Source organism: Dendrobates tinctorius, unplaced genomic scaffold, assembly GCF_039654945.1.
Source record: "Dendrobates tinctorius isolate UK_male_01 unplaced genomic scaffold, ASM3965494v1 ptg000030l, whole genome shotgun sequence".
NCBI classification, from domain to species: domain Eukaryota; kingdom Metazoa; phylum Chordata; class Amphibia; order Anura; family Dendrobatidae; genus Dendrobates; species Dendrobates tinctorius.
The window spans coordinates 10,673,235-10,745,323 of record NW_027361698.1 but is presented as its reverse complement, the minus strand read 5'-3'; the positions used below and the strand labels follow the sequence as shown (position 1 = coordinate 10,745,323).

At 44.3% G+C, this 72,089-nt stretch overlaps 1 protein-coding gene across 2 annotated transcripts; it reads left to right on the top strand.

Moving 5' to 3' along the window:
• The first annotated feature begins 18,929 nt into the window (after positions 1-18,929).
• Positions 18,930-71,183, top strand: USP53 (ubiquitin specific peptidase 53). Of its 2 annotated transcripts, XM_073571851.1 has the most exons (15): positions 18,930-19,453; positions 37,921-38,013; positions 41,938-42,072; positions 45,273-45,386; positions 45,467-45,549; positions 52,509-52,614; positions 53,396-53,542; positions 53,712-53,861; positions 53,964-54,132; positions 55,156-55,311; positions 56,527-56,673; positions 57,082-57,805; positions 63,675-63,739; positions 66,104-66,203; positions 66,733-71,183. In XM_073571851.1, exons 1-15 carry the CDS (start codon positions 19,307-19,309, stop codon positions 67,601-67,603), a joined length of 3,207 nt encoding a protein of 1,068 aa, XP_073427952.1. In that variant the 5' UTR covers positions 18,930-19,306; the 3' UTR covers positions 67,604-71,183. The 2 variants fall into 2 exon arrangements, with proteins under 2 accessions (XP_073427952.1, XP_073427954.1); XM_073571853.1 differs by lacking the exons at positions 18,930-19,453; positions 37,921-38,013 and adding an exon at positions 43,651-43,846 and having other exon boundaries at positions 41,947-42,072.
• Positions 71,184-72,089: the final 906 nt, after the last annotated feature.

The following is a 72,089-nucleotide window of genomic DNA, read 5'->3' as shown; positions in this document are numbered from 1 at the left end:
CCCGTTACCGCCACCGCCATCCTCAGACCATACTCTGTACCACCACCGCTCTCCCCAGCCCGTACTCCGTTTCCACCACCGCTATCCTCAGTCCGTACTCCATAACCACCTCCGCTCTCCCCCCATTCATTATCTCTCCCACTGCTCAGTTCTACTCCCTCCAGTCACTTCTCTGTTTCTTGTTTGTCCTTGAGCCGACCCCTGGTCCTGGCATCCGTGGTACTAGAGGCCCCTGACTATCCCTGTATAGGGGTTGGTCAACCTGGTGCGCTCGCTCGGGGAGTTTCGGTATCACGGTCCAGTGGGTCAACTCTTGCTACTCACCACCACCGGCATAACACCATCAAAGGCAGCATTCTCCAGGAAGTTTCTAAAAATGTTAAATCTTGTTATTTCTCCAAAATAGTTAAAACGTCACTATTTTACATGTTTGGAGAAATAAAAAGATTTTTAATTTTTAGAAACTTCCTGAGGAACGCGGTCATTGATGGATGTTTATTCATGTAATCTATTTAACCTTGACATGGTACGTTTCTAATGTTCTCAACCAAAACTGGCTCCAACTCCGACTACACATCTCTATGAGCACCATTGAAGTCTTTCATGCAGAAGACTAGGAGACAAGTTTATATTCTGTATCTTCCTTTACTGTATCACGGTCCTAGCTCAGAACCCAATCCTGGGCATTTAAAATAAGATAGAAATTGTTTTTATTCATAAACTGAGATGCTGGACTTACATTCTTCATCAACAAGTCTGATCCGTCTCTTAACAGTCACCCCAAATGCAAAGAACAGGAAGGTTTTTCCATGAAGATCATTTTTGACCTGGTATGTACCAGTATAACGACTCCAATTGGGTAGATTGCCAGGTTTTGTATTTGTATTCATTTCTTTCCTCGCCTTTCAGTTGTGCTCTGATTACATAAAGCGTCTGCACTTTGTTGACTCTGTATTATGTATGGAAATGACATAAGTGGACAGGAATAACATCTTACTTAGCAGTATTAAGTCACTGGCGTGCTGCTTTGTGATTCCGGCTCTTTAAATATGGGCATGTTTTACAAGCCAGGATGAAGTTACTAATGATCCATTCACATTGGTCTGAATCTGTTGTCAGCGTTGTGTGTAAGGACATCTCCTGGACTCTCCCTTACTTTACTGGAGCCAACAATCAACATGCAGGGCAGGGTTTACAGGAAAGAGCCTGAGCACCTGCCGCTATTGGGACCTGCCGCTGATCCCTTGCAGCCTCAATTGCATACAGTCATGGCCAAAAGTATTGACACCCCTGCAATTCTGTCAGATAATACTCAGTTTCTTCCTGAAAATGATTGCAAACACAAATTCTTTGGTATTATTATCTTCATTTAATTTGTCTTAAATGAAAAAACACAAAAAGAATTGTCCTAAAGCCAAATTGGACATAATTCCACACCAAACATAACAAAGAGGGTGGACAAAAGTATTGGCACTGTTCGAAAAATCATGTGATGCTTCTCTAATTTGTGTAATTAACAGCACCTATAACTTACCTGTGGCACCTAACAGGTGTTGGCAATAACTAAATCACACTTGCAGCCAGTTGACATGGATTAAAGTTGACTCAACCTCTGTCCTGTGTCCTTGTGTGTACCACATTGAGCATGGAGAAAAGAAAGAAGACCAAAGAACTGTCTGAGGACTTGAGAAACCAAATTGTGAGGAAGCATGAGCAATATCAAGGCTACAAGTCCATCTCCAAAGACCTGAATATTCCTGTGTCTACCGTGCGCAGTGTCATCAAGAAGTTTAACCCCTTCCTGACATCCGACGTACTATCCCGTCCACGGTACCCAGGCCCGTATGACCGTGGACGGGATAGTACGTCTACCGCGATCAGCGGCGCCCACGTGGTGAGCGCCGCTGATCGCGGCCGGGTGTCAGCTGATTATCACAGCTGACACCCGGCACTATGTGTCAGGGGCGGTCACGGACCGCCCCCGACACGTTAACCCCTTGCACACCGCGATCAAACATGATCGCGGTGTACCGGGAGTTAAAGGGAAGCATCGGGAGGGAGGGGGCTCCCTCCGTGCTTCCCTGAGCCCCCCCGACAGCGCAATAATAATAATAATAATAATACATTTTATTTTTATAGCGCCGACATATTCCGCAGCACTTTACATTTCAGAGGGGATTTGTACAGACAATAGACATTACAGCATAACAATAATCACATACAGTAGATTATAACAAATACCAAGAGGAGTGAGGGCCCTGCTCGCAAGCTTACAGTCTATGAGGAAAGAGGTAGACACGAAAGGTGGGTGGTAACAGTTGCCCTGATTGTATGGACCAGCCATAATGTTAAGTGTGTAACAGTACAGACACAGAGGGCTAATGGATGCATAAAGCATGTGGGAACATGATGCTGGGAACCTGGTTATGGTAAAACTTTTGGCTCTGCCACACAGGGATAGGTTAGGTTAATGTGTTGAGGCGATAGGCCAGTCTGAATAAATGCGTTTTCAGGACACGCTTAAAATTGTGGGGATTGGGGATTAATCGTATTGACCTGGGAAGTGCATTCCAAAGAATTGGCGCGGCACGTGTAAAGTCTTGGAGACGGGAGTGGGAGGTTCTGACTATTGAGGATACTAACCTCAGGTCATCAGCAGAACGGAGGGCGCGGGTAGGGTGGTATACTGAAACAAGGGAGGAGATGTAGGGTGGTGCTGAGCCATGGAGGGCTTTGTGGGTGAGGGTAATAAGTTTATACTGAATTCTGGAGTGGATGGGTAGCCAGTGTAATGACTGGCACAAGGTAGAGGCATCGGTGTAACGATTGGTGAGGAATATGATCCTGGCTGCAGCATTCAAGACAGATTGGAGAGGGGAGAGTTTTGTAAGAGGGAGACCGATTAGAAGAGAGTTACAATAGTCGAGACGAGAATGAATAAGAGAAACAGTAAGAGTTTTTGCAGAGTCAAAAGTAAGAAAAGGTCGAATTCTAGAAATGTTTTTGAGGTGCAGATGACAAGAGCGAGCCAGTGATCGAATGTGGGGGGCAAAGGAAAGCTCGGAATCAAGTATGACCCCAAGACAGCGGGCATGTTGCTGGGGAGTAATAGTGGAACCACAGACGGAAATGGCAATGTCGGGTGTAGGTACATTAGTAGCGGGAGGAAACACAAGGAGTTCAGTCTTTGTGGCAATGTGCAGCGCTGCTGCCGGGGGCTCCTATCCTCCAGGCCCCCGGATCCAAGATGGCGACGGGGGCCTTCGGGGACCTGAGGAAGCTGGCTTCCTCAGTGCCTGCAAAGCGCAGGCAAGAGGAAGTCTTCTTCAATGCCTGTGACAGATTGCTGATCTGTCACAGTGATCTGTGATGTGACAGATCAGCGATCTGTCACAGGACAGTGATGTCCCACCTGGGACTATGTAATAAAGTAAAAAAAAAATTTAAAAAAATGTAAAAATAAATTAAAAAAAAAATCGCCAAATAAATTAGAAAAAAAAAAAAATATTCCCTCAATAAATCCATTTTTTGGAAATAATAAAAAAAAAAAACAATAAAAGTACACATATTAGGTATCGCCGCGTCCGTAATGACCCGCCCTATAAAACTGTCTCATTAGTTAACCCTTTTAGTGAACCCCTTAAAAAATAAAAATAAAAAACAAAGCAAAAAATAATGATTTATTATCATACCGCCAAACAAAAAGTGTAATAACGCGCGATCAAAAAGACGCATATACCGGTAAATATCCATGGTACCGCTGAAAACGTCATCTTGTCCCGCAAAAAACGAGCCACCACACAGCATCATCAGCGAAAAAATAAAAAAGTTATAGCTCGCAGAATAAAGCGATGAAAAAATAATTATTTTTTATATAAAATAGTTTTCATTGCATAAAACCGACAAAAACATAAAAAAACGACCTAAATGAGGTATCGCTGTAACCGTACTGACCCGAAGAATAAAACCGCTTTATCAATTTTACCGCACGCGGAACGGTGTAAACGCACCCCCCCAAAAGAAATTCATGAAACGCTGGTTTTTCTTCATTCTGCGTCCCAAAAATCGGAATAAAAAGCGATCAAAAAATTTCACATGCCCGAAAATGGTACCAATAAAAACGTCAACTCGTCCCGCAAAAAATAAGACCTCACATGACTCAGTGGGTCAAAAGACGGAAAAATTATAGCTCTCAAAATGTGGTGATGCAAAAACTATTTTACAATAAAAAGCGTCTTTTAGCGTGCGACAGCCGCCAAACATAAAAACCGCCATAAATAGTAAGTCAAACCCCCCGTTATCACCCCCTTAGTTAGGGAAAAATAATAAAACTAAAAAAAAAGTATTTATCTCCATTTTCCCGTTAGGGTAAGGCTGTGTGCACACGCTGCGGATTAGGTGCGGATTCATCCGCGCGGATTTTGTAAAATCCGCAGGTGAAACCGCAGGTCAAAAGACCTGCGGTTTTACCTGCGGATTGCTCTGCGGTTTTGTCCTGCGGTTTTTCATCTCCTCAATAGAGGAGATGGCAAACCGCAGGAGAATCCGCAGAAAGAATTGACATGTCAATTCTTTCTGCGGATTGAAAACCGCGGAAAATTCCGCACCGTCTGCACTGCGGTTTTTGATTCCCATAGGGAATCATGGTACTGTACACCTTCTGCTGCGGGTCCGCAGCAGCCAAAACCGCTGCGGAACCGCAGCAAAATCCGCAGCATGTGCACACAGCCTTAGGGTTAGGACTAGGGTTAGGGCTAGGGTTAGGGCTCAGATTAGGGTTAGGGGTGTGTTGGGGTTAGGGTTGGAGTTATAATTGGGGGTTTCCACTGTTTGGGCACATCAGGGGCTCTCCAAATGCAACATGGCGTCTGATCTCAATTCCAGCCAATTCTGAGTTGAAAAAGTCAAATGGTGCTCCTTCCCTTCCAAGCTCTGCCATGCGCCCAAACAGTATTTTACCCCCACATGTAGGGTATCAGCCTACTCAGGACAAATTGCAAAACAATTTTTGGGGTCCAATTTCTCCTGTTACCCTTAGGAAAATAAAAAATTGGGGGCAAAAATATCATTTTTGTGGAAAAAAATGATTTTTTTATTTTCACGTCCGAGTGTTATAAACTTCTGTGAAGCACTTGGGGGTTCAAAGTGCTCACCACACATCTAGATAAGTTCCGTGGGGGGTCTAGTGTCCAAAATGGGGTCACTTGTGGGGAGTTTCAATAGTTTAGGTACATCAGGGGCTCTCCAAACGCACATGACACCCGCAGACCATTCCATCAAAGTCTGCATTCCAAAACGTCACTGCTTCCCTTCCGAGCCCCGACGTGTGTCCATACAGTAGTTTTCTCCCACATATGGGGTGTCAGCGTACTCAGGCCAAATTGGACAACAACTTTTGGGGGTCCAATTTCTCCTGTTACCCTTGGGAAAATGAAAAAACTGGGGACTAATTGATCATGTTTCTGGAAAAAATACGATTTTTTTATTTTCATGCCCTGGCATTATAAACTTCAGTGAAGCCCTTGGGGGTTCAAAGTGCTCACCTCACATCTAGATAAGTTCCTTAGTGGGTCTAGTTTTCAAAATGGGGTCATTTGTGGGGGGTTTCCACTGTTTAGGTACATTAGGGGCTCTCCAAAGGCAACATGACACCCGCAGACCATTCCATCAAAGTCTGCATTCCAAAACGTCACTACTTCCCTTCCGAGCCCCGACGTGTGCCCATACAGTAGTTTTCTCCCACATATGGGGTATCAGCATACTCAGGACAAATTGGACAACAACTTTTGGGGTCCAATTTCTCCTGGTACCCTTGGGAAAATAAAAAAATGGTGACTAAAAGATCATGTTCGTGGAAAAAATACGAATTTTTTATTTTCACGCCCGGGCGTTATAAACTTCTGTGAAGCACTGGGGGGTTCTGAGTGCTCACCACACATCTAGATAAGTTCCTTGGGGGGTCTAGTTTACAAAATGGTGTCATTTGTGGGGGGTTTCCACTGTTTAGGTACATTAGGGGCTCTCCAAAGGCAACATGACACCCGCAGACCATTCCATCAAAGTCTGCATTCCAAAACGTCACTACTTCCCTTCCGAGCCCCGACGTGTGCCCATACAGTAGTTTTCTCCCACATATGGGGTATCAGCATACTCAGGACAAATTGGACAACAACTTTTGGGGTCCAATTTCTCCTGGTACCCTTGGGAAAATAAAAAAATGGTGACTAAAAGATCATGTTTGTGGAAAAAATACGAATTATTTATTTTCACGCCCGGGCATTATAAACTTCTGTGAAGCACTGGGGGGGTCAAAATGCTCACCACACATCTAGATAAGTTCCTTAGGGGGTCTAGTTTCCAAAATGGTGTCATTTGTGGGGGGTTTCCACTGTTTTGGTACATCAGGAGTTTTCCAAACGCGACATGGTGTCCGATCTCAATTCCAGCCAAAAACGTCAAATGGCGCTGCTTCCCTTCCGAGCTCTGCCATGCGCCCAAATAGTGGTTTACCCCCACATGTGGGGTATCAGCGTACTCAGAACAGATTGCACAATAACTTTTACGGTCCTGTTACCCTTGGAAAAATAAGAATTGAGGGTGAAAAGATCATTTTTGTGGAAAAAATATGATTTTTTAATTGTATGGCTTTATGTTATAAACTTCTGTGAAGCCCATGGGGGTTCAAAGTTCTCACCACACATCTAGATAAGTTCCTTAGGGGGTCTAGTTTCCAAAATGGTGTCATTTGTGGGGGATTTCCACTGTTTTGGTACATCAGGGGTTTTCCAAACGCGACATGGTGTCCGATCTCAATTCCAGCCAAAAACGTCAAATGGCGCTGCTTCCCTTCCGAGCTCTGCCATGCGCCCAAATAGTGGTTTACCCCCACATGTGGGGTATCAGCGTACTCAGGACAAATTGCACAATAACTTTTAGGGTCCTGTTACCCTTGGAAAAATAAGAATTGAGGGTGAAAAGATCATTTTTGTGGAAAAAATATGATTTTTTAATTGTATGGCTTTATGTTATAAACTTCTGTGAAGCCCATGGGGGTTCAAAGTTCTCACCACACATCTAGATAAGTTCCTTAGGGGGTCTAGTTTCCAAAATGGTGTCATTTGTGGGGGGTTTCCACTGTTTTGGTACATCAGGGGTTTTCCAAACGCGACATGGTGTCCGATCTCAATTCCAGCCAAAAACGTCAAATGGCACTGCTTCCCTTCCGAGCTCTGCCATGCGCCCAAATAGTGGTTTACCCCCACATGTGGGGTATCAGCGTACTCAGGACAAATTGCACAATAACTTTTAGGGTCCTGTTACCCTTGGGAAAGTAAAAATTGGGGTGAAAAGATCATTTTTGTGGAAAAAATATGATTTTTTAATTGTACCGCTGTACGTTATAAACTTCTGTAAAGCCCTTGTGGGTTCAAAGTTCTCACCACATATCTAGATAAGTTCCTTGGGGGGTCTAGTTTCCAAAATGGGGTCACTTGTAGGGGGTTTCCACTGTTTAGGTACATCAGGGACTCTCCAAACGTGACATGGCGTCCGATCTGAATTCCAGCCAATTTTGCATTGAAAAAGTCAAACGGCGCTCCTTCCATTCTGAGCTCTGCCATGCGCCGAAACAGTCGTTCCCCTCCACAAATCAGGTATCAGCGTACTCAGGACAAATTGCACAATAACTTTTGCAGTCCAATTTCTCCTGTTACCCTTGGTAAAATAAAACAAATTGAACCTGAAGTATTTTTTTTGTGAAAAAAAGTTAGATGTTCATTTCTTTTTAAATATTCAAAAAAATTCCTGTGACGCACCTAATGGGTTAATAAACTTCTTGAATGTGGTTTTGAGCACCTTAAGGGGTTCAGTTTTTAGAATGGTGTCACTTTTGGGTATTTTCTATCATATAGACCCCTCAAAGTGGCTTCAAATGTGATGTGGTCCTAAAAATAAAATGGTGTTGTAAAAATGAGAAATCGCTGGTCAACTTTTAACCCTTATAACTTCCTAACAAAAAAAAATTTTGGTTCCAAAATTGTGCTGATGTAAAGTAAACATGTGGGAAATGTTACTTATCAAGTTTTTTGTGTGCCGTATCTCTGTGATTTAAGGGCATAAAAATTCAAAGTTGGAAAATTGCGAAATTTTCAAAATTTTTGCCAAATTTCCATTTTTTTCACAAATAAACGCAAGTTATTTGAATGAAATTTTACCACTAACATGAAGTACAATATGTCACGAGAAAACAATGTCAGAATCACCGGGATCCATGGAAGCGTTCCAGAGTTATGACCTCATAAAGGTACAGTGGTCAGAATTGTAAAAATTGGCCCGGTCATGAACATGCAAACCACCCTTGGGGGTGAAGGGGTTAAAGCCCATGGCACTGTGGCTAACCTCTCTAGATGTGGCCAGAAAAGAAAAATTGACAAGAGATTTCAATGCAAGATTGTGCGGATATTGGATAAAGAACCTCCACTAACATCCAAACAAGTTCAAGCTGCCCTGCAGTCCGAGGGTACAACGGTGTCAACCTGTACTATCCGTCGGCATCTGAATGAAAAGGGATTGTATGGTAGGAGACCCAGGAAGACTCCACTTCTTACCCCGAGACATAAAAAAGCCAGGCTGGAGTTTGCCAAAACTTACCTGAAAAAGCCTAAAACATTTTGGAAGAATGTTCTCTGGTCAGATGAGACAAAAGTAGAGCTTTTAGGGCAAAAGCATCAACATAGAGTTTACAGGAGAAAAAAAGAGGCATTCAAAGAAAAGTACACGGTCCCTACAGTCAAACATGGCGGAGGTTCCCTGATGTTTTGGGGTTGCTTTGCTGCCTCTGGCACTGGACTGCTTGACCGTGTGCATGGCATTATGAAGTCAGAAGACTACCAACAAATTTTGCAGCATAATTTAGGGCCCAGTGTGAGAAAGCTGGGTCTACCTCAGAGGTCATGGGTCTTCCAGCAGGACAATAACCCAAAACACACTTCAAAAAGCACTAGAAAATGGTTTGAGAGAAAGCACTGGAGACTTCTAAGGTGGCCAGCAATGAGTCCAGACCTGAATCCCATAGAACACCTGTGGAGAGATCTAAAAATGGCAGTTTGGAGAAGGCACCCTTCAAATATCAGGGACCTGGAGTAGTTTGCCAAAGAAGAATGGTCTAAAATTCCAGCAGAGCATTGTAAGAAACTCATTGATGGTTACCGGAAGCAGTTGGTCGCAGTTATTTTGGCTAAAGGTTGTGCAACCAAGTATTAGGCTGAGGGTGCCAATACTTTTGTCCAGCCCATTTTTGGAGTTTTGTGTGAAATGATCAATGTTTTGCTTTTTGCTTCATTCTCTTTTGTGTTTTTTTCATTTAAGACAAATTAAATGAAGATAATAATACCAAAGAATTTGTGTTTGCAATCATTTTCAGGAAGAAACTGAGTATTATCTGACAGAATTGCAGGGGTGTCAATACTTTTGGCCATGACTGTATGTTGAGCTTGTAATTAGACCAAGCTCAACATCCATAATTGCATTTTTGCAAATATGTTTCACACTGATATCCAACTCTATAATTAGTTCCATGGTGTGAAACACACTGAAAGATTCCTTTTAACCAATCTATATTAACCCCTTAACGCAAAATTATGTTCAAGTACGTCCTAATGCCATCTTACTTGCTGCATCAGGATGTACATACAGTATATGTGATCAGGATGGCGAGGGCACAGGAGGTGTGCCAGTACCAATAAAGCTGTAACGTACAGCTGAGATCCTGCTGTATCTGCTGGGACTGAAGCTAGCCCCAAACCCATTCATTTAACGCCTCAGATGCTGCTAGAACCAGAGGCATCTGAGGAGCTTGACAAAGGGAGACTGCACCCTTTGTCACCCCCACAGTCTGATAGCAGGGTGCTGATGGGTTGCTATTGCAACCAGAGGCCTAACAATGGCCCAATGTTTTGCCATGACTCATTAGATCTTTCTAGAGGTAAGATCTAATAAGCTTCCCGTCATTATAGTACAGAAAGGCTGAAATATAAAGAGAAAAACACTGTACTACATGATCAGTGTAGTGTATTATCTATGTGGTCAAAGCACTGCATGTTCAAGTTGCATATTACAAATAAGGCTATGTGTGCACGTTGCGTATTTGCTTTCAGAAATTTCTGTAAGGTTTCTGCATCTCTTGGCAGAAAAACGCAGCGGAAAATATGCGTGTTTTTGGTGCGTTTTTTACATGCTTATTTTTCCTGTCCATTCAATGGGTCAAAAACGCAGAAAGAATTGAAATGCTGTAGAAAACAAAACGCTGCAGATATGGACAGAATTGTACTGATCATGTGCATAACACTTCAGGATTGTCATTGAATTACCTTGTATAAGTATTCCATTGAGTTTTTGGACCATTTACGCGTGTAAAAAAACGCAGCAAATACCCATCAAAAAAGCAACGTGCGCACATAGTCTAAAAGAAAGTAGGAATTAGTCCTACCGGTAATGTTGGTTCCAGGAGTCCATCATGACAGCACCACCACCAGGAGGTTGTCCTTCGTATCCTTGATAGGGACAGGAACACAGAAGAGGTTAAATAGCCCCACCCCGCTACCACCCTTCAGTGATTTTCCCAAGTACCACAACAGGATGGATGCAACGCTATTTTATTGAACTTCTCTACTCGCATGTTTACATTACCTACCAGATAGGAAATTCACAAACAAAAAAAAAAGGGGGGGTTTATAAGGGGTGCTGTCATGATGGACTCCTGTAAACAACATTACCGGTAGGACTAATTCCTACTTTCCAGGACGTCCCTCCTGACAGCACCACCAGGAAAAATAACAAATAACTCCTACTAGGGCGGGATTACTGCTTGGAGGACTTTCCTCCCAAAGGCCATCTGTTGGTTTGACAAAACGTCCAGCTTGTAATGCCTACAAAAGGTGTTAGACTTAGACCAGGTAGCTGCCTTGCATATCTGGTCCATTGTGGCCTGTGCACTCTCTGCACACGAAGCTGAGATTGCTCTCAACGAGTGAGCCTTGAGGCCCTCTGGTGGAGTTCTTCCCACCGAAACGTATGCTGTACTAATGGCTGATTTAATCCATCTGGCTAGAGTAGCCCTGGATGCTTTCTTTCCCTTGTTCTTCCTGGTCATCTGTACAAAGAGATTAGAGTCCACTCTCCAGTTTTCTGTGATCTTCAAGTTATGACGTATCGTCCTTTTTACGTCTAACAGATGAAGTGAGAACTCCTTTTCGTTGCTATAGTTTTGGCAAAACGTCGGCAGTATGATTTCCTGATTTCTATGGAAGTCTGTAACAACTTTGGGAAGGAAGGCTGGATCTAATCTCAAGACAATACAGTCTTCCTGAATTTTTAAATATGGGTCTCTTATAGAAAGAGCCTGAATTTCACCAATAGCTGATGTTATCGCCACTAGGAAGAGGGCTTTGAGAGTCACGGACCTCAGGTGTGTCTGATCTAAAGGTTCATATGGTTTCTTGCAAAGTTCACCCAGTACAAAACAAAGATCCCAGGGGTCACTGAGCTGCGTATTGTGGGCCTAATTCTCTGAGTAGCCTTAATAAATCTCATTACCCATGGATGACTAGCTATTGGAGAATCAAAAATGGAACTTAGGGCTGCTAATTGCACCTTCAGATTACTAGGCCTTAAGCTTTTATCAAAGCCAGATTGAAGGAAGTCCAGAATCCGGGGAATATCTGGACTCTGGGAGATGGTTACCGGAGCTGGGCTTTGTGAGAAGAGCCTTTTCCAGATCTTCCGGTAGATTGCTGAAGTGATCGGCTTCCTGCTCTTCAACATGGTGGAAATGACTGGTTCCAAAAGCCCTCTTGACCTCAGGATCTCCTTCTCAGGATCCAAGCTGATAGATGTAACATCCCTGGTTTTTGATGAAGTAGAGGCCCCTGAATTAAGAGGTCCGGTCTTACTGGTAGAAGGACTGGATCTTTTAGGGCCATCCACTTTAATAGGGAGAACCAGCTCCTCTTGGGCCAGTATGGTACTAATAAGATCACAGACGCTCTGCTCTCCTGAAGCTTTCTCAGGACCCTCAGAATGAGAGGAAGTGGTGGAGAGGCGTAGGCGAGATTCATATTCCAGCTCTGTGCTAAGGCATCTATTTCTGTTGGAGCATCTCTCGGGTTTAATGAAAAAAACCTTTTTGTTTTTGCATTTTTTCTTGAGGCAAATAAATCTATGTCTGGAGTGCCCCAGCGTTGGGTTAGCTGGACAAAGACTTCCTGGTTTAGTGACCATTCTGAGGGTTGAACTCTTTCTCTGCTTAAGAAGTCGGCCAATTGATTTTTTGAGCCTTTTAGGTGAACTGCTATGACTGATCTTACTGTCGGTTCTGCCCAGGAGAATACTGCGTTTGATAAGTCCAGTAATTGACTGTGCCTCGGGCCTCCTTGGTGTAGTAGGAAGGCTACTGCTGTTGAGTTGTCTGAGAAGATTCTTAGGTGCTGATTTTTTAACTGTTCCTGATATCCTCTTAGGACTTCCCAAACTGCCCTGAGCTCTCTGTAGTTTGAGGACCTGTTGCATACTGCTATGGGCAAAGCTCATTGAAAGTAATTTCCTTCCATGTGAGCACCCCAGCCTGTAAGGCTTGCATCCATAGTGACGTTGACGCATGGCGAAGTTCTCCAGGGCCTTCCTCTCCCGAGGTTCACTGTATTGGTCCACCATGATAGAGACTCCTTTACTTTTTCGGACAGTCGTATCCTGATGTCTAAAGATGCTTCTTTGCCATTCCATGCTGCAAGGGTCTCCTGCTGTAAGTTTCTCGAATGATATTGACTCCACTTGGCACTGGGAATACATGAGGTCATCAGGCCCAGGATTCTCATGGCTCTTCTTATGGAGACATACTTTCGTCTCTGTATTGACTGGATCTCCTGTCTGATTGCCTGCTGTTTGTGTATCAGTAGAAAAGAGTGCTCTTGTTCTGAATCTAGAAGAACTCCGAGGAACACAATTTTCCGTTCTGGCGTGAAATTTGATTTTCCCGATTTATTAGCCATCCCAGCCTCTCCAGAACTGACACTGTTAATGCTAAATTTTCTTCCATCTGCTGTGGAGAGTCTGCTACCAGCAGTAAGTCGTCTAGGTAGGAGATGATGAGAACCTTTGTTTGCCTTAGGAAGGCCATCACTTCTGCCATGAGCTTGGTAAAGATTCGAGGGACAGAGGAAAGGCCGACAGGTAGGCATCTGAACTGAAAATTTTGTATTTCGCTCCGGCCCCTTATAGCGAACCTGAGGTATTGTTGGTGGGAAGCATGGATCGGTACATGGTAATAAGCTCTCTTTAAATCTAGAGTGCTCATTACAGAGTCCTTTTTTATTAGTGGTATAACAGACATGAGAGACTCCATCTTGAACTGTTTGGAAGCTACCCATTGGTTTAATCGTTTGAGGTTGATTATTGTCCGAAACTCTCCTCCCAGCTTTTTTTATGGAGAAGAGCGTTGAATAATGCCCCCGAAATCTTTGGGAGATAGGGACCTCCACTATGGCCTTCATTTCTAAAAGGTTCTGGATGTCTTTCAGGAGCCTTTGATGTACTGCTGAGGACTGGGCCTGGGTTAGGCAGAATCTTTTGGGGGGCAACAGGGTAAACTGTATCCTGTATCCCTCTGCCACTGTGCTCAGGATCCATGGGTTCTGGGTGATTTCTTGCCAACTTCTGAGGAAGCCCTGGAGTCTCCCCCTGACTCCTGTGGCATCATTGCCTGCTGGATTTTGGTTCCTGATTCTGGATGGAACTTCTCCTTTTACTGCCTTTGGGGTAACTCCACCTTACGGACTTTCCTTTCGCCCTATAGTCCTGCCTGGGATGGGAGCGAGTTCTCCGAAAGGACTGCATTCTTTTTGGCTTGTGTTCTGCAAAGCGTTTCTTCTTATCTGACGCCTTCTCAAGTAGGTCATCCAGCACTGGGCCAAACACATGTAGGCCTGAGAAAGGTATCGAACAGAGCTTGTTCTTAGGGTACCGTTACACCTAGCGATGCACCAGCGATCCCGACTAGCGATATGACGCAGTCAGGATCGCTGGTGCATCGCTAGGTGGTCGCTAGTGAGCTGCCACTCAGGCAGATCTCACCAGCGACATCGCTGGGGACAGGGATCGCTACTTACCTGTCAGACGCGGCGATCCTGCGTCCTCCCGCCCGGCTCCACGCGTCGCTCGTCGTCACAGCAGGAAGCGCCGCAGGAAGTGACTGACGAGGAATGGTCCAGCAGCTTCTCGCGTGACCAGCGATAACCAGCGGGGGAGCCGGTCGGAGGTAAGTATCAGACACAGCGATATCGCTAGCAATATCGCTGTAACGTCACAAAATTGGTGACTTTACAGCGATATTGCTAGCGATATCACAGTGTGTAACTGGGGCTTTAGACTGGGTGTCTCCCGTCCATGACCTAAGCCCCAGAGCTCGCCTTGCTGCGTTGGACAGTTTGTCGTTTCTTGTGGCTAAGCGGACTGATTCTGCTGAGGCATCTGCCATAAAGTCGGTCGCCGTCTTCAGTAGTGGCAGTGATCTGAGGACCTCTTCCCTGGGTGTTTTATTTTTAATTTGGTTTTCCAATTCTTTCAGCCATAGGCTCATTGATCTGACTACTGAGGTAGCTGCTATATTCGCCTTCATGATGGCAGCTGATGACTCCCAGGCCTTTTTGAGGAAGTCCTCCGATTTTTTGTCCATAGGGTTTTTCAGGCCGGACGAGTCTTCAAACGGGGTTGCTGTCTTTTTTGAGACTCTAGCCACCGGGATATTGATTTTTGGCACCGATTCCCATACTTTAGTCTCCTCTGGGTCGAAGGGAAGGCGGCACTTAAACGCTCTAGGGTCTGCAAGCTTTTTGCCGACGTCTTCCCACTCTTCCAGAATCACTGCTGTTATGTGATGGTTCACTGGAAAGACTCTATTCCTGCGAGCCCTCAAGCCTCCGAACATTTCGTCCTGGATTGTTAATGGCTCTGTGGAGTCCTCTACCTTCATGGTGCTCCTAACGGCCTGCACAAGCATGTCAGTATTCTCAGAAGAAAAGATATTTTTTCCTCCCTTCCGGAATTACTGCTGAGGAACCCTCGCCCTCATCTGAATCAGAAATGGAGTAGGTCGATACCTCTCCTTCTTCGGAGCTTGGATCCTCATCCCATCTAGACCTTTTGGGATGGGGGGACTGTGCCGGAACCAGTGTAGAGACTGTTGCTTGTACCTCCTCCCTTATCATGGATCTAATATTGTCCAGTAGGGGGGGGGGTCTGTTCCTCCTTCAGTAACCTAGATATGCATTTTTCACATAGTTTTTTAAGATGTCCTTCTGGGAGTCTGGCGGAGCAGACAGGACATTTGTTACTCTTTCGCTTGGTCACTGCAGCTGAGTGTTTATGCGCCTCCTAAAAACGAATGTAAAGAAGGGCCTGTAGCTGCATATCTAGTGACCTTTTAGAGGACCCCTACTACCGTTTACTTACAGGGTCCAGGGCTGCTTCCGAGGATTGGACATCAGGACGGCTAACGCTCTCTATCTTTTACTGAGTCAAGTGTGCTGTCAACAGTTCGTCTTTAAGTAGTCCACCTTACCTGGCTTCAAGACATCTGATTCGTCTCCTTCCGAACACAGCTGCTGTTGATCTCGGCATCCCAGGTCTTCAACTGCACTGCACACGCTCCACGTGGAACGCACGCCGGCTCTAGTGACACCCCATCCAGAGCTCTCATGGGGGCACGCCCCCCTCTTACCCGATACCTGGAGTGCCGGGCGTATCATTAGCAGCGGGTCTCGGCATTTTCCGGCTCTTTCGCCGCTGCCAGTAATGCGCGATGGAAGTTCGTGCCAGGACGCCGGAACAGCAGCTCGTGCCTAAAGCCTGCTAAGGGGGGATGGCAGCTGTCGGGAGCAGTCAGCTCGACCGGAACGCTGAGGGACCTCCCTCGGAACGCTGAGAGACCTCCCTCGGCTTCAGCGTTCTTGCAGAATGTTATCCAGCGCCCTCCGCTCTGAACCCCAACGGAACGGGGATTTCCCGGGAGCCCAAGCTCGACCAGGATCCAATCATGCCAGGGAAACCCCGGCCCGCAGGTGCTTCGATCTTCGCTCCTGCTCTCCTCTGTGTCTGTCCCTGATAGGGACAGGAAAAATACTGAAGGGTGGTAGTGGGGTGGGGCTCTTTAACCTCTTCTGTGGTCCTGTCCCTATCAATGATACGAAGGACAACCTCCTGGTGGTGGTGCTGTCAGGAGGGACGTCCTGGAAAATAATTTGCGTTTTTTAGAAACAATGTAGAAAAAATAAAACACCCTCACAATGTTTTCCAAAGTGGTTTAATTTGGAAAAAAGCACCCCACTATTAACTTTGACAGTGAACTTCTTAGAAAACTCTAAGAAAAAAAATCTTTTCAATCCGATCTTCACAAGATGTGAAATAAGAAGGATGTGTGTATTTCAAAATGGTAAGTTTCTTGTGCAAAAACAGTAAACATCTGTATGAATTGGGTCATTAGTTCATTCACAGATCAGCCGGGGACTCCTGCTGACGTCACCGAGGCTGCGGGGAGTCGCCAGCTGATCTGTGAATGAACTAATGACCGTGGGAAAAAAGTCAGAAACTTTCCCACGGTAATTAGTTCATCTACAGGCAGGCATTGAGGCTGCGCAGAGCTGAATCAATTCATTTTGTAGTAGATTACAGTGAGGCTGGTCGCATTAGCACCGGTCCTCATTGTAAGCGATTTAACCCCTTCTGATGGATTGCAGCGTGGGACATGATTGAACGGTGGAGAGGTAAGGATACTGGTGATTTTTTTATGTTATTTTTGTTGCAGGTCATGGTTTTATTTTGGATTACCAGACTAATAAAAATTTGTCAAAAACTTGGGTGCCTTTATTTCATTAAAATACTTTTTAATTAATGTCTGTGTGTGGTTTTTAACCCTTTCTTAGTACAGGGTTAATAATGGATCGGTGTCTTATTGACACCTCTCCATTATTAATCGGCTTAATGTCACCTTACAATCGAATGGTGACATTAACCCTTTATTATATAAACCCATTCGCCAATGCTACAGGGCAATGGGAATAGAGAGGCTAAGTGCCAGAATTGGCACATCTTATAGATGCGCCATTTCTGGGGTGTCTGGGGGCAGATTTTTGTAGCCAAGGGTGGGTCAAAAACAATGGACCCTCTCATGGCTATTAAAATCTGCCCTCACTCACCTGCTTTACCTCTCTGGTTGACAAATGACAGCGGGAGCCCACGCCTTTTTTTTTTTTTTTTACAACGAATTAACCCCTTAAATTAACACCTACACCTCCCAAATTTTGCACACAAACCCTCATCTAATTATTAGTCAGGAACATATAAAAAATACATGAAATGAAATGGTCACTGCACTTAGGCTGAGTTCACACGTGGCGTTTTTTTCGCGTTTCCGCGGCGGTTTTAACAGCGCGATTTTGCCGCGAAAACGCGAAAAATAAGCATCCCATGCATTCCTATGGGATTCCGCAATGCTGCGCTAATGCTGCGGTTTTTGCCACGGCGGAATCGCTTCGCGGTAAAAACCGCAGCATGCTCATTAATTTACGGAATTGCGGCGATCCCGCACCCATAGGAATGCATTGTTCCGCTTACTTCCCGCATGTGGCTGTGCACACCATGCGGAAAGTAAGCAAAACAATTGCGGATGGTACCCACGGTCCAGAGGAGAGGAGACTGTCCTCCGGGCTTTGGGTACCATATCCCTGTAAAAAATAGAATTTAAAAATAAAAAATATTGTCATTCTCACCCTCCGACGTCCCGCGCAGTCTTCCCGCTTCTCTCCACGCTCTCGTTCCCAGTAATCCTTTGCGAAAATGCCCGCGATGACGTCCGTTCTCGCGGGATCGCGAAGTCTCGCGGTCATCGCGAATTACCGCGATCCCGCGAGAACGGACATCATCGCGGGCATTTTCGCAAAGGATTACTGGGAACGGATGCGCGGGACGTCGGAGGGTAAGAATAACACCATTTTTTATTTTTTACATTCTATCTTTTACTACTGATGCTGCATAGGCGGCCTCAATAGTAAAAAGTTGGTCACACTCGTCAAACACTATGTTTGACGAGTGTGACCAACCTGTCAATCAGTTCTCCAGGCGATGCTACAGATCGCTTGGAAAACGATAGCATTCTGCAAGCTAATTCCGCTTGCAAAACGCTAGTTTTTACGCAGGGAAAATCGTGGGAATTTAAAATGCGATTTTCCCGTGGACTGGAATTCCGGAATTCTCGCGGTAATTTCCGCGAGAGTTCCGGTACGTGTGAACTTAGCCTTAGAATTGCTTTTCTCGTTTTCCATTCTAGGATATGTTAAAACCAACGGTGTCGTTCAAACAGGCAACTCATCTCACAAAAAACAAGCCCGCACGCGGCCATATTGATGGAAAAATAAGGTTATGGCTCTGGGAAGAAGGGGAGGGAAAAGTAAAAGCAAAAAAAGGAAATCCCTGGTCTTGAAGGGGTTAAAAAACGCTGAAAAGGACCATAGGCGCAGCAATGTAAACACGACCTGTGTGCGCATGTGCGGCCGCCAGCCTCACTCACTAGTGTACACATAAGAAATCCCCCTGGCGGCACAAAAGAGGCCAGCGGTGTCCTGCAGAGCCCACACGGGCCGGTGTTCTCCCCGCTCTGAGGCGGCACTGTACATAGCGCAGCCATCCCCCGCCGCCTCGGTTCTGACAGGGCAGGTAGAACTAGCTGCAGCCGGAGCGCAGGCCACACACAGCCTCCCAGGGCCAGTCACACGCACTACCACACACCACGCCCACCACCTGCCCTGAATACCAGGTGACCAATCAGGTGATGCCCCGCCCCCGCACGTCACGTACAGGTGAGCTCCCGGAAAAGAAAACAAAAAACAACACGGGGGCGGAGTCCTTGCTGCGCGCATCGCACCCCGCCGCCCGTCTGGTGGTAGCGGGCACGGGGCGGTCAGTGCTGGCGGCAGCTCACGGACGGGATCTGACTGCTAGTAGGAAAATCTGCGCGCTCCTCCTTTCCTGAAAGCAGAGAGCGGCTCCTCCCCCCGCACGGCGGCTCCTCCTCCTCCAACACGTCTCCCTGCTCCCTCTCATAGCTGCACAGAGCTGAGCGGCTCCGGGACCGTATAACACGTGTGCGGCCACCGGGAGAAGATGGAGCCTTCCCGGCCACTAGGGGCAGGAGCGACACCTGTGTGAGCAGCGCTGTGCCCGGACTACCTGCTGTGCCTTGTGGAGCGTGCGGCGGAGGGACATGGCCTGGGTGAAACTATTCCGCCGGCAGGCGGGGGGGAACCTGGGGAAGGTCTACCAGCCGGGCAGTATGCTGTCCTTAGCCCCCACTAAAGGCCTGTTCAATGAGCCCGGCCAGAACAGCTGCTTCCTGAACAGCGCCGTGCAGGTGAGCGGCCATACCTGTCTGTAGTGACACTGCTAGTACCTGTACTGTCACGGGGGTCGTGTGCACCTGGTGACGGGAGAAGTGACGGTGGATGTGGTGTGCACCTGGTGACGGGAGAAGTGACGGTGGATGTGGTGTGCACCTGGTGACGGTGGATGTGGCGTGCACCTGGTGACCGGAGACGTGGATGTGGCGTGCACCTGGTGACCGCCTGGTGACGGGAGAAGTGACGGTGGATGTGGCGTGCGCCTGGTGACGGGAGACGTGGATGTGGCGTGCACCTGGTGACGGGAGACGTGGATGTGGCGTGCGCCTGGTGACGGGAGACGTGGATGTGGCGTGCGCCTGGTGACGGGAGACGTGGATGTGGCGTGCGCCTGGTGACGGGAGACGTGGATGTGGCGTGCGCCTGGTGACGGGAGACGTGGATGTGGCGTGCGCCTGGTGACGGGAGACGTGGATGTGGCGTGCGCCTGGTGACGGGAGACGTGGATGTGGCGTGCGCCTGGTGACGGGAGACGTGGATGTGGCGTGCGCCTGGTGACGGGAGACGTGGATGTGGCGTGCGCCTGGTGACGGGAGACGTGGATGTGGCGTGCGCCTGGTGACCCTCGGAGACGTGGATGTGGCGTGCGCCTGGTGACCCTCGGAGACGTGGATGTGGCGTGCGCCTGGTGACCCTCGGAGACGTAACTGTGTATACCTGGTGACAGGGTGCAGGATGGTGCATACTCAGTGACCAGGGTACAAAATGGCGCGTACCCTGGGACAGGATGCCGGTGGACATTATGTTGTATGTTTGTCCGGATGCACAATGCCAGTGGATGTGGTACACACAGCTGTGCGTACATGACTCTTCCCCCATCTGTGTGTGCATGGTACACTGTCACGTCTTTTGCTTCACTCTCCATAGAACTACAAGTTTTGCCTGTGTCACCTGTGCTGTCCGTGTTCTGCTATTGTCAGGTTTACCCCTGTGTGCAGCCTCTGATCCCCAGTCCTCCTCTTTTCCTGTTTCATATGTGCTGTCAGTGTTCTGCTATTGCCAGGTTTACCCCTGTGTGTAGCCTATGATCCCCAGTCTTCCTCTTTGCCTGTGTCACCTGTGCTGTCAGTGTTGTGCTGTCCGTGTTCTGCTATCGCTAGGTTTACCCCTGTGTCACCTGAGCTGTCCGTGTTCTGCTCGCCAGGTTTACCCCTGTGTGCAGCCTCTGATCCCCAGTCCTCCTCTTTGCCTGTGTCACCTGTGCTGTCCGTGTTCTGCTCGCCAGGTTTACCCCTGTGTGCAGCCTCTGATCCCCAGTCCTCCTCTTTGCCTGTGTCACCTGTGCTGTCCGTGTTCTGCTGTCGCCAGGTTTACCTCTGTGTGCAGCCTCTGATCCCCTGTCCTCCTCTTTGCCTGTGTCACCTGTGCTGTCCGTGTTCTGCTGTCGCCAGGTTTACCTCTGTGTGCAGCCTCTGATCCCCTGTCCTCCTCTTTGCCTGTGTCACCTGTGCTGTCTGTGTTCTGCTGTCGCCAAGTTTATCCCTGTGTGCAGCCTCTGATCCCCAGTCCTCCTCTTTGCCTGTGTCACCTGTGCTGTCCGTGTTCTGCTGTCGCCAGGTTTACCTCTGTGTGCAGCCTCTGATCCCCTGTCCTCCTCTTTGCCTGTGTCACCTGTGCTGTCTGTGTTCTGCTGTCGCCATGTTTACAGCTGCCTGTGTTTGTGCCCTCTCATATGACTGTTGGTTCTGTACATGGGCAGATACCAGTCTTGGATGCCATGTGTGTGTTTATGCTACTGTCATTTGGAACCTCACATCCAAGAATTTATTTTTCTTTTCATTGGACATCTGCGCTAATAAATACCATGTACACACTGATGCTATTTATGTGCCGGATCATATGGTTTATTGTGGGCGTTCCACGTTTTTACAACTTGTGTCCTTTTGTCGTTTTTTTTTTTTCCTATTTTTATCTGGCATCCATTGGCATTGTTGTAGAAGAACAAATGCGCCCGTGTGCGGCACAGGAAGCGTGCTCTTAGGTGGCACTTGACCGGGGTGCTTGTACCAAGTGTCGATTATCATGTGAATAATTGATATTGGCACGGCGTGTCTTCTCATCCTATTGATCTGGCGTTGTACTAAGGCCGTGATGGCTCATCCTCCGGTCTTACTCGACTTGCTAATGAATAAATTACCGGCCTGTGGCTTTATGGCTGTGGCAAAACAATGAACACTGAAACTGTGCATTTTCTGTCGCTTGTGGTCTTTTGATGGCTGCAGCGTTCTTGCCCAGCGTAGATGATGACTAGGCGACCTCTGGAGGCATTTAAGCCTCTCCAGGTGCCGTTCTGAGCTGGCACTATACCATGGCTGATTAAAGTGAATGACGGATTTAGCCGAAACACAAGTGCTGTGGGACCAAACTCGGTGACAGTAAGGCTCACACTGGTGTGTAGTGTTTACGCTGTGGTTTTTGGTCCTGACTGCTGGTCACGGATGACATACCAACACGTGCCCCATTGGTGTCTAATTATGCAAATTGTCTCTTCAGAGAGGAAGAGGACTAGAACTCTAGTGCCACCTATTGGAGGTAGCAATCCTAAAAGTCAATGTTGACCCTTTAACGAGCCTAGTTACATGACTTAGGATAAAAGCCAAGCCAGAATCTCCATTTGCAGACACTGTTTCGGGGTACTGCCCCTCATCAGTGCAAAGTGGGAGAAGATCTGGTTTGGCTGTGAGAGAGGCGTCTGACCGATATCCAAGAAGTATAATTTCTCCTTGCGGAGAATAACATGCTAAGCATGTCGAGGTGAGGAGACTTAAAGCCGCAATGCTCCTCTGGGAAATATGCTAATTATGCAAATTGGTGTCTAGCATGTACTCTTCTTGCCAGAGGCAGTAATTCAGAAATGACCTCCTGAAAGGACAAGGTGCTTCCACCTACAGTTTGCAGAGGCGCCCAATTATTTGCTACTAGTACATGTATTGCAGTGGGAATGGATGTGGTGCACCAGTTCAGAGTCCTGTGATCTGTAAGGAGGAGTCAAAGTTGATAATGGTAAGGATACACTAGAGTGGTGATATATCATCACTCATAATAATGTATTCCTTACATAACTTTAATCATGAAGTAGTATGTTATAAAATACTGCAATGATGACCACCTATCTATTGCTCACTGGTGGCTATTACATGTACAGCACATGGCTGCCATGGCCTGTGGCTGCAGGGGGCAAGTAATTGATGAATGGGATGTCATAACTTCTGGTACATCAATGCTCATCAGAGGGGCCTGGCTGGACCAGGGATAACACAAGCTGTAGTCCAGGCAGTGATAATCTCCTGGTGATAAAACATTCATTATATGAAGACCATACATCTAATGTGTAAACACACAAAAAAAGGAACCAAGTAGAAGTACCATAGAATAATTTATTAAATAGTCAATAACTTGCCATATAAATACAAAGAATACATTCTAGAGGCTGCAAAACCATGGCAAAAAAATGGGAGACACCATACTCATATATATTATGTCCGAAACAAGGCTCAGCACCATGTCCATGAGTAATATCGATATAATACATTTCAAGTAGTGCAAACAGTTGCCCTCTACGGCGTGCAAACAAAATGGCAGTAAACAAAATAAAGAGACACTTACATTGCTGGACAGGGTGTAGTGATGGCTCTCCCACTGCCCCAACGCACGTTTCGTTGTATAACTTCCTCAGGAGATGACTGTCGTATAGGGCAGCTGTTTGCGCTACATGCACTTTATTGTGGCAGTTATTTTATTATATCGGTATTACTCATGGACATGGTGCTGAGCCTTGTTTAGTACATAATATATATATGTGTTTGGTGTCTCCCATTTTTTGGCCACTGTTTTGCAGCCTCTAGAATTTAGGCTAAGTGCACACGTACCGGAACTCTCGTGGAAGTTACCGCGAGAATTCCGGAATTCCAGTCCGCGGGAAAATCGCATTTTAAATTCCCGCGATTTTCCCGCGGAAAAACTAGCATTTTGCAAGCGTAATTAGCTTGCAAAATGCTAGCGTTTTCCAAGCGATCTGTAGCATCGCTTGGAGAACTGATTGACAGGTTGGTCACACTCGTCAAACATAGTGTTTGACGAGTGTGACCAACTTTTTACTACTGAGGCCGCCTATGCAGCATCAGTAGTAAAAGATAGAATGTAAAAAAAATAAAAATTGGTGTTATTCTTACCCTCCGACGTCCCGCGCATCCGTTAATAATAATAATAAATTTTATTTTTATAGCGCCGACATATTCCGCAGCACTTTACATTTCAGAGGGGATTTGTACAGACAATAGACATTACAGCATAACAATAATCACGTACAGTAGATTATAACAAAGAACAAGAGGAGTGAGGGCCCTGCTCGCAAGCTTACAGTCTATGAGGAAAGAGGTAGACACGAAAGGTGGGTGGTAACAGTTGCCCTGATTGTATGGACCAGCCATAATGTTAAGTGTGTAACAGTACAGACACAGAGGGCTAATGGATGCATAAAGCATGTGGGAACATGATGCTGGGAACCTGGTTATGGTAAAACTTTTGGCTCTGCCACACAGGGATAGGTTAGGTTAATGTGTTGAGGCGATAGGCCAGTCTGAATAAATGCGTTTTCAGGACACGCTTAAAATTGTGGGGATTGGGGATTAATCGTATTGACCTGGGAAGTGCATTCCAAAGAATTGGCGCGGCACGTGTAAAGTCTTGGAGACGGGAGTGGGAGGTTCTGACTATTGAGGATACTAACCTCAGGTCATCAGCAGAACGGAGGGTGCGGGTAGGGTGGTATACTGAAACAAGGGAGGAGATGTAGGGTGGTGCTGAGCCATGGAGGGCTTTGTGGGTGAGGGTAATAAGTTTATACTGAATTCTGGAGTGGATGGGTAGCCAGTGTAATGACTGGCACAAGGTAGAGGCATCGGTGTAACGATTGGTGAGGAATATGATCCTGGCTGCAGCATTCAAGACAGATTGGAGAGGGGAGAGTTTGGTAAGAGGGAGACCGATTAGAAGAGAGTTACAATAGTCGAGACGAGAATGAATAAGAGAAACAGTAAGAGTTTTTGCAGAGTCAAAAGTAAGAAAAGGTCGAATTCTAGAAATGTTTTTGAGGTGCAGATGACAAGAGCGAGCCAGTGATCGAATGTGGGGGGCAAAGGAAAGCTCGGAATCAAGTATGACCCCAAGACAGCGGGCATGTTGCTGGGGAGTAATAATGGAACCACACACAGAAATAGCAATGTCGGGTATAGGTACATTAGTAGCGGGAGGAAACACCAGGAGTTCAGTCTTTGAGAGGTTCAGTTTCAGATATAGTGAGGACATGATATTAGACACAGCGTTTAGACAATCGCCAGTGTTTTCTAGAAAGGCTGGCGTGATGTCAGGAGAAGAAGCGTATAATTGGGTGTCATCAGCATAGAGATGGTACTGGAAACCAAATCTACTGATTGTTTGACCAATAGGGGCAGTGTACAAGGAGAAGAGGAGGGGGCCTAGAACCGATCCTTGAGGAACCCCAACAGTAAGGGGAAGGTGAGAGGAGGAGGAACCGGCAAAAGAAACAGTAAAGGAGCGGTCGGAGAGATAGGAGGAGAACCAGGAGAGAACGGTGTCCTTGAGGCCAATGGAATGGAGCATAGTGAGGAGGAGCTGATGATCCACAGTGTCGAATGCTGCAGAGAGATCCAAGAGAATTAGCATGGAGTAATGACCATTTGATTTAGCTGTTAGCAGATCATTAGAGACTTTAGTGAGGGCAGTTTCAGTGGAGTGTAAAGAGCGGAAACCGGATTGGAGAGGGTCGAGAACAGAGTTTTCTGAGAGATAGCGGATAAGACGGGAGTGGACCAGGCGTTCCAGGAGTTTAGAGATGAAGGGAAGATTAGAGACAGGTCTATAGTTAGCGGCACAGTTTTGGTCGAGGGATGGTTTTTTAAGTAGTGGATGTATGATGGCATGCTTAAATGAGGAGGGAAAAATACCAGAAGAGAGAGAGAGGTTAAATATTTTAGTTAGGTGAGGGGTGACAGCAGGGGAAAGGGACTGGAGGAGATGTGACGGAAATGGGTCACTGGTGCAAGTAGTTGGGCGAGAAGATGCAAGGAGCCGTTCCCAGTAATCCTTTGCGAAAATGCCCGCAATGACGTCGCGCGAATGACCGTGAGACTTCGCGATCCCGCGAGAACGGACGCCATCGCGAGCATTTTCGCAAAGGACTACTTGGAACGAGAGCGTGGAGAGAGGCGGGAAGACTGCGCGGGACGTCGGATGGTGAGAATAACAATATTTTTTATTTTTAAATTCTATTTTTTACAGGGATATGGTACCCACAGCCTGGAGGACAGTCTCCTCTCCTCCGCACCGTGGGTACCATCCGCAATTGTTCTGCTTACTTTCCGCATGGTGTGCACAGCCACATGCGGGAAGTAAGCGGAACAATGCATTCCTATGGGTGCGGGATCGCCGCGATTCCGCAAATTAATGAGCATGCTGCGGTTTTTACCGCGAAGCGATTCCGCCGCGGTAAAAACCGCAGCATTAGCACAGCATTGCGGAATCCCGTAGGAATGCATGGGATGCTTATTTTTCGCGGCAAAATCGTGCGGTTAAAACCGCCGCGGAAACGCGAAAAAAACGCCACGTGTGAACTCAGCCTTATTCTTTGCACTTATATGGTATTTTATTGACTATTTAATAAATTATTCTATTCTTGTACTTGATTCCTTTTTTTGTGTGTTGATGCTTTGATTGAGTTTTTGTACTTTTTTTTTTTTTTTTTTATGTTTTGGGCTTTTGTGGTTAACACCTAATGTGTCATATAGCTGAAATCAGTGTCTCAGCCCCTACCTCATGCTGTCCTCAGATTATAGCAAAAACCTTCTGACAGATTCCCTTTAAGGTATTGATGATTTACAGTATCCTTTGCATTAGCCGTCTGGGGATGTGACACCTGGCACCCCTGTGATCGGCTGTATTCAGCTCCGGTGGTGAACAACTATAAAAGGTGACGGGAGCTTTCGCTTTGTAGTGGAGCTCAGATCCTCTTCATTTCAATAGGCGCTGAGCTGTAGTACCTACCAGTAGTGATGACTGTCCTGGACCAGTCACTTGACGCTGCAGTCAGTCCGTTCTCACCGGTCAGGTCACAGGAGGTTATGCTTATGAAGGAGGCAAAGGTGATTTAGATCCAGGCAGTTATTGTTTTAGTTTTATAAGAAAGGCATTTCTCTACTATATTTTACACCACAGCAGAATCCTATTCTATCCGTGTGTCATGCATTTTTCTTGTGTGCAAAAAAAAAAAAAATTCTCAGGTTTTGAAAGTCAGACAGCACGCCGGTGTGAACTTGTGTGCTGTCCATTTTGTTTGCAGACCCATTCACTTGAATGGCCGAGTTTGGTCCAGAAATGAGACCAGCTGAGGATCGGGTATTTTTTTTTTTTTTTGTTTTTGTGGTCAGCAAAAACCTAGACATAGAATGTGTGTGCTGCCCGTGACCATATCTGGCCGCACACAGATGAGTTGTCATAAAGTGGTGCCAGACATCCTGATTCTGGCCTGTAACCTGCCGATGTAAAGCCACGGGTGATCTTTGTTTTTACACACCGTGTGTTAGCATGCTAACTGATGGTGTGCTGCGTAGGTGCACCTTCCCTTTAAGGAGTGGTGGGCACTAATTATACACTGACAAATCTCCGGAGCCCGCCTGTGTCTACGCCTCCATTTTTGGCTAGCTTTCTGTAATTATTTGTGGGGCTCCTTCTCATACTAGTCCGTCCTTCATGTGTCTGTCAGTCCAGCGTGGGAGGCAGCAGGATATTTAAACAGCATTTGCATCCATTGACCTCAATATTAAAATGATCTGATGCAAGCATAAAGTATGCCAAGATGTTTCATTAGCCGGTGCCAGGGTACGTGGCGGGGCGGCAGCGCACGTGGTGACGTAACCTCTCGCTGTGCAGTCAGTGATGGGATGATGGGGGACCCTTGATGGGACCCTTACTGGGACATCAGGCTGGGGCTGAAAATGTGAAAGGGTCTGATCCCATCCTGGGCTTGGAAAAGACATTACACAGAAAATGTCTGCCTCCTGATTGATGGGTTACTTTTCCTCCAAGCTGTAGATAAGTCTCCAAGGGACCTTTTAAGAGGAGGAAGGAAATTCGTTTGAGCTCCGATTGACTCAGAAACACATTTCCTTTATGAGATTAAAGAAGAAAATACTTGTCTTAATGAAAGCGCTTGCTGCATGTTGATTTTAGGAAATTGTTTAGGAAAATGCAAATATTCTGCACTATAGAAACACCCTACCACCATATAATTGGGAAACTGTAGGATGCCAAAATCTCCTATACTTTACATTCCGCAAGTCAAATGTGAAACATGATGGGATGATATAAATTGGTGTATCAGGTCAAACGTGTTGGTTTTCCTATATTCCCCTTGATTATTTTGATGTATGTGTATGTATGTAGATATATATATAATATAAATATAGTGAGGCAGCGACCGGAGTGATATGTGAGGATCGCTATGTGTCCCCTAGAATGCGCTCAGAAGAGTATTAGATCCGCTGGAGTGCCCTGTCGTCGCAGCAGTGTGCATGTTACTCACAGGGCAGAAGAAAAGTGAGTTTGAGCCTGGTCAAGTTATTTGGACCAAGGAGTTTATTCAGGAAAACCCGGTATGGGCTTTTATTTTTGAAACTGACTGCAGGAAGGTAGTGGGGTCCGGTCCGTTTCCTCCAGCCCAGGTCTTATAAGTGGCCTATGGCCACAGATTGGAGAAAGGGAAAAAAAAACCCTGCAGAAAGGGTTTGGGTGTGTCAGTTCTGATTTGCACAGAGAGCAATGGTCTGCAGAGCTCCCTGTGTGAGGCAACACAGGGCCAAGCTGAGCCAAGGTCTGGCACTCCTTTCATACCCGGGCAACGCGGTCGCTCACGGCAACTGGCCACGGACTGTTTTGTTGCTTCCCGGCTGCGATCCGGAGGATACAGCGTGTTGTGCACTGAGTGTTTTTGTGTTTTGTTTTTTTTTTTTTTTTTTTTTTTTTTTTTTGTGGACATTAAACACATTTTTGTTTGAACTTGCTGGGTCACTGCCTCATCTCTGCACAGCGTGGAAGCCGCTGCTTTACACTTGGTTGGAGAATGCAGGCAGTGTGAACTGAGGCATACCCAAAGCGTGCTGCATGTCGTATATTAGGCCTGCAACACTGCAGCTTAAGTCGACTGATAAGATGGAGGAAATACTGAGACAGCTGGCCGCCTCGCAAGTGCGACAGCAGAAGCTGCAAGAGGAGCAGCAACAGACCAACAATTTAATTCTGCAGCAGATTGCAGCTCTGCAAGAGGCAGGTACCTTAGCCACCACATACCGATTGGAAGCCCGGTACAAGGTCCGCTCAGCACTGAGGAAGATGGCACCTGAGGATGACATGGAGGCTTTTCTCACCATTTTTGAACGCACTGCAGAGCGGGAGAACTTGCCGGTGGGCTGAGGTGGTGTCCAACTTCTTGATGGGAGATGCACAAAAGGCCTTCCTGGACCCAAGTCTGGACGATGCCCTGGACTATGGGAAGCTTAAAGGTGAGATCCTTGCCCGACTGGGGGGTTAATACATATGTGCGGGCCCAACGGGTGTTCCAGTGGTCCTTTTCTGAGATTCACCCTGCCCGGTCTCAAGCCTATGACTTACTGCAACTGGTTAAAAAATGGCTACAGCCTGAGACTTTAACCCCGATCCAGATGGTAGAGAGGGTGGTGAGGGCCCTGCCAGCCACCATAGAACGTTGGGTGGGGCAAGGAGACCCGGGCACTCTGGATCAGGTGGTAGGACTGTTTGAGCGGTATACAGCCACTCATGACTTTATACGGGACACTGCCCCACTTCGGCTGTCACGTAAGGCCCTGTCAGCTCAGGAGCCTGGGAAAAGTCTGCAACCCTCCACCAAGGCCAATATGGATCGTGCCCGTACTGAGGGGATATCTCAGAAGGAGAGTGTCAACCGCCCCGTGTCCCCTAGCGTAGCCCCAAGGTTCCCTCGGGCCCCAGTCCTTAAGTGTTGGCGGTGCCAAGAGCCTGGACATGTGATTGCTAACTTCCCCCTAACAACTGACCCCATGGATTGCGTGTATACCCGCCGTGTATGTATGTATGCCCTGCCAGTTTGCACTGCCACTACAGACCCTGCCGGTACCGAACCTCAGCGGTGCGAGGTACTAGTCAATGGGTACCAGACGGACGCTCTCTTGGGCTCCGGGAGTTTGGTGACCCTGGTACACGGGTCCCTAGTTGCTGGGGATAGACCTAATGGACGGAAGGTGGGGGTAGTGTGCATACATGGGGACCTCCGTGAGTACCCGACTGAGGAGGTCAAGTTCTCCACCCCATGTGGGGAGATAAAACGTGGTGGGAATGGTAAAGCCTCTTCCGTATGGGACTGTATTAGGAAGAGACTTTCCCCTGTTCTGGTCCCTATGGGAGACCAGGGTTAACCCTCTCAGGGTAAAACGTATTCCGGGCGCTGAACCTGAAGACCTCGAGTCAGGGATTCCTGCCGTAGGGGTCACCAACATAGGGACAGTGTAACCCCGATAGGTTTCCCCTAGAGGTGTTGGCAGGAGAAGTTGAGGAGAACTCACCGATTCCTGAGCTGGAGGTGTCACCTGGTAAGTTCAGGACTGCCCAGCTCCAGGACCCCACTTTGACCCAGGCCAGGGAAAGTGTAATCGTGGTAAATGGGGTGGCTCCACTACCAGGTGCAGAGAGGGAGTTTTGCCGGATGGAGAACAACCAAGACTGTTCAGGGTTGATAAAATCAGAGATGAGGTGGTAGAACAGCTGGTGGTGCCTCAACCCTATCGTCGGGAGGTGCTCAATATGGCTCACTCTCACATGCTGGGAGGGCATTTGGGGGCAAAAAAGATGCTAGAGCGCATATTGCAGCGGTTTTTCTGTCCTGGGGTCTATGTTGAGGTCAAAAGGTATTGCGACACATGTCCGGAGTGCCAACTAACCTCACCAACCACGAACTATCGGAGTCCTTTGGTGCCTCTGCCCATTATAGAGGTACCTTTTGAGCGGATTGCGATGGATCTAGTAGGGCCATTAGTAAAGTCCGCCCGGGGCCACCAGCACATATTAGTAGTCGTATATATTACACCACCCGGTACCCAGAGGCGATGCCCCTCCGCCACACTTCGGCTAAACTAATAGCCCGTGAACTGTTTGCCATGTTCTGTCTCTTAGGGCTACCCAAGGAGATCCTTACTGATTAAGGTACTCCATTTATGTCTAAGGTGACCAAGGAGCTGTGTAAGCTGCTCCAAATCAAACAGCTCCGCACATTGGTGTACCATCCACAAACCGACGGGTTGGTGGAGAGGTTTAATAATACCCTCAAAGCCATGCTAAAAAAGGTAATCGCCAAGGATGGGAGGGATTAGGGCAGAAACATGTCCCATCTAATGTTCGCCATTCGCGAGGTACTGCAGGTGTCAACAGGGTTCTCCTCGTTTGAGCTATTGTATGGCAGGCACCCAAGAGGATTGCTAGATGTAGCCAAAGAGATGTGGGAACAGGATCCCACTCCCCATAAGAGTGTCATTGAGTATGTGACAAAAATGCAGGATCGGATTGCCATCATGCGGCCAATAGTAAAGGAGCATCTGTTGGATGCCCAGGCCGCTTAGAGCCGCACGTATAATAAAAGGGCCACGGTCAGGACCTTTACAGAAGGGGACCGGGTGTTGGTACTAGTACCCACCCCAGAGAGTAAACTCATGGTCAAGTGGCAAGAGCCTTATGAGATACGGGGGGAAGTGAATTATAAGGTGTACCAACCTGGGAAAAGGAAACCTGAGCAGCTGTACCATGTAAACCTGCTAAAGGCCTGGAAGGACTGAGAATGTTTAGTTACCGAGGCGACTCCGGTCCTACAAACGGGGGTCCCTCTGGCTATGGCCAAGGACCCGGCTGGGTGTGAGGTAAACTTAAATGACGCCCTCACAAAACAGCAGCGACTGGAGGCTCGAGCTTTAGTGCAGCAGAATACAGATGTATTCTCAGAGCTGCCGGGACAAACCTCCGTGATACAGCTTGATATTATCACTGAGCCCCCAGGCTAGAGTACGGATGAAACCATACCGAGTGCTAGAAGCCAGGAGGCAAGCGATGGTGGCTGAAGTGAAGCAAATGCTTCAATTGGGAGTCATTGAAGAGTCCCAGAGTGAGTGCGCTAGCCCCATTGTGCTAATACCGAAACTGGTTGGGTCATTACGCTTCTGTAATGACTTCAGGAAGTTAAATGATGTGTCAAAATTTGACCTCTACCCAATGCCTCGGGTGGGCGAGCTAATTGAAAGACTGGGAAAAACCCAGTACACCACGGTCGAACTCACGAAAGGGTACTGGCAGGTTCCCCTGACAGAATCGGCTAAAGAGAAGACCGCATTTATCACGCCAGAGGGTCTGTTTCACTATGTTGTCTTACCCTTTGGGTTACATGGGGCTCCGGCCACATTGCAGAGGTTGATGGACATAGTATTAGAACCTCATCGGAAATACGCATCTGCCTATTTAAATGACAGTCATCTTTAGTACCAACTGGGAGACCTACCTGTACCAGGTACAAGCTGTGTTAGACTCTCTCCGAGTAGCTGGGTTAACAGCAAAGCCAAAAAAATGTGCGATAGGGCTCACGGAAGCTCGGTACTTGGGTTACGTGATCGGTCGCGGGGTGATCAAACCTCAACAAGATTGAGGCCATCCAAAACTGGCCCAAGCCCTTAAGTACTAAGCAGGTGAGGGCATTCCTTGGCATCATTTGTTACTACCGCCGGTTTATACCCAATTTTGCAGGGGAATTAGCACCGCTAACGGACCTTTTAAAAGGTAAAAGGACAGTGATGGTCCGATGGAATCCTCGGGCGGAAAAAGCATTCGAGTCCCTGAAGTCGGCGTTGTGTGGACAGCCGGTCCTCATCAGCACCGACTTCAAAAAGGCCTTTATTGTACAAACCGATGCCTCGGAGGTAGGTCTAGGAGCGGTGCTGTCGCAAGAGGTGAACGGGGATGAGCATCCAATCACCTACTTGAGCAGGAAACTGACCCCGGCAGAGAATAATTATAGTGTAGTGGAGAAGGAGTGCTTGGCGATTAAATGGGCCTTGGAGTCCCTATGCTATTTGCTTGGGCGTCAGTTTCTTTTGGTAACAGACCATTCCCCCCTCGTCTGGATAAGAAACGCAAAAGAGAAGAATGCCCGAGTCACCAGATGGTTCCTGTCCCTACAAAACTTCAGTTTCTCAGTGGAACATAGGGCAGGGAAGGCACCGGAAAATGCGGATGCCCTGTCACGGGCCCCCTGTATGGTGACAAATGTTCAGCCCCACAAGATTGAATAGAGGGGGTGGGGGTTTATGTGAGGCAGCGACCGGAGTGATATGTGAGGGTCGCTATGTGTCCCCTAGAATGCGCTCAGAAGCGTATTAGATCCGCTGGAGTGCCCTGTCGTCGCAGCAGTGTGCATGTTACTCACAGGGCAGAAGAAAAGTGAGTTTGAGCCTGGTCAAGTTATTTGGACCAAGGAGTTTATTCAGGAAAACCCGGTATGGGCTTTTATTTTTGAAACTGACTGCAGGAAGGTAGTGGGGTCCGGTCCGTTTCCTCCAGCCCAGGTCTTATAAGTGGCCTATGGCCACAGATTGGAGAAAGGGAAAAAAAAAACCCTGCAGAAAGGGTTTGGGTGTGTCAGTTCTGATTTGCACAGAGAGCAATGGTCTGCAGAGCTCCCTGTGTGAGGCAACACAGGGCCAAGCTGAGCCAAGGTCTGGCACTCCTTTCATACCCGGGCAACAAGATCTCTCACGGAAAATATATATATATATATATATATATATTCATATTCTATTCCGCTGTACAGTTCTAGTGATGTGGGAACTTTTTTATCTAGTTGTACTTTTTATTGTCTTTACCAAGGGGGGTGGTGCTTCCTGGCTGATTATGCGGAGCCCCAGATAATCCTGCGTGTCAGATCATCTTGTAAAGATCCTAGAAATACTCTAAATAAAAAGGGCAATAGCTCCAGAACCATATGGTGGATATAAAAAAAAAAAAACAAAAAAAAAACCCCTGCATGCTCTGAACCCACAGAAAAACCCCATAGCATCTTACCATACCAGACAAGTGAATGCGATTTCTGAAAGCTCCTGCACATGCTGCTTACGTCTTGATTTGAATCCTCAAAGCAGGATTTTTTTTCTTCCTTCCAATCTACAGCATATTAGGTTTTTCAATGATTTTGCAGCATTTTTCAGCCATGTAAATGAATGGAGAAACAGAAATGCACGTGTATCATTTACATAGTATTTTGTTTTGGGTTTTTTTGTCAATGCCAGTTTTTGCAGAATAATATACTGCAAATACACAACGTGTGCACATACCCCGAGTGGAATATTTTAGGCTTCATTCAACCATAGGAAATCTCTTTATTGCCAACTACATTTAGAATGAACAAGAGGAGAATGTAACATTCCTAAAAGGAGACAACTCAAGGATTTTTTTTTTTTTTATTGGAAGAAATGTTCTATCAAGCCTAGAGTACAAGGAGACATATCACTATATAGTATCCATATACAGTGGGTTCGGAAAGTATTCAAACCCCTTTCTATTTTTCACTATTTCATTGCAGCCATTTGGTAAATTCAAAAAAGTTAATTTTTTTCTCATTAATGTACACTCTGCACCCCATCTTGACTGAAAAAAACCCCCCAGAAATGTAGATTTTTTTGCAAATGTATTAAAAAGAAAAACTGAAATATCACATGGTCATAATTATTCAGACCCTTTGCTCAGTATTGAGGAGAAGCACACTTTTGAGCTAGTACAGTCATGAGTCGTCTTGGGAATGATGCAACAAGTTTTTCATACCTGGATTTGGGGATTCTCTACCATTCTTCCTTGCAGATCCTCTCCAGTTCCATCAGGTTGGATGTGAACGTTGGTGTACAGCCATTTCCTGATCTCTCTAGAGATGCTCAATTGGGTTTAGGTCAGGGCTCTGGCTGGGCCTGTCAAGAATGGTCAGAGTTGTTCTGAAGCTGCTCCACTCCTGTTATTTAAGCTGTGTTCTAAGGGTCATTGTCTTGTTGGAAGGTGAACTTTCGGCCAAGTCTGAGGCCCAGAGCACTCTGAAAGAGGTTTTCATCCAGGATATCTCTGTACTTGGCCGCATTCATGTTTCCTTCAATTGCAACCAGTCGTCCTTTCCCTGCAGCTGAAAAACACCCGCATAGCATTATGCTGCCACCACCATGTTTCACTGTTGAGATTGTATTGGACATGAGCAGTGCTTGGTTTACTCCACACACAACGCTTAGAATTATCACCAAATAGTTCTATCTTCGTCTCATCATACCAGAGAATCTTATTTCTCATAGTCTGGAAGTCCTTCATGTGGTTTTTTTAGCAAACTCTACGGAGGCTTTCATATGTCTGGCACTATAAAAGCCCAACTGGTAGAGGTCTGCAGTGATAGTTGACTTTGTGGAACTTTCTCCCATCTCCCTACTGCATCTCTGGAGCTCAGCCACAGTGATCTTTGAGTTCTTCTTTACCTCTTACCAAGGCTCTTCTTCCACGATTGCTCAGTTTGGCTGGACGGCCAGGTCTAGGAAGACGTCTGGTGATCCCAAACTTCTTCCCTTTAGGCTGCTTTTACACTTACCGTGTTTTTGTGGTCTGATTTTGCGGCCCCAATAGATTTCTATGGGGCCGCAAAATCGGCTCACAAAAATTCCACGGTGCGCCGTATGGCCGTATTTGAGGCCGTGATTTAAGATCGAGCTTGCTCGAACTTTTATACGGCGTAAGGACACGGCCCCCATTGCAAATCAATGGGGCCGCAAAAACAAACAGAAGTTTGTTTTTGCGGTGCACCGTGACTTCCGGTTTTGCGGAACGCTTTTTTCTTTTTCCAATATTTCAATAGTATTGGACAAATAAACGGCGATCCGCGAGCTTTTTTGCAGCCCGTTATTGCAAAAACAGCGGTAAGTGTAAAAGTAACCTTAAGGATTATAGAGGCCACTGTGCTCTTAGGAACCTTTACTGCAGAAATTATTTTGTAGCCTTGGCCAGATCTGTGCCTTGCCACAATTCTGTCTCTGGGCTCCTTGGTCAGTTCCTTTTGACCTCATGATTCTCATTTGGTCTGACATGCACTGTGAGTAGGGATGACAGCGAATAGCTTTGGATAAGTCCTTATCTGAATAGCTATAGCGCTTACCGAATAGCTGTGTTGGGAACCCGGATACCTGGAGCGCTCCTGATAATCAGCTGTTCGGCTCCGCAGCTGCATGTGTCCCGGCTGTGTGACAGTCAGGTTCTCCATACATGTGCTGTGACTGTCACACAGCCGCAACACATGCAGCTGCGGAGCCAGTCAGCTGATTATAGGGAGAACTCTAGATATCCGGGTTTCCGATGCAGCTATTCAGTAAGCACTATAGCTGTTCGGATAAGGAGTTATCCTAAGCTATTTACTCATCCCTGTGAGCTTTGTGCCTTTTACAATGCAAATTGCCTCTTCAGAGAGAAAGTAGCGATCCTACAAGTAACAATCGACCCTTAACAAGTCTTGCAATATGACTTAGGATTAAAGCCAAATCAGAATCTCCATTTGCAGACACGGTGTTTCGGGCTATTGGCCCTCATCAGTGCAAAGTATGATAACTGACTTGACTAGGTGAGAGGCTCTGGACTTTGGTATAAGGGGTAAAGTTTCTCCTTGTGGAGAGTCACATACCAGCTCAGACTTGTAAAGTTCTCTGGGAAATTTAATATGCAAATTGCCTCTTCAGAGAGAAAGTGGACTGGAAGTCTGTAGTGTCACCTGTTGGAAGTAGCATTTAATTAAACAATGAAGGAGTAGAACCATCTCGAGGAGGATCACGAGGAAATGGACAGCATGTGACTTAAATATATGGCTGCAATGAAACGGAGTGTGAAAAATTTAAAGGGATCTGAATACTTTCCATACCCACTCTGTGTGCCACCTGATAGTATGGCCTTTCTTATGTGAACCTTTCTTTAGTCGCCTTTAAGGTAGTCCTGAAACTTTACGAAGTAACTCTGTTTCTTGGGAAATAGTAATTCTGGAGGAAGCCTCTTGTCGAACTATTACTGTATATACTCGTGTATAAGCCGAGATTTTCAGCCCATTATTTTGGGCTGGAAGTCCCCCTCTCGGCTTATACACGAGTCATATACCTGGGGGTCGACGGGGGAGGGGGAGCGGGGGTGTCGGTATCAATAGTAAAAGATAGAATGTTAAAAATAATAAAAAAAAAAAAACATAGGAATATACTCCCCTTCTGTTGGCACCCGGAGTCCTCATGGCGCTGCCAGCAAGTTCCGTTCCCAGGGATGCCTTACGCGAATGACCTCTGATGTAGCGGTACCGCGATGTCATCAGAGGTCATTCGCGTAATGCATCCCTGGGAACGGAACTTGCTGGCAGGGCCTGGAGGACTCCGTGTGTTGACAGAGGGTAAGTATATCTCTAATTTTTTATTTTAATTCTATTTTTTACAGGAATCTGGTACTCGGGGCTTGGAGGAGAGTCTCCTCTCCTCCAGACCCTGGGTACCATCCGCACATGAAGCGCTCACTTTATACATGGTGGGCATAGCCACATGCGTAAAGTGGGCGTTTCAATGCAATCCTATGGTGGCGGAATTGCCGCGATTCCTCAAAATTAATGGACATGCTGTGGATTTTACCGCTATGCGATTCCTCAGCGTCAAAATCCGCAGCATTGGCACAGCAACTGCGGAATCCCACAGGATTGCATGGGATGTGTTTTGTTAGCGTTTTTAAGCGTTTCCGCAGCGGTAGAAACGCTTATAAAATGAAACGTGGGCACACAGCCATAGGTTTTTTTTTTCCCCCTTTACTGAGACTGAGAGACTGCTGAACAGGGGAAACCCCTTTTAATATTGATTATGTCCATGTAATTATTCAGTACCTTCTAATCTCAAAGCAGATTTGGCCCTAGAATTAACTTTTAAGCAAGGCTCGTTAAAGGTTCGATATTGGCTTTTTAGATTGCTAGTGGCGCCATCAGGTCCTCTTCTCCCTGAAGAGGCAATTTGCATATCTAATTTCCCAGAGGAGCATGCATGGCGCATAAGTCTCCCCACTCTGACATGCCAGGCTAGACCTGTCACTCTGCACAAGAAGAAATGTTACCCTTAGCTGAAAGTTGCTCTCAATTAAAAGTCTAAGTACATGGGGGCTTAGGTGGAGAATACACATGTCTATCAAGTCCAGCCGTTCTCATGCAATTGGTCCACATGAATGAAGAATCTGCACTATGGGACCCCCATTACATGTTGTGTTGCCTTAATTTGCCATTCTGCTTGCCTTGCAGGTTTTGTGGCAGTTGGACATCTTTCGACGCAGTTTACGTGGCCTAACTGGACATGTTTGTTTAGGAGAAGCATGCATATTTTGTGCTTTAAAGGTAGGTAACCAGATCTAAGTTTCTTAACTAGGTGGCTTACGTTCAGTGTTGCCTCCAGGCTGTTTCTCTTCCCACTGTCTGGCATGTAAAACGCAGTAAACACAAAAAACTGGAGCAAAACGTCCAAAAGATCATAAAAATTGTATAAGTTTATTACAGAAAATTATATTCACGTAAACAATTAAATTTTTCATATCATTAGATTTTACAGACAGTACAAGAGACACTCAAAGACTGAGATCAGGTGGGTGGCGACATGTACACACTATCACATCAGACACTTATGTGGTAAAGTGCACAGTGCAGTTTTACACCTGAGGAGTCTGCTGGGGTAGTGGGACGGTTAACAGTTACAAAATGCAAGTAAAGCGCAAAGTACATACCACCCCAAAGACATCTTAACATCCCATGGTCTGGTGCTTAAGGTGCCATAATGCAAAGCCCCAAAGCGTGTTTCACGTTGGCTTCTTCAGGGGACAGTGCATATTTATGTTGATATGTCTTTGGGACGGTATGTACTTTGCACTTTACTTGCTTTTTGTAACTGTTTACCATCACACTACCCCAGCAGTCTCCTCAGGTTTAAAATTGCACTGTGCAGTTAACAACATACATTTCTGATATGTTAGGGTGTACATGTCGCCACCCACCTGATCTCAATCTTTGAGTGTCTCTTGTACTGTTTGTAAAATTTAATGATGTGAAAAATTAAATTGCTTGTGAATATAATTTTCTGTAACTAACTCATACAATGTTTATGATCTTTTGTACATTTTGCTCCAGTTTTTTCTGTTTACTGAGTTCCGGAGCATCCCCTCTCTATGCTCTGCATAGGGTACCACTACTGCAGGTGCAACCCTTGTTGTAGACCAACATTTATGGTTCTTTGTGTAGTGTTGATTCATCTCATTGTAAAACACTATATACTGATTTCATACGTCATACATCTGGGTTTCTGGACCTAAACCATATAGGTCTATATGAGGCTGACCAGTTTTGGTCAGGAGAGCCCTGCACAGACTGTGCAATGTGGTCTGTACTTAGACCATGAAACAGGGAATTCATCATTACACCATTCTTGATCGATAGTCCGCTGGAGTAAGAAGCATTTGGCAAATCGGCCATCTGCCTGTGCGCCATTGTCAGGAAGTGTACTGCAGTCACAGACATGAATACGCTTCACCTGAATTATAGAGAATCGGTCTGTCTGTGCTTTTTTTTTTTTTTTCCTCCCCAGTCCTAAAAGGTAGTAGGGCCGACATAAAAACATCCAGAGTTGCATTTTTTTTTTTGCAGCAAATGCTGTGATAAAGCCTGCATGTGTGACTATATACCTGAAGCACTTTTCCCCCCCTTAATGGTACCAATAATTCCATTTGGTTGTCCTCAGGGTCGTCCCTTGATCTTTGCTCCATCAGTTTTTGGTACTTTTGGTTTACAATGTCCGCAACTCTTCTTTAGCCAATAAGAAGGAAATATGTTATTAAAGAGAATCTGTCATCCGGAACATCCACGTTAAACTAAAGGTATGGGCAGAATGGCGCTGTCATACTGATTTAATACATACCTTTAGTATAAACCTGTGCAGCCTGGTTTTCAGGAAATCAGCATTATAAATTTGTTTCCTCAGTACTTTGTGCTTCGGGGCGGGACTGTGAGTAGGGTCTTTGGCTCAGAGGGATCAGCCATGGCCCCTCCGCTGCCTCTGTTGCATTCATCTAAATGTTGGGCTGGCGCCGTCTTAGCTGTGGGCGATGCTATTGCTTGTGGTGATCTTCATGAAAGTAGCGCAGGCATAAGTGCAGATCGACCTCCGGCAGTCTTCAGAAAAATGGCGCCAAAGGTGGCACATTTGCAGTATAAGATCTCGGCTCAGTGACGAGCCGAGATCTCATTCTTCACATGCGCCACCTCTGTCGATATTTTCCTGAAGACCGCCTGAGGTCGATCTGCGCTTGTGCCTGCACCACTTTCATGAAGTCCACCCACAGCTAAGACGGTGCCAGCTCAAAATTGAAATGAATGCAACAGAGGCAGCGGAGGGGCCATGGCTGAGCCAAAGACCCTACTCACAGTCCCGCCCCCAAGCACAAATACCGAGGAAACCAGAATTTAATGAAAATCAGGCTGCAGATTTTTACACTAATGTATTAAATCCGAATGATATGGTGCTACCTTTAGTGTAACATGGATGATCCTGGTGACTCTTTAAAGGGGGGTAATTTCCGTCCTACTTGGCAGTATTTTTTTTTTTGTTTCCCCCATCCTTTCCCTTGCAAGGCTTTCCAGTTAAACAGGTTTATTTGCATTTTCTTGGATAGTTGCATAGTTTCAGCGTCTGGGCTTGTTTACGATCGGTTGTGGTAAATGTTACTACATTGCTGCCTATTATCTTATAGTACACGTATATGTAACAGAGGTGCTCTGACTTTATTAGTGTCTCTGCGGCTGCCAGGCTGCTGTCCCCACCATGCCAGTCAAGTTTTCCGCTGAACAGATGACTCATGTTGTCAGACATCTTGTCCCTAGCAGCCAGCGTGTCACAAGGAACTCCTATAGCATGCAGCTAAATTGGTGCCAAAGGCAGAAGTGACAAAATGGTTGTGTGTCGGCCTATGTAAGATTTAGGTGGAAATCCTCTTTACAATGTAGTCCCAGCAGTATGGTTGAATGAGCATCCTCAACGTCTTCCCTTTTAGTTCATCCATTTTATATACTCTAAAATTTCCGGAATATTAATTAGTGACGAGTGAATGGCAATCCATGCACTGCACACTGCCTTCATCGGTAGCCCCAGGCACGTTTGCCGGTTGCAAGCTACAGAGTAGTGCTGCCCCATGATCAGTAATAGGAACGTTTGGAAGCGACATATTTTTGCTGCATTCTAATTACTGCAATAGAAAATCGATGAATTCCAGCCCCACTTAAAACATGAATTTATTTAAAAAATCTTAATGACATCGCTACAAATGGAAAGGAGAGGTGGTGGTTTAATGACACCATCTCTCCATTCCTTTTGTGACTATGTAATTTTAAGATTTTTTTTTTTTTTTTTTTTTTTTTTTAGATTTATGCATTATTGGAGGTGGAATTCATCGTTTTTCTATTGCATGCCTCACGTCAGGGTCAGGACGTTATCCATGCACCTTCTCTAGTCAGTTGAACTACAAGCAGGTGAGCTGGCATTCACTTTTTCTAATTCCTGCACCTGTTTGTCAGTACATGTGGATTTCCCGCATGTATTGACGTTCTATTGGTCAAAATCCCCTCCAGAAATTGACATGCTGCGCCTCGTAACCGGCACCGTTGGTGAGTGTATGCAGCGTTCTATAGAAGCACAATGGGCATAGGATTTCTATAAATCCCATCCTCAGTACGTCTAGTGTAGAACGCAGCGCGACTGTGCTGCTTCCAAAACGCTGCTGTTCCTGATCATTAGCACATGGCCTAGCAGGATGGACCGCAGACAACATTTTGGAATTTTGTACTCTAGCTTGTCCTGTTCACTGTGTCCGCCTGTACCCACCCACTCCGTCTTTGGGAAGGGTCTCTGACTATTGCTTTCATCATGTTTCTGATGTGGACAATTGGTAGTTTAACGCCACGGTGATGGATTTTCATGGCCACTTCCTGCAATGGGGGCTATTTAATGCAATTGCAGAAAAAAAAATTTGGAAGCTCTATTTATGAAGTGCTTTGCCAACACAAGAATTTCTTCATGGTGTTGATCCAAATGGTATGGCTGATTTCTGGAATGTCACTACTTTTAAAAGGAGATAATAGATTTGTTGGTAAATTTTCCTCAATTGTTATCTGGCTGATCTCCAGGACTGCAGTAAAAATCTCTATCGTAGCTTGTTTGTGATGGGCATGCTCAAGGGACAGTGGTGATTGTAATATTGCTGTTTTACTTCTTTCCCACAGTCCATATTTTCCCAGTTTCAAACTAGTAGAGAGAAGGTGCTCCCCTCCGACGCCATGAGGCTTGCCCTTGCCGAGAGCTTTAAAGATGAGCACCGCTTCCAGCTTGGCCTGATGGATGACGCTGCTGAATGTTTTGTGAGTATTGTCTTTCCTGATGATATTTGACTATGTTCACTTTTAACACACAAGTCAGAATTTCTGCAGTTGTGACTTAGGCCTCTTTCACACTTCAGTTTTTTACAATCAGTCACAATCTCTTTTGAGGATCCGTTTTTTTCCCCATTGACTTCCATTATTGGCGGATTGTGACGGATTGCCATCCGTTTTTTTTGCGGATCCGCCAAAAGTTCCTGTCCGTTACCATCAAAGATTTCAAAACTGAGCTTGCAACATTTTTTTCTGTGGCGGATCCTCCAGACACTCATTTAACCCGAAAATCTCCCTCTCTCCCTCTCTCTCCCTCTCTCCCTCTCTCTCCCCCCCCCCCCCCCCCCGCCGCTAATGCAACTCAATGGGGGAAAAAAACGGATCCGCCAAGCGAAATGGCGGATCCTTTTTTTTTTTGCAAAATGGCGGATTTTGACCAATGGAAACAGGCCTTAAAGTGAACCTGTCAGCAGGCTTGTGCACAGTAACCTACACACAGTGTCAGGTCAGCGCCATTATACTGATTACAATGATACCTTGGTTGATGAAATCCGTCTTGTGGTTGTTTAATCTTTATTTTCAGTTTATGATCTGCTGGTGCTCCGGGGCGGCCTGTGGGGGTCTTCATGTGGTGCTCTGCTTAGATATTCATCAGTATGACTTCTGACAGGTCAGTGATTGCTCAGTGACCTGTCCCCTAGTTTACATAATGAATATTGGGGGGGAAAAAACCACATCTGCGGGCAGGCACCAGCCATGGCATCTGCGCTGCAGCATAATTTGTACTTTGTATAGAATTAATGTTATAGGTTATCCTGATATTCCAAAAAAAAAAAATCCATTTGAAAATGGCGCCTGCACAATCAATAGCGGCTATTGGTGACCTGATAGCTGCTACTGTGCTGGCTTCATCTTGATCATTATGTAAACTAGGGGGCAGGTCAGAGCACACATACATGAACGCCGCTTTAGGGCACAAGAATCTCATTAGCACAAAACTGAAAGTAAAGATTAAGGCCTCTTTCACATTTCAGTTTTTTGCATCAGTTCCAATCCGCCAAAAAGTCAGACAAGCGGATCCGTTCTGAACTGATGTGAACGGATGGCACAGGATCCGTTTTCAGACGGATCCTGAAAATGAGGAAATTTAATATTGAGAGAGAGAGAGAGAGAGAGATTTTTTTTTTTTTTTTTTTTTGGTCCGGCAGCCAGAAAGAATTTCGGGTTAAAATAGTGTCTGGAGGATACGCCAGAAAAAAAAACCTTGCAAGCTCCGTTTTGAAATCTTTCAGGATGACAACGGACAGCAACTTTTGGTGGATCCGCAAAAAACACGGATGCAACAGACGGCAATCTGTCACAATCCGCCCATAATGCACGTCAATGGGGAAAAAAACGGATCCGCATAAAAAAATTGCGGATCCGTTTTTTCCAAAACATGGCGGATTGTGACTGATTGTAAAAAAACTGAAGTGCGAAAGAGGCCTAAGATACAGCCACAAGACTGATTTAATCAACCAAGGTATCATAATGGCACTGACCTGTTGTGCGCAATTCTGCTGACAGGTTCCCTTTAAAGGATCGCTACTGATTACTGCAGATTGCCTCCTATTGCAATGAATTGGAGCTGTCCTACAATACCAGGCAGCTTCACATGGGAATAATAGGTCAACATTATTAGATGCCGGCTCACACAGCATTTCTGTGGATCAGAAGACACATACTCAGTGTAAGGGTCATTCAGCCGTCCGTTTTTTTCCAGGTACGAAAAAAATCAGTGATTATTCTGATCAGAGTTGAATCCGTGTGTTCTGAGTTTCATTCGCTTTATTTGTATGTGTAGAAGAAAATAAATTCACTTTCTCCTTTCTGACAGTCCAATGAAAATTGGACCGCAGGTGGTGTTATACATATACATGTGCAGTCCAATTTTTTCTCAGACCCTTTGATTTGTATTGCTGATTTTGATCCGACCTTTGGATCAACTCTGTCATGTCTCTGATATTGTCTGTGGACCATTCAGTCTGAGGAAAATTTCGGCCCAGGTACAAGTGCTATCCATGGAAAGCACAATGGCACTCTTACGCGAAAACTGAACATCTGAATGAGCCCTTATTTGAGATTGAGGCTGTCATGGCTTTACATTTAAGGCCACAATCACACATTCAGTATTTGGTCAGAATTTTACCTCAGTATTTGTAAGCCAAAACCAGGAACAATCAGAGTAAAAGTATCATCGAAACACGTCACCACTTCTGGATTTATCACCCACTCCTGGTTTTGGCTTACAAATACTGAGGTAAAATGCTGACCGAACATTGAACATGTGAACGTGGCATAACAAAGGAAATGTCTGCAGAGTGAGCTGGCAAGAAACAGTGGAGTTCATATGGTGCAGGAGAGGGCTGGGAGCAGCTCTGGAAACCTAATAAGTTACTGATGTAGGAAAAAAAATAAAAATACTGGGTTAAGTCTTTAGGGCCATATACTGTGTGCCCGCCAACTGTATATCTGGTGAATTTTACAACTTCTCATGCCCTATTTCCTGGATACCTTAGAAAACTATCTAGATGGGAGCCAATCTGCACCCAAAATGCTTAATAAATGTCACACCAGATATATACCAGTTTGTTTGTTTTTGGCCACAATTTGCATCTTGTTTGTGGTGTATTTTCCATAATTTCCATTACCCAAACTAGGTGAGATTTAGTCTAGGGTGACCATGAGCCATCAATTTGGGATGAAATGGCTACCTTAAGGCGACTTGTAGCTAACTCTCTGTGGAGAGAAAAGGTGCAAGTAACATAGGAATACGTTTCCGTCTAGGAAAACGCTGAACTGGTGTACATTTCCAAAGTTTAGATCTTATTGCTTCGGATACTTGCAACGATCGACATTGTTATATATGAAGATTAGATTAGAAAATGTCCCACTTACATTCCAGTGTCCAACACTGCCCCATACTAGTAAGTGCAACTTGTCATAAATCTGTGTCTGACATTTCTGTAAATCATGGTCAAAGCTTATAGTACAGATTCTATGTTCATGACTGCAAAACGGGCCCCATATTCTGTACGTGTTACTGTTGTTATGGCTGCTCTTGATTCATCCGTAAATGAAAATCTTCTTCTGTTCATCTTCAGTATATTCAATAAACTGTCTTTCTTCTTATTGTGTACCAATTACAGGAAAATATATTACAGCGAATTCATTTCCATATTGTGCCAAATAGTGAAGGTGATATGTGCACTTCCAAATCTTGCATTACCCATCAGAAGTTTGCCATGACTCTGTATGAGCAGGTATGGAGCGGACGCGGAGTTTCCGAATAGCCAATACCTACCCCTCCTTATCTTATGTTTCTTATGATGTGTTTCCACAGAGTGTGTGTCGGAGCTGTGGAGCATCATCTGATCCATTGCCTTTTACAGAGTTTGTACGTTACATTTCTACTACTGCACTTTGGTAAGCATTCACCAATAAAGTAGTGTTATTACAGACCATTTGGCATACAGTATCTTACACCACTTAGCCAAAATTCTGTGCTCTGCATTGGTCTTGGTTAGCCCATTAGTCTTGTATGAAGTTGATCATACTGAAATATCATTCTCTAATTTTTTGCATGTCAAAAAGTGTGTGTATGTAGATATGTATATTTATATCTATCGCTATCTATATCCTACATGCCCACACACAATGGGTGAAATAATTACTGAACGCGGCACCAACTTTCCAAGTACGTATATTTCTAACGGTGCGATTGACATGAAATTTTCTCCAGATGTCTGTAGCAACCCATCCAATCCATACAAGAAAAGACATCAAACCATAGATGTCCATAAATTTAAGTTGTATGTAATCTTGCGAGCTAACACAAGATAAGAGTATTGAACACATGATGAAAGACAGGTGCAAAAAGCCATGGAAAGTCATTATACAATAATTAGAAGGCAAACCTGCCACTTAGTGAAAATATCAGCTGGGTCAACTGATGTATATCATTTCGCCATAATTCGGCCATCACCAGGTGCTCCCCACAGGATGTCAAGCAGAAGAGTGAAATGAATTGTCAGAAGAGTTGTCCAAGAGCCAAGGACCACCTGTGCAGAGGGACAGAAAAACCTGGAGACAGCAGGTACAATTGTTTCAAAGAAAACTAAGTAATGCACTCAACCACCATGACCTGTATGCACGCTCACCACACAAGGCTTTATTGCTTAACAAAAAGCATATTCAGGCTGTGTGCCCACGATGCGATTTCTAAGCATTTTTGCCGCGATTTTTTGGGCGAAAACGTTTAAAAAAAACTCGTACAGAACGCCTCCCATGCATTCCTATGGCATTCCGCACATGCTGTGCTAATGCTGCGCTTTTCCACGGCGGAATCGCATCGCGGAAAAAAACGCAGCATGCTCATTCTTTTTTGCGGAATCGCAAAGAATTGCCGTGATTCCGCACCCATAGGAATGCATGAGAACCGCTTACTTCCTGCATGTGGCTATGCCCACCATGCGCTAAGTTAAGCGTCTCATGTGCGGTTAGTACCCACGGTGTGGAGGAGACTGTCCTCCAGGCCCTGGGTACCATCCCCCTGTAAAAAAAAAAAGAAAAAATCGGGGTATATTTACCTTCCGGTGTCACGCGCAGCCTTCCCGGGCCTCAGCGTTCCCAGTAATGCCTTGCGGCAAGGTCCTGTGATGACGTAGTCTTGCGTTACTCTAGCGGTCTTGTGAGATCGCTATAGCAACGCGAGACCAACGTCATCACAGGTCTCGCAAGGCATCGCTGGGAACTGGAGCGTACCTGAGACTGCTAGGGACGTCGGAAGGTAAATATACCCCGATATTATTTATTTATTTTTTTTATCATTTTTAACATACTATCTTTTACTATTGATATCGCATAGGCGGCCTCAATAGTAAAAAGCTGGTCACACTCGTCAAACACTGTTTGACGAGTGTGACCATCCTGTCAATCACTTTCCAAGCAATGCTTCAAATCGCTTGGAAAGTGCTTGAATATCGCACGCGAAAATCGCGAACAAAATAGCGCGGGAAAAAAACGCGCGATTTCTGGGAAGGAGTCCGGTTTTGAGTGTCTGGATTAAATCCCAACATGGGTACATAGCCTCAAGCACGTTTACAGTTTGCTCAACAACAGTTGGACAAGTCTGTGAAATACTGCGATTATATAGTTTGGCCATATGAGACCAAAATTGAACTCTTTGGATTCCATAATACACACCATGTTTGGAGGTAAAGGGCACTGAATACCACCCAAAAACTCAATAATGCAGTTTGGTGATGGGAACATCATGGTACGGGGCTGCTTCTCATCATACGACACTGGCAAGCTTCATATGGATGAATGCGCCAAGACATTCTTGGGGGAAAAAAAAAATCTGCTGCAATCCACCAGAATGATGATGAAATGAGGTTGGACATTTCGGAAAGACAATGATCCCAAACACACAGCCAAGTATCAATTGGTTTCAGAGAGAAAATTAAAGCTGCTAGAATGGCCCAGCCAATCACCTGACCTGAATCCAATAGAATATTTATGGAAGGAACTAAAGTTCACAGGAGGAGCCCCACAGGAGCTTCAGGATTTGGAAAGTGTTTGTGTGACAGAATGGGCCAAAATCATACCTGAGCAATACATGTGACTAGTTTCTCCATACAGGAGGCGTCTTGTAGCTGTCTTCACCAACGAAGACTTTTGTACGAAGGTTAAAATGCTTTTCCCTGTGTCATTTGTTATTATTACACAAAACTTAATTCATGGACATCTGTGGTTTGATTTATTTGCCTGTGTGGATTGGATAGGTTGTTACCGAGATCTGGCAAGAAATTCATGTGAATAGCACCTTTCTAAATGTATTTACTTAGAAAGTTGGTAACTTGTTCAATTCTTAATTCTCCCGTTGTGTGTAATTTAACTATAAAATTAATGAAATTCCCACTTACAACATTTGTATCGAACGTTAAAACTGGTTAGTATTGAGTTAGATTTCTATAACTCATGCTTTCCTTTCTATACAACAGGTCATTTTGGACAAATCCTTTAAGATAAAAGGGACATATTTAAGTCTCTAAACAAAATTTACAAGTGTCACAGATGGCTGAAAGGGTTTGCCTGGTGTCCTGTCTTCAGGAGCACATCCCTCCAGTGCCCCCCCGGCTTCCTGAGCCAAACTGTGATCTCCAATGTGGCGATTAGAGGCAGCATCAGCGTTGCACAGGGACCCTAAAGTTGGCTGGATGAAGCAATCAAGTTGCTGATGAACCAGCCAGCTTCAGAGCAGTGCTTGCATGCTCCATAGTAGGGTTTCCCAAACTCCAGCCTTTAGGGCCCCCAACAGATCATGTTTTCAGGATTTCCTTAGTATTGCACAGGGGATGACATTTTCGGGACATCTGAGATTGCCACAAGTTCTCTCATCTCTGCAATACTTGGGAAATCCCGAATACATGATCTGTTGGGGGCCCTAAGGAGCAGGAAGTAAGTGCATCCTGTTCTTCAGTCATCTGACTGGCTGCAGCGGGCTAGTGTATGGAACGGCGTGTCTTCACAAGTGTATACAATGATCAACTTACCGCTTCTGCCAATCACTGGCTTTAGTAGTCAGATGACGAAAGTTGATGAATTCTAGAACAGCCCATCCCATAAGTGTATCATAGTATCTCAGCAGCTGGGGAGCCTCGTGTGTAATGCCTCACCAGCACGTGTCCATCGCAGTGAGGCTAGAATAGATCGGTCCGTATGCGAGCGCTTCTTCTGATCTCTGCCTTATGTGGGGTTTCCAGTGATCGTGCCTGTCGCTCTGCCTTTCCTCCAGTCTTGGTTCTTTTAGTCTAATAGTTTTTACACCGCAGTGATCTCTGCAGATATGAAATCTAAGTGAATGGGAGCTGAAACTCTGAACGGCTTTTGGGAATGTGACATGTTATTACCGAGACCCTTTCAGAAGGCCAGGAGCGGTTCTCCAGTATCTAGTATTTTCAAATTAATCCGGTCAAAAACGCATTTTGTTTTGTGTTTCCGACACGAGTGGCAGGAAATTGCTTCGCTCCGTTCTCATTGTACGTGAGTCAGAGGCATTATAAGCGTCGTCGGGGAAAGTTTTTTTTCCAATCTGCCGATAAATAATGCGCAGTTACCGAGGCGTGGGAGGATTTTAGCATGTTAATGTTTTCTTTAAATTGCAGCCTTTTTGAATAGTGACTCAGGCTGTAAGCGCACCATGTTATTTGGGCCCAGGGTTCCAGACACAAGCAGATGTTCTTTCTTTTGGCTGCTGTGCTGCCTCTTTGTACGAGGCAGTTAGTGAGCAAATTCTGACTTTCCGAATGAAAATCGCTTTTACTGTCAAAGTTTAAGAAAAACAAGAAATCTCCTTGCATCATGTCCTAATGGGTAAGCTCCCTGCAATTTAGCTACAGCACGGCGCTGCTAATGGGCGAGAAGTGAGCACATGTAAATATAATTGTATGGTGAGAGGATATAAATGCCGTGTCATGTCGCTCTCAAGCGGGTCCCACATTCACATCACAATTTTACTGTTCATGCCATCACCAGTGTGCTGCAGATGGGTTATATCACAAGGATGTAGGGAAAGAAACATGGGGTTATCAGTTGGTTTTATGTATGCGTTTACATTTGCTGGGCAGGCATGTATGAAAAGCTGACAAATGGATACAAAGGCATTTACACCAGCGGTCCTAATTCTTCACATGTACCCAGTGCTGGGTGAAGGCAGAAGTTATATATGGGCTCGGAGGGGGGGCTCCACAGCCCTGGTAGTAGTAGTTGCACCTAAGCCTACATGTGTGAAATGCGGTCCATGTCTGTAGTCAGCCTAACACCTTGGGAGCATTTTGACTACGTTAGTTGCTGTTGCACTTGCTTTCAAATTGCAGTAATCTAAACAGTAATTAAAAAAACTTGTCCTGCTTAAAAACAAAAAAAATCCTAACTTTCCAATAAAGTTTAATAATGGCAGGTGAACGGATCACTTGGCTTCTGCCCCCGTCCCAGTTTCAGCATATCCCCTTTAGTTTCTGTGCTCCATTTTCTGTGACAGATGATGCATAGGCAGAGAAGGGGGCTGGCGCAGCCCATTGAAAATAGCAGTCTATCCTTTCTGGTGTTAAGTACTTGACTAGCAGTGGCGATGCTGAATCTGGGACCAGGACGTATAGATATTGATTGGGTCACTTCTTATATGTTGACTACTAATAAAGTTTGGCTTTTTATCCTAAGTCATGTGACAAGGCTCGTTAAAGGGTCAACATTGACTTTTAGGATTGCAACTTCCAATAGGTGGCACTAGAGTTCTAGTTCTCGTCCTCTCTGAAGAGACAATTTACTAGTAAAGTGGTAATCCTCTAACCCACTAGTTAATTGAGCCATCTTTTGTAAATCAGTCGGTATCCACTCTGGTCCCAGGTTCATCTGTACGGTCAGTCTGGTGCTCAACGCAGGAGCGACTGCTTATTTGAGTATACGAGCCAGCCCCCTTTTCTGCCTATACATCGGCTATCACAGAAGGGGGATACCAGGCAGCCTACTCTTTTCAAACACGTTGTCAATCACAAACGAAAGTGGAGATGCTGAAGCTGAAGCTGGAGCAGAAGCTCAGTGATCTGTGCAACCGGCCTAAAACTACATTAAATTATACAACTTTGTTTAAAGTGTACAGTGGAAATAAAAATTACACATCTCTGTTAAAATGCCAGATTTTTGTCAGGTTGAAAAAAAACATACCAAGAAGAATTATTTAAAACCTCTTTCCACCTTTTAATAATGTTTCCCATAATACTTACAAATCCATTGAGCAACAAACTGAAATCATCATTTCAAATGAGTAAAATAAAAATAGACCTAAATAATGTAGCTGCGTGTGAGTAAACAGGATCTGATAATGGGGCATGTGATTTTGTTCAGAATTTTGCAGTTAATCTCATGTTAATAGTAGTCGGCACTCGGCTGTTATTTTAAAGTGATTCTGAGTAAACCATTATAAAATTCAGCTTTTCAAGGAGGATTTTACTGAGATTTTGTTAGTTGTATTTTACACCAAAAGCCATGGTCCATAAACTGCTTACAACACATCAAAGGAATCTCAATGTTAAAAGTTATCAAAACACTAATGTTTCCAAGGCATTAGCCATGCCATGGAAAACTATGAAGATGGTCCTCAAAAAGTTGCTTAAATTTGACATTACCTAGAACTGGACAGGTCTCAAAAAATGGGTCTGAGAGGCTGTCAAATGGCCTACAGCAACATTAAAGGATTTGCAAGAATTTCTGTACTCTGTGTACTTCATGTGACACCAATTTCCAATATTCCTCACATGTCTGGCCTGCGGGGTAGGGTGGCAAGATGGAAGCCTTTTATTACAAAGAAAGACATCCAAGTCCAGCTGTTTTGCCATGGCCTACATCAAGTCTGCTAAAAGCTTGTGGGAAGGTTCATCCTTGGTCTCACCAGACCATAACAAGTGTTGTGGTTTTGTTTTTTTTTTTGTTTTTTTTTTAAGCCTTCATTCCAAAAGATATGCTTGGAGCAAAACCTACTATCGGCAGCACCAAAAGAACACCATACCCACAGAGAAGTATGGTGGATGCAGTACTGTGCTTTGTAGCTGTCTTTTTGGCCGCTGGAACTAGAGCTTTATTCAAGGTGGAGGGAATTATGAGCAGTTCAAAATATCAGTTAATTTTGCATCAAAACCTTCAGGTTCCTGATAAAATGATGAAGGGAATTTCACTTTTTGGCACAACAATGAACCCTAATCATACCTACAAATCAACAAAATAATGACGTTATTTGGAATAGGCCAATCCTGGATCAAATTAACATTCTGAAGGTTGACCTGAAGATCACTGTATACAGAGGATGCCCTCGTCTGACAGATTTGGAGTTCTATTGCAAGGGAGAGTGGGAAAAGATTGCCAAATCCAGATGTCCAAAAAGACTGAATGGCTGTCATAAATTCAAATGGTACTTCAATAAAGTATTAGATTATGGGTGTACACATATATGCAACCACATATTTTTACTTCTTTATTTTTCACTTTAAAGATTTGTTTGTTTTTCAATTGAATGCGAAATTGGAGAAAATATGGATGTCCGTAAACTAAAGCAAATATACATGACACTTGCTTTTTATCTTTATGTAGTAAGCTCTAATACTGTTGTTAGTCAGTAATTATATAAGACTTTGCTAGACTCGTCTTTTGTTACTCTGGAATTTTAATTTGCCTAAAGATAAACCAGAATGAGGATGATGGTGCTCTAGAGGTCTGTAATTACTATGGCAAAAGATATTACTGAGAAGCTGAGCATATAATGACCTGTTATAGACACTGACTGCACCCCTTGTGGGACGTGCTTTACCCCTGTGTGCTTTCCATTCTAGTAATGAAGTTGATCGAATGCTGGAGAGACATGAGCGCCTGAAGCCAGAGATGTTTGCGGAGTTACTACAGGCTGCAAACACTGCGGATGACTATAGAAAGTGTCCTGTAAGTATGATCCAATCATAGTTACATGACTATGCAGGACTAATCTCAATTGTGTGTAGTAGAAACACTTTACTTGTGGAAATCTGAGCGGGTATAAAACAGCAGAGAATAATATTTTGTGGACAAAGTTGTCACATTATCATATTGAACCAGTTCCAAGTGCTGGAAAAAGTCAGCTGGACACTAGAACCACTGTCAGTGCATGGATACATAACCAAAGCCACATTAAGTTTTCAAAGAGAATTTGGAGAATTTCTGCTTAAAAAAACTCACTGACCTTTTGGCGCAAAAAACTGAGCAGAAACTCTCCAAATCCTCCTCAAAACTTTAGTTTAGAGTTTTAACACAGCCATGTAGCGCATCATCTGACTAGTTATGGATCGCTAGATGTTTACAGGTTCAGAACCTCCTTTGCTTGTGTGCACAGGGTTGGCGCCGTTCTTGGCATGTGTGCAGGATTGGTGCCGCCCTTGGCGTGTGTGCGCAATTCCAGCTTAGTGCAGCTGTCATGCTGCTGCACACCGGGTGGAGATCTATTTAGCACTCCTCTTCCTCTGTCCTAGCGCTGAAGTGTTCAAATGTGCTCCCCCTTGCTAGACGTGAACACGATCAAATACAGGTAGAAGGTCACCAGCATCTACCAGCTCTCTGTAGACCAGAAGAAATCAGTTGGTGGGCTGAATGTTCCCCACGGGCTGTGTTGTGCAGGCCTGGATTAAGATGATGAAATTCAATAATCTGAGCTACTCACAAGTGATTTTTAATGTCTGGCTTTATTTAGAGCAATTGTGGGCAGAAGATCAAGATTCGCCGGGTCCTAATGAACTGTCCACAGATTGTAACCATAGGTCTGGTGTGGGATTCTGAGAACTCCGACTTGACAGAAGATGTGGTTCGGAATTTGGCTACACAGCTTTACTTACCTGGGGTACGTTTCTTTTGTAGTTCTAAACTGATGAGTAGCAAAACTTCAGTGTATTTTTGTTCCAATTTTATAATTTCTCTAAATCCATCTATACAAATAAAAGCTAAACATTGTTTTGTTGCCTGTGTAGTTTCCGTTGTACAGGGCTAATGCTTTGCCTTTCCTTCGCTAGTTGTTTTTTAGAGTTACAGACGAACAAGCGAAAGAAAGTAGACTTTACCTTGTGGGTATGATCTGCTACACAAGCCGACACTACTGTGCCTTTGCCTATCACACAAAGAGTGCCAGATGGGTGTTATTTGATGATGCTTCAGTAAAAGAGGTAAACCTAAGTCTTCATTAAATCTATGCAAGGAATGTGTGTGCTCCCCTCTCTTTAATGCGCGTTTTTGCATGGTAAAGTTCCCCGGCTCTTATTTTTCAGGTTGGAACCAAATGGAAAGATGTGGTCACCAAGTGCATTCGGTGCCATTACCAGCCTTTGCTACTCTTTTATGCAAATCCTGATGGTACCGCCGTGACTACCGATGATGCTCTCAGGCAGGTCATGCACTGGACACCTTATAAAAGAATCTTCAGCAATGAGGATACAGGTGTGTATGGAATATATTCAGGGGTATAAATGTGTTCACTTGATTTGTGAGCTTTTTTTTTTTTTTTTTCCAGGAAAAATATTTTACTAGCATATAGGGGAACTTATTTTTTTTTTTTTTTTTCCCTGTGGATAATCTTGAGAAAATGGCTCCCAAAAGTCCATACTATGAAGGGTATGCATGTACACATTCAATCACTACTCAACTCAGTTCTAAGGGACTAATAAATGGCTATTTCAATAGTGCCATAGAAGTGAGTGGAGTGGTAGGCACTAGTGATGAGCGAACATGCTCAGATAAGGTGTTATCTGAGCATGCTCAGGTGCCAACCGAGTGTCTGTGGCATGCTCGAATAATATGTACGAGTTCCCACGGCTGCATGACTAACAATTCCTGCACATATTGTTGCTGTCTAATGTTCGCTCGTCACTAGAAGGCACTCATGCACACTTCAATCACACGGAGGATTTCAGGACCCTCTTCTCTACACTTGTGGCACTAATAGTCAGAACCCCAGTGATCATATTTTTATTAGTTACCCTGTGGATAGAAGAATAATGGATGTCTTAGAGACCCTTCTGTGAATTAGAACCACTGTTCTTTCAAAAGTGAGCCATGTCTATATTGTCTGGCCACCATGTAATACTACATGGCTGCTTGGTAGGCAGTGGATTAAGGGTGCCGGAAGCAGGATCTGGGCAACTGCCTTATGAATAGGGTTGTGTCTGAATTGACAGCTTCTTTTGAGATCAGATCTTCATGAGATTGCCTTATACAGCAGAAATATGTGTCTTCACAGGTTTATTATGAAACTGAAGGCTAATAGATACTGAACACTATGTTATGCTCTGTTCACATCTATGGATGTAGGAGAGAGCAAGGTCAGCATATGTTTTCTACTGGCGAGTAATGCAACCTAAAAACATATAAAATGCTTGTTTTTTAGCCAGTCCATCGCAATATCTAATTGTATGCATGAAATGCTGATCATAACTCTTCTACCTTTCTGTTCTTTCATCAAAGCCAATGATCGAATGTCATCAACATCAAAAAAGTCAGATTACAATCGAGATCGTGATTTTGAAGAACATATTTATCAGAACAGTGGTTACAAGCATCAGAATGACGACACAGGATTGAATCGTGGTGTCATTCAGTCAAGTGCTGGCAGAGGACCTGGTATGTAAAACCATTACTTTAAGCTTGAACTGTGGAACACAGACCTTTTTGGTTCTACTAATTTTGTTTTTTTTTAACAACTTAGGGGCCTACAAGTAGCGATGACCAAGCGTGCTAGGATATAGTGTTATCTGAGTATTGCGGGTGCTTGAGTAATACGTTTGAGTCCCCGCGGCTGCATGATTCGTGGCTGTTAGACAGCTGCACCATATGCAGGGAATGCCTGCTTGTTAGACAGCCGCAGCCTGTGGTGATTGCCTAACAGCTGTGAATCATCAATCCGCAGGGACTCGAACATATCACTCGAGCAGCCACAATACTCGGATAAGGCTGTATCTGAGCACGCTTGCTCATCACTGGACTGCACCTAATGCTCAATAGTATCACTACATAGTCTGAGTGTACCTGGGAGAATGCTGCCATTGAAAGGGGTGGGGGAAAAAGGACAAGACCCTATTTTTTTTTTTTCTACTACAAAACATATATTTTGTCTTCCTAGAGTGCACACAGTGAGGCTGGGCCTCAGTAATAGCTTGCACTTGATTTGAGCTCTGGGGTTTCACTTCAAGGACAGACAAAGACGTGGTTCTTTTGTGTATCATTTGTGCAAAACCACTGTAATTTTCTGTAAATTCAGCTGAAATTCACATGCCCTGATTAATAGGTCAATTTAATGGAAAATGTGTCATTAGATGCAGATCTGCCTAAAAGGGTTATCCCTGTAAAAAAAAAAAAAAAAACTTATCACCTATCCATTGGACAGATAATTAATGCATGATTTTTGGGGGTCCACCTCTGCTACCCCCAGTGTTCCTGAGAACAGTAATGGTTACTTTCATAGAAGTGAGTAGAGAGCAGTAGTTTGCACATTTGCACCACTCGCCCATGGTTTTCTAGGGGTTCCCAGCAGACATACCCCTAGCAATCATCTTTTTATCATCTATCCTGTGAAAAGGTGAAAAAATATTTAATTGGTTATCCCCATTCCATATCTAATTATGTAATTTAACCATTTTAATCTTCATTTCTTGATGCTAGTGATGGCTTCACATTGGGTATGAGCCATCTGTACATTCAGCTACTTGGTTCCTATATAAAATGGCACAATACAAATAACTTGTTAAAATGCTACAGAGGGGGATTTTGTTTCTATAAAGTGCAGGACATGTCTCATAATTGGGCTGATTGTTTGACTATTTTACATATTCTTTCTAGTTAAATTGGGCCGTAATGATCCTCAAGAAAAGTTAAAAAACTTGTCCCGAGAATGTGCCCAAAGAGCGAATAACCTAAAAAGTACATCATCTGCTCAAAGAAAACCTTTGGATAAAACCGTGAAGAAAGAACCTGCCAGGCCTAAAGGTATTCTGACTCCTTTAATGCCATTGATTGATTTATCATAAAAACAGTCATTATTTTATTTTTTTCTGAAATGCTAATTTATTTCTTGACCATGTTCTATTATGGACTATGAATGCATGCAAACTGACCATATGCAACTTCTTGCCAATCCGCTACCAGTGCGACTCTGTTCATACTAGGTAGCATTTGGTGTATCGCCCTGACACATGCAGCCATTCAGCTCTCTTCTCCTAATTAGAACAGATTTTTGTCCAGTTTAACTTCTGATCTCTGCAGTAAAACAAAAAAAAAAAAAAAAAATGTGCTTGTGAAAATACCCTACAAATCTTTGATTGCAATGTTTTGCTTTATTGAATGTCTTGAGATTGGTGATGAAAATGTTCCTGATTTTCCATTTTTCTATTTCAGATCAATCCTCTCAAATTTATCCCTCCAAATCCTTCTCTGGAACCCAATTGAGATCTGAATCTTCTCCTACTAGAAATGGCTTTAGGCAGTATCCCGACCCTCACTTCTTCAGCAGTCAGGGGAGAGGTCCATATAAGCAGCAGAGATCTGACCCGCAGCCCAGACACATTTCTTCCTCCACTACAGGACAATCCTCCGTTCCCGAAGCCAAACAACTAAGTAGAGTGAAAAACAATGCTGCTTCTGGCTGCGATACCGACAGCAGTCAGGAATGCCGAGAAAAGACAAATGGCAAGAACAGAAAGCCCTGGAGACCCATGCGAGAGACTCTAAATGTGGACAGCATCTTTAATGAGAATGAGAAAAGTCAATCAAGCCCTCGGCACATAGCGCAGTCTAATGGCAAACACCAGCCTGTCAAGGATCAAAATACGAACCACCCTTCAAAAGAGAGTCCTAAGAAGAAAGTCCTGATGACCATCTACGAGGACGAAATAAAACAGGAGTCTGGCAGCCGGAGTTCTTTAGAATCTCTAGGAAAAGGTCCGAACAAACTTTCTGTAGATTCCAAGCTGTACCATCTTGACTGCTGGCAGATGCAGAAGGCAGAGTCTGGGTATGAGAGCAGTGATTACATCAGCAGTGGCTCCAGTAATCTGGACTCTCCCATAATTGAAGGGACGAGCTTCGCTGATATGAAGGGGCTGCAAGAAAGTCTGTGCAGGTAAATTATAATGTATGCAACGGGAACGATTTACTAAGATAGAAGCATTAACATCTTGGGTCAATTTGCTGCAAAAAAATTGTTTTGTGTCCCATATTTGATCAGAATAAGTGTCCAAACTCCTATGCTTTGTATTTGTTTTTTGTGAATGGTGCATACGCATTCATATTGCAGGTGACTGCAGCCTATATGTCTAAAGTTCATATAACCTTATTATTAACGCCAAGTTTTACCTTTATTGCTAGGCTTAGAAACCATTTTTAGGCGTTACAGAAACATTTGTCATGCACGTTGAATGTTTGTTTTGTTTTTTCCCTCCGAAGCCCATAATATGTGATTCTGAACTATACTGAGGATTCCATTAACGGGTTTGTTCTGGTTTACTTTCTGGCATAATCTGACATTTGGCATGGACAGATGCAATGCGCAACAGCCCAATGCCTAGTGAGCATTGTGCCCTTGTCCTAGTAATTTAGACCTGTACACAACTCGCTTCTAGGCATTGCATGGCCAAATTTTCTAGCCCCACATTAAGTCTCATCAAGCAGGAAAGAGAGAGAGAGTTTGTACCAAGTTATTATTGGGATAAGGAGTCCCTACTGATTGCTGGGACCTCCGCCAAGCCCAATAACTGAATGTAGTGAAGGAGGAGCATGCTCACCTCTGTACCATTAACTCTTTATGGGTTAATTGTTCTCAGGATATGTGACCACAAGAGTGTGATTTGCATATTCCGGCCACAGTCCAACTAGACGTACATGGCCCCCTCTCCATTGACTTGTACTGTGTGGGGCTAAGCAAGTCGGCAGATGACCAGATGCATGGAAATCTCATACTTGCAGTCACGTGACCAACCTGGTCTCGTTAGTGACACTGGAGAATCCGGATGGCGTGCTGTGCGCACACTGTGAGGATTCAGTGACCAGATTAGACAAGCCCTCCATTCCCCTTAGAGCATCTTTCATAGTCATATTTTCTGGCATCCTAATAATAATAATAATAAATTTTATTTTTATAGCGCCGACATATTCCGCAGCACTTTACATTTCAGAGGGGATTTGTACAGACAATAGACATTACAGCATAACAATAATCACATACAGTAGATTATAACAAATACCAAGAGGAGTGAGGGCCCTGCTCGCAAGCTTACAGTCTATGAGGAAAGAGGTAGACACGAAAGGTGGGTGGTAACAGTTGCCCTGATTGTATGGACCAGCCATAATGTTAAGTGTGTAACAGTACAGACACAGAGGGCTAATGGATGCATAAAGCATGTGGGAACATGATGCTGGGAACCTGGTTATGGTAAAACTTTTGGCTCTGCCACACAGGGATAGGTTAGGTTAATGTGTTGAGGCGATAGGCCAGTCTGAATAAATGTGTTTTCAGGACACGCTTAAAATTGTGGGGATTGGGGACTAATCGTATTGACCTGGGAAGTGCATTCCAAAGAATTGGCGCGGCACGTGTAAAGTCTTGGAGACGGGAGTGGGAGGTTCTGACTATTGAGGATACCAACCTCAGGTCATCAGCAGAACGGAGGGCGCGGGTAGGGTGGTATACTGAAACAAGGGAGGAGATGTAGGGTGGTGCTGAGCCATTGAGGGCTTTGTGGGTGAGGGTAATAAGTTTATACTGAATTCTGGAGTGGATGGGTAGCCAGTGTAATGACTGGCACAAGGTAGAGGCATCGGTATAACGATTGGTGAGGAATATGATCCTGGCTGCAGCATTCAAGACAGATTGGAGAGGGGAGAGTTTGGTAAGAGGGAGACCGATTAGAAGAGAGTTACAATAGTCGAGACGAGAATGAATAAGAGAAACAGTAAGAGTTTTTGCAGAGTCAAAAGTAAGAAAAGGTCGAATTCTAGAAATGTTTTTGAGGTGCAGATGACAAGAGCGAGCCAGTGATCGAATGTGGGGGGCAAAGGAAAGCTCGGAATCAAGTATGACCCCAAGACAGCGGGCATGTTGCTGGGGAGTAATAGTGGAACCACACACGGAAATGGCAATGTCAGGTGTAGGTACATTAGTAGCGGGAGGAAACACAAGGAGTTCAGTCTTTGACAGGTTCAGTTTCAGATATAGTGAGGACATGATATTAGACACAGCGTTTAGACAATCGCCAGTGTTTTCTAGAAAGGCTGTCGTGATGTCAGGAGAAGAAGCGTATAATTGGGTGTCATCAGCATAGAGATGGTACTGGAAACCAAATCTACTGATTGTTTGACCAATAGGGGCAGTGTACAAGGAGAAGAGGAGGGGGCCTAGAACCGATCCTTGAGGAACCCCAACAGTAAGGGGAAGGTGAGAGGAGGAGGAACCGGCAAAAGAAACAGTAAAGGAGCGGTCGGAGAGATAGGAGGAGAACCAGGAGAGAACGGTGTCCTTGAGGCCAATGGAATGGAGCATAGTGAGGAGGAGCTGATGATCCACAGTGTCGAATGCTGCAGAGAGATCCAAGAGAATTAGCATGGAGTAATGACCATTTGATTTAGCTGTTAGCAGATCATTAGAGACTTTAGTGAGGGCAGTTTCAGTGGAGTGTAAAGAGTGGAAACCGGATTGGAGAGGGTCGAGAACAGAGTTTTCTGAGAGATAGCGGATAAGACGGGAGTGGACCAGGCGTTCCAGGAGTTTAGAGATGAAGGGAAGATTAGAGACAGGTCTATAGTTAGCGGCACAGTTTTGGTCGAGGGATGGTTTTTTAAGTAGTGGATGTATGATGGCATGCTTAAATGAGGAGGGAAAAATACCAGAAGAGAGAGAGAGGTTAAATATTTTAGTTAGGTGAGGGGTGACAGCAGGGGAAAGGGACTGGAGGAGATGTGACGGAAATGGGTCACTGGTGCAAGTAGTTGGGCGAGAAGATGCAAGGAGCCTGCTTACTTCTTCTGTGACTGGTTCAAAATCAGAGAGTGAGTTAGATGCAGTGGGGGAGGGAGGACAGTGCATGGTATGAGGGGATTTGGAGATAATTTCCTGTCGGATCTGGTCAATTTTTTCTTTGAAGTAATTGGCCAGATCGTCAGCTCGGAGCTCCGTGGTTGGGGCCTGTACTCTTGGATTGAGTAGAGAATGAAAAGTGTCAAAGAGACGTTTCGGGTTATTGGACAGTGAGATGATGAGGGTGTTGAAATAGGTTTGTTTGGAGAGGTGAAGGGCAGTGTTGTATGTTCTAAGCATAAACTTAAAATGGATGAAATCTTCGCGTAGATTGGATTTTCTCCACAGACGTTCGGCGCACCTGGAGCACCGCTGCAGGAAACGTGTTTGCACCGTGTGCCAGGGTTGTCGCCGTCTGCGTTGTGGTGTTCTATTTATAGGGGGTGCAAAATCATCCAGGGCACTTTGAAGTGTTTCATTGTAATGCTTCAATGCAGAATCAGGACATGAGAGGGAGGAGATAGGGGCCAATGAAGACTGCAAGTTCTTCAGAAGTTTCTGGGTGTTAATGGCCTGTATGTTTCTATAAGTCTGGACAGTGGGGGTGACCTGAGTAGCCTGGCAGTTCTTTATAGAGAATGAAAGAAGATTGTGGTCAGAGAGCGGGAGAGGGGAGTTTGCAAAATCATCCACTGCACAAAGCCGAGAGAAGACCAAGTCAAGGGAGTTTCCGTCTTCATGCGTTGGAGAATTAGTAAGCTGCAAAAGGCCAAATGAGGAGGTTAGAGATAAAAGGTGAGTAGCAGATGGGGAGAGGGGAAGAGCAATGGGGATGTTGAAATCTCCCATGATGAGGGTAGGGATGTCACAGGAGAGAAAATGTGGAAGCCAAGTGGCAAAATGATCCAGGAACTGATGGGAGGGGCCGGGAGGACGATACACCACCGCCACTCGCATGGAGAAGGGGGTGTAGAGTCTGACGGCATGGACCTCAAAAGAAGGGAAGACAAGTGAGGGGTACTTGAGGGATAACCTGAAAGGTACATTTTGGTGATAGGAGCAGACCAACGCCTCCACCAGCTCTATTGTCTGATCTTGGGGTATGAGAGAAGTGTAGTCCACCATATGAAAGAGCAGCAGCAGCGGTAGTATCTGACTGCTGGATCCTGGTTTCAGTAAGAGCCAGGAGGTTAAGAGAATTAGAAAGGAAGAAGTCATGAATGAAGGAGAGTTTGTTACACACTGAGCGAGAATTCCAAAGTGCACAATTAAGAGAGACAGATGGCATGCAGGGAATATTAATAAGATTAGAGGGGTTTCTGAGTGTAGCAGTGGGGGGGTTTGACTTTCTATAACATGGGGGACCAGGGTTGGGAGCAATGTCTCCTGCGACTAGGAGAAGGAGGATAGAAAGAGTGAGCAGATGTTTAAGTGATTTGTGAGAGCGTCTCTGTTGTTGAATGGTGGGACTGCCTGGATCTGTGCAATTTAACAATGTGAAAAGAGCGTGAGTGCTATACATAGGAGAGGAAAGAAGCGAGGGGCCAATATGGATGGAGTGTGGAGAGTTAATGCCAGGGCGGTGGATGTGTGTGAATGCAGCGGCCAGGATAAAAATTACACAAATGCATATGGTATATATTTGTTGCACCCCAAATGTACAGAGAGTAGATGTATATAAATGTCTTACCTGTCTCCTGCCCTGTCTAACTGCCATGTTATAACTGCCAGAAGTACTTTGATACATGTACTTCGATTACATGTGCATAAATGCTCCCCCTAGCTAGGTCTGAATATATAGGAGGTTAAGGCTAAGTTTTTTTTTTTTTGTTTTTTTTTGTGGCTCTCTCTGCTCGTTAATCAATCACACTAAATTGAGACACCAGGACCCAATAAAATGTTGTGGTCAAATAAACACATGTCCAGCACTACATGGATCATAAAGCACTTTGAAAAGTTTCTTGACCTCACAACATAAGGGGACAAGCAGAGTAAGTTGAAAAAAACTATATACCAGATATAAGCTTGCAGAGTTGAAAACACATAGCATTCAGGATTAACTGCTTGCTGACATTGAATGGAGACACAGGAGTGGATTCAGAGCAGAGATTGGAAAAGCTGGTTACCAGATATAAGCTTGCAGAGTTGAAAACACATAGATAGCATTCAGGATTAACTGCTTGCTGACATTGAATGGAGAAACAGGAGTGGATTCAGAGCAGAGATTGGAAAAGCTGGTTACCAGATATAAGCTTGCAGAGTTGAAAACACATAGATAGCATTCAGGATTAACTGCTTGCTGACATTGAATGGAGACACAGGAGTGGATTCAGAGCAGAGATTGGAAAAGCTGGTTACCAGATATAAGCTTGCAGAGTTGAAAACACATAGATAGCATTCAGGATTAACTGCTTGCTGACATTGAATGGAGACACAGGAGTGGATTCAGAGCAGAGATTGGAAAAGCTGGTTACCAGATATAAGCTTGCAGAGTTGAAAACACATAGATAGCATTCAGGATTAACTGCTTGCTGACATTGAATGGAGACACAGGAGTGGATTCAGAGCAGAGATTGGAAAAGCTAGTTACCTGTATGAAGAGAATAGAGATGCCTGTCACATTCATCCATGTTATAACTGCCAGAAGTACTTTGATACATGTACTTAGATTACATGTGCATAAATGCCACGATACCAGACTGGCATATTTTACTTGGTGTTAATTATTAGCATTTTTTAAGCTAGGAAAGACGCCTAGTTGCAGTGTTTTTGCAAGAACAAGCTGCCACAAAAGTGGAATTTGGGCTGGAATCCCATTGTGGTGGTTAAAGCCAAATTTAAGAAGTATCAGTGTTTCCTTTCATACTTTTCTGTAACTATTCCTCCCAAAAAATTTGCACTAAAAATTGTGATATCTGTAAGACTGAGGTTATGGTATTGGGAATGCTCACAAGTCTTCACTGGTGCGTCTGTATTTCAGTGACCATCAGCATCCAGGGAATGGACTTCTTTCAACTTCTCCGCACAGTAGAAGCCAAGTAAATGGTAAGTGGTTGGAACGGATCCGAACTGCAATCACTTCAATTGCTTATAGAATCGCATAGTAAGTAGGTGCATTCCATGGTTTCACGTATTGTGGGGAATTGCCGTTTTCTATCATTTAGATTATATTACCCAGAACCCATTTATTGCGGAAAACCTGTGCATGTACTTGACCTGGGGCATGTGATTAGAAAATTAATGTAATTGTGAAAATGAATTTTATTTGAAAAGTTTTTGTTTTTTTTTCCAAGATCTTTTACACAGGAAGGATTTCCGATCATGTTGATAACCAGACTGATTCTGGTTTCTGTAGGACTTTTGGGTAATCTGCGGCTCTGGGTTCCGTGGCAATAATTTCCATGCCGAAAGGCGTCTACATTACAGTTACATTCTCACATCAATGTCATTTTACATCCATAAGAAACATACTTTTTTTTTTTTTTTTTTTTTCTCATGGCCTCCTCTGTGTTGCATCCATTTTTTTTTCATCTGTTTTTAACTTTCACGGGATATGTCATACATGTACAGCACAAGTCGAAAGTGGTTGTATGGAGAGTACTCACAGGGTGAGCTCGCCCCATACCCAGCAGGTAATGGTCTTGTATTATGGACGGCTCCTGTCTCCAAAAATCTATTGCTAACCTGTTACATCTGCTGTAACGTGATTGCAGCTCGTCAATGGGTGCTATGCCATCGGGTCTGTTGAAGACCTCCGTGCTTGTTATTATGGAGCTTCTTTGAAGCCATCCAAACATTTCCTCTATACCAATATGGTATCAATGCAAGCATTGTCTCACCCCGCAAAAAATAAGTCCTCACCCAGCTACATTGAAAAATGAAAATGCGACGGGTCTCCATAAATGGCGACAAAATTCAAAGATTTCTTTTTTCCACCACTGAAATAATAGACTGGACACTTTTGGTATCGCCGTAATCACACTGAGGTGAATCCTATTGCGAGGTAATTTTTACAACAATGCCAGAATTGTTTTCTTCTTTTTTTTTTTTTTTTTTTTTTTTTTTTTTTTTTTTTTTTTTTTTTGCAATCTCTCCCCACTTGGAACTTTTCTTCAGTTGTCCAGTACACTATATGATCAAATGAATGATGTCATTCAAAAGTACAACTCGACATGCAAAAAACAAGACCTCATATGCCTATGAACAGAAAGATAAAATTTATGGCTCTGGGAGGAAGCAGGGGGAAAATGAAAACTCAAAAACTGAAATTGGCCCCATCGTGAAGGGATTAAAACCTGAAGGAAGTAGACTGTCCGAACTTTCATCAATGAAAAGCAGATGATACAGGGATAGGACCTACTCGGAGTCTGAGTTCAGGCAGTGATCCGTTTTGAACACTGGTGTCTATGGATTACAGAGGTTTTCCACTACTTTCACATTGAAGCCCTTTCCTTAGGATAGGGCATCAATGTCTGATCGGCTGGGATCCGGAGCTCTGCACACCCTCCGATCAACTGTTATTGGTGCCGGCTGGAACCTCTTGTCACATCTGCCTCCAGTTGAATTGAATAGGAGGCAGATGTGTAGTACCCTTTTGCAGCCACAACAGGTTGACGGCCAAGCTCTGCAAGTAAGTACTTCCAGCAGGCGGCTGGATAACAGCTGATCGGCAGGATTCCTGACCGATCAGACATTGATGCCCTATCTTATGGATCGGGTATTGATATGAAAGTAGTGGACAACCTTTTTAATGAACCGCTCTGGGTCAGTGTGTTGTCTTGAGGGGACAAAAAAGGGCTGCACTAGGATGTCACATGGAAGTGTGAAAGTCTAAAGTGTGTATTTATTGTTTTTAAATTGCATAAACGTTTAACTTTCCACATAACGTCCAGCCATTCCACCACCCTTGTTCATCTAATGCAGCATTGATTCGACAGGCCAGAATGCGAACATCTGCCATATTTAGTTTTGTAAAGAGCCGTGGGCCAAGCTTCTCAGCCGAATCACTCGCTGGTTATAGCCATGCATGGTTCTCTGTGTCAGCAGAAGAGAAAAATAACGCTTCTATTTTTACATGGACTGGAATCCTGGAGACCAACCCTGCTGCTGTCAGTGAGCATTACTCACTCTGAGGCATGCCTCCCTGGTGGTGTATGCTGTGCTGGTGGAGCACTGCTGCCATCTGCTGTGATGCTTATGAAATTGCAGCTGGAGTTTTTCACACTGTTAAACCTATTTTCTTAGTCAAAAAAATACTATGTAGAATACACACATTTTTTTAAAGGACACATCTACTAGTACATTTTTTTTTCTCCTTTTGGAGTGTGTGTGTGGGGGGAAGTGTGTGTTTAATGATTGACTGCGGTTATTATAGTTCTATAAACTAATGTCAATTATGTTATATTTAAGGTTACTTCGACTATAATGGCTTAGATCGTAGTAGATATGAAGATCGGTTATCCCCAGTTCCACGTGAGGCCTTGCATGTGCATAGTCCATCTGGTCAAAGGTAGGGGTGAAACTTGTTTCCTGCTTTGATACAGTTGCCATTGATATACGAAAGGGGTACTTACTGTACCATAGTATGGGTTTTGCCCAATTGTATACACAATACTTTTTATAAGGCCTTTTTTAAAGAAAACTCAGAACCACAGCACAACCTCAATAGGGTCAGCAGCAATCACAATATGTGATGATTGCATGGGGCATAGAAGCTGTGTCCGCACAATGACCAAACTGAAGGTTCAACTATAAAATGATCAGTGACTTGAAAAATGTTATCATTAACTAGAGTTTACACCGAAAATAATCTTGGTACACAAAAATAAATTACTATGTACATATAAAAATAAAGTTCTACATTATGAGGACAGAATATTGTAAAATATCCCCTTCATTACAAGGGGAAATCTGTGCTGGCTTTTTTTCCCTTTAGAAATTTAGAATAATTCGCTTTCTGTGTTAAAGGCTATGCTTTAATTTTGTAACTTGTCCTTAGTACAGTTTCAAGTTTAATTAACTTTTTCTTTCTCCTAAAGGAAACAAATTGGTGACCGTAAAAAGGACATTCGTTCCCCGACCCTGTCGTTGCGTAAAGAGTACAACATCAAAGAGGTGCAGGTGAACAAAGCGGAAGACTCCCGAGAAAGGTCTTATCATCTGTCGCCCTACTCTCCAGAAAATTGCTGTTTGCACATTGAGCATTCACCTTTGATGAATGGACAAGCGAACTCTTCTGGCAGTCCGTCTGCACAGTGCAATAGGGTGCAGTGCGTGAACGCTCCATACTTTGCATCTGATGAAGAGCTGTCCTACATTCGAGAGGACGGCTGTGGTGTAAATCCCCGGGACTCTGATATACCTCCTCCTCTTCCCCCCAAGAAGTATACACGAAGTGCTGTGTCGAGAATGGAGCAGAGTTTTGCACCGGCCCCCTCTGCTGCGCATCTAGACACCTTGTCTCATGTACCGTCAGTCAGTGCCGAGAGGCATTCTCCTGGTGATTTTATCAGAGCGGACGCTGATGTAGACTACTATCCAAAGAAAGACCCGTATCACAGCAGCGATCTCCAGTTTACTATGCCAAATGTGTCTGGATCTTCAGTGTATGACTGCCGTCCGAATATGCTTCACACGACTATGGATCTGGATCCCATTTCCCATGTAAATGATACCGTCGCCCTCACTACATACTTCTCTGTGGACAACTGTATGACTGACACTTATAGGTTAAAGTACCATCAGAAGCCCAAGGTCTATATGACTGAAAGTACAGCGTTTCACAGGGATCCCGGACACTTACAAGTACCTGAGACCGTAACTGAACCTTCTTACCATAGAAGCATTGAGAATGCCCATCATTCGCTTTCCAGATCAAAAGCTTTTGGAGGTGTTCCTTGTAATAGGTAGGCTAAGCCCCCAACAGAACGAGACGCATTTCCGAGAGGCTTCATTTCTAACTGGTCGGTGTAGCTACATGGCATTCATGTTGCTAGAAATTCTTCCAAATCCTGCATGCAAAACTATGAGTTGAAAATCCAACAGCCCATGAATGTGGCAACCCCTGTCCTTGACACCAGGGGGCATAATGCATTGCAAAAAATGAATATTGCTGAATTTGCACCATGTCTATCTATAGTCATGGATCAAGGAACGCAAATCTGTTGCCCCAGGGATAGTTCTCGAAAGTCTGAATTGGCTAGTGTTAAAGCCAGGATTTCACTCCAGTTAATAACTAAGTGCTAACTTAATAAGTTTTTATTAGAGGTGAGCGAACGTGCTTGGATAAGGTGTTATCTGAGCATGCTCTGGTGCTAAGTGTCTTCAGTGTGTTCAAATAATATGTTCGAGTTCCCACAGCGGCATGTCTCGTGGCTGTTCAACAGCTGCAACACATGCAGGGATTGTCTGTTTGTTAGACATGCAGCCGCGGGGACTATTATTCGAGCACGCCGAAGTCAGCATGCACCTTATTCAAGCACGTTCGCTCATCACTAGTTTTTATAGGTCATGTAAACCAGTTCACTGACAGTCAGATATATAAAAACATAGATGGAATTTTATGGAAGGGGGTATTTGCCTTTTTGTATTTTCACAGAAGTGAAAATTTAAAAAAAAAAAAAAATAGTATAATATTAGTTGATAGGTTGCGGCGTACATTTGTTTTGTTCTACTTCTATCTCGACTGCTGTCTTCATTGAGCCCAAAATGAATAACGCATGTGGATGTTACCGGCAAAGGGTAGGCATTGACTAATTGGTGCATTATGATACATTTATGCCCATTGTGCCCATGACAACCACAGACTCTGGAACGTCGGAGGTTTAAATATTGGCCTTGAATGTCGTTTTATATATGCACACTTTTATTTTTTATGGTAACACTATAGTGATACTATGGTTTCCGGACACTAAGCATTTGTAAAAATCCCAGAATTGCCAAAATATTGTGGAAATATTGTAAAATTAATATTTTTGCTACATTTTGTAACGATTAAGTGAAGCTCCATCCTTAATACATTGGCTGTACAGTCAGCAAATGGAAAATCTAGCATATATTATATAATAAAATATTATATAATTTTTTTATTTTTCAGTACATTGGGAACTGGCACTAATGTCCCTATCTGTCCAAATACAACCCTATTGGGGGAGGTGTTTGAGCAGTTGTGTGCTACTAGTGGCAGCTTGTTTCCAGGTAGTAACAAAACTTTTTTTTTTTTTTTTCTACATGGAGAACTAAAGGTAAAATAACAGGAAGAGCAGGTAATGATGAATCATTTGCTGACTATGTAGCGAATCTTGATCAAAGGTGGAGTTTCACTTGGAGCTCAGTAGGAATTAATAAGGTGTCTGGGCTGTCCTTTTTTTTAGCACGTACATTTTTCCAGGTGATCCAAATTTAAACGGGTTTTCCCACAATTATAACCTATTGCCTGTCCACATCATAAGTATCCAATGACTGGCATTTCATCAATTGTGGGCTGTTTCTACCATTTGAATGGAGATCCCCTATACCTGTGATGGTCTGATCGCAGAGGTGCCAGCAAAGCGTGGAACAAGCATTTAAAGGGAATCTCTAAGCAGGTTTTTGTTACTTCATCTGAGATCAGCCTGTTGTAGGCAAAGAGCAGCTGAATCCAACAAGGTACCACTTAGATTACTGGGTACAGCTGTTCTGACACAATCGAAGCTTTCAGATTTAGAATTAAGCAGAGCTGAGAAAGCTAGCCCCGCCCACACCAGGCTTTGTGCGTATACAAAGGCCATACAGTGAGCTGCTTTTCACAGGGGGAGGTGGCGTTGCCGGACTAGTCCAGCAATGTTAATCTACAGCATGAACATTGACAAATGACTTCTGTGTTTCAGCCTTTATTGCCTGCTGTCTAGCAAAAACTGAAGTTTATATGCCTTAGGTGGCAGTATGACTGCTTTGTTTTTTTTGTTTTTTTTTTTTGTTTTTTTTTACATGACCCAGGAGATTAATACCAGTTCTTAGTATAATTGTGACTTTGAATCCTTCAGACTTGTTGTAAACTGCAGTTATGGCTTTATAGTTTAAAAAAAAACGTCAGAAGCGCATAATCTTGTTTCTTGTGAATTTTTGGTTTTAACACTATTTTCCAATCCATTTTGTGGAGCAGTCGGCAGCACACATTATCTTATCCGACCCTGTCTGGAACAGAGGCCTGGAGTCCGCTGACTGCTGGGTAAATGTAGTATTGTTTTTACCCGGGTAAAGCCTTTCTTTAGCTACACTCCACGTTAAGCGGTTTTATTGGATCTGAGCAAGCGCTCTTTGTCTGGTTTTATAATTTCAATGAAATGTGTCTTGAGTACAAGTGACGACCTCTTATTTGTAGAATGTGACCTCTTACCTTTGTATGGCTTTGCTTCTGTGCCTATTTATACATATATATTTTGTGTCCTGACATGAAAATCTAGATTTGTACTACAGGAAATTCTATTTTGAAATGGCTTGTAATATTAGAACAGTATATAAATGTCGTAACATTTCTTTTATTTGTGTTGGGTTTGACTTTTTTTTTTTTTTTTATGTTGACTTGCGTTGTGTTTTTAAATGTTATATAATTTTGTAAATTTTTGTATATTTTGAGAGCTATACCATTGATATTGTGGTTATCAAAGGAACTTTAATGTGCAATATTTAGTGGGAAAAAAAAGTTTTATAGTTGATTTTACTAATTGTATAAACCTAACACTTTTTATAGGGAGTATTCTGAATTACCAGGATCATATTTTTTCAACCTCATAGAATTATGAGAAATTAAAAAGTATAGATTGTATGGCCCCCAGAGAATTTTTACTACTTTTCCTAGCTGATGAGCTACAAATCTTGAAGGGATACGTCCACATTTTATAAATTCAATGCAATGGATTTTCTTGTGAAGGCTTATTTTTATGGTTTAATGCCGATAAATATTTTCAGGGATATAGGGTCAATGTTAACCCATTCTAGATATAAAAAAACGGACAAGCACACTACTTTTCTCATTAAACTAAGGTACAAAGTTCTCCATGTATAAAACAAGGGCAGTGATTGAATACAAAAACTTTATGATTAGGACTTGAGAGCTTAAAATTGCAAAAAATAGGGGGTACTTTTTATATTAAGGGCAAAATTTGCACTGAAACCATCAAATTCATTAAGCACTATTTAAGCAACCTTGGCATAGAGGAAGATTGTCCTGCCAACTTTCACATATGAAGCTCAGTGGGTTAGTTTCTGCTGCTGTTCCCAAGCTGCATAGCACAGCTGAACTTCACCGGCAAGGATGCAGGACCGTGTTCTCTGTAGTAAAGGCAGTCAGTAGTATCTATCATTGGAAAGTAGGCATTTATTGTTACAATATTTGACATCTGTGTACTGATCGTTTGATATTCTCTGTAAAAAGCCTCGATGAATATGTCCTTATGTGAAGACAATCAAAGATCAAATGTTTCAGTAATAAATTGTATTTTTTTTCCAAGATTTGTACTTTTCTCTTACTACTGAATACTGATGTATGGACAAGAATGAAAACACACATTTTATTCAACCTCTCCTTCATGATGGATGACACATTGTGTGTGTGTGTGTGTGTGTGTGTGTGTGTGTGTGTGTATATAAAAAATATATATTACAGACCAAAAGTTTGGACACGCCTTCTCATTCAGAGTTTTCGTTATTTTCATGACTATGAAAATTGTAGATTCACTGAAGGCATCAAAACTATGAATTAGCACATGTGGAATTATATAATTAACAAAAAAAGTGTGAAACAACTGAAAATACTGTGTCTTATATTCTAGGTTCTTCAAAGTAGCCACGTTTTGCTTTGATTACTGCTTTGCACACTCTTGCCATTCTTCTCTTGATGAGCTTCAAGAGGTAGTCACCGGAAATAGTTTTCACTTCACAGATGTGCCCTGTCAGGTTTAATAAGTGGGATTTCTTGCCTTATAAATGGGGTTGGGACCATCAGTTGTGTTGTGCGGAAGTCTGGTGGATCCACAGCTGATAGTCCTACTGAATAGACTGTTAGCTGCTTTTTTTCTTGCCGTAATACAAATTCTAAGTAAAGAAAAACGAGTGGCCATCATTACTTTAAGAAATGAAGGTCAGTCAGTCCAAAAAATTGGGAAAACTTTGAAAGTGTCCCCAAGTGCAGTGGCAAAAACTATCAAGCACTACAAAGAAACTGGCTCACATGAGGACAGTCCCAGGAAAGGAAGACCAAGAGTCACCTCTGCTGCGGAGGATAAGTACATCCGAGTCACCAGCCTCAGAAATCGCAGGTTAACAGCAGCTCAGATTAGAGACCAGGTCAATGCCACACAGAGTTCTAGCAGCAGACACATCTCTACAACAACTGTTAAGAGGAGACTTTGCAGCA

Excerpts from the sequence above, each read along its gene's own strand:
- USP53 (XM_073571851.1), top strand. The coding sequence starts at position 19,307 with ATGGCCTGGGTGAAACTATTCCGCCGGCAGGCGGGGGGGAACCTGGGG. Across the intron at positions 53,543-53,711 it reads CACAGCTTTACTTACCTGGG|TTGTTTTTTAGAGTTACAGA; the intron begins GTACGTTTCTTT and ends TTCCTTCGCTAG. Across the intron at positions 55,312-56,526 it reads AAGTGCTGGCAGAGGACCTG|TTAAATTGGGCCGTAATGAT; the intron begins GTATGTAAAACC and ends TATTCTTTCTAG.